At 37.1% G+C, this 53,795-nt stretch overlaps 3 protein-coding genes across 4 annotated transcripts; 1 reads left to right on the plus strand and 2 right to left on the minus strand.

The window, feature by feature from the left end:
- Positions 1–5,807: 5,807 nt before the first annotated feature.
- On the minus strand, positions 5,808–9,621 carry LOC125801223 (uncharacterized). The gene is made up of 6 exons (XM_049477600.1): positions 9,223–9,621; positions 7,528–7,682; positions 7,307–7,400; positions 6,623–7,220; positions 6,358–6,532; positions 5,808–6,222 (listed from the first exon to the last, which is right to left on the minus strand). Exons 2-6 carry the CDS (start codon positions 7,650–7,652, stop codon positions 5,985–5,987), a joined length of 1,230 nt encoding a protein of 409 aa, XP_049333557.1. The 5' UTR covers positions 7,653–7,682; positions 9,223–9,621; the 3' UTR covers positions 5,808–5,984.
- A 260-nt stretch (positions 9,622–9,881) lies between these two features.
- On the plus strand, positions 9,882–25,986 carry LOC125801121 (uncharacterized). Of its 2 annotated transcripts, XM_049477248.1 has the most exons (10): positions 9,882–10,209; positions 11,377–11,455; positions 18,052–18,841; positions 18,944–18,997; positions 19,086–19,139; positions 19,240–19,284; positions 19,905–19,961; positions 20,072–20,155; positions 21,925–22,008; positions 24,295–25,986. In XM_049477248.1, exons 2-10 carry the CDS (start codon positions 11,378–11,380, stop codon positions 25,308–25,310), a joined length of 2,262 nt encoding a protein of 753 aa, XP_049333205.1. In that variant the 5' UTR covers positions 9,882–10,209; position 11,377; the 3' UTR covers positions 25,311–25,986. The 2 variants fall into 2 exon arrangements, with proteins under 2 accessions (XP_049333205.1, XP_049333206.1); XM_049477249.1 differs by lacking the exons at positions 9,882–10,209; positions 20,072–20,155 and having other exon boundaries at positions 10,321–11,455.
- Positions 25,987–26,685: 699 nt separating this feature from the next.
- LOC125801255 (uncharacterized) lies at positions 26,686–37,329 on the minus strand. Its single transcript, XM_049477683.1, has 2 exons — positions 36,390–37,329; positions 26,686–27,062 (listed from the first exon to the last, which is right to left on the minus strand). Exons 1-2 carry the CDS (start codon positions 37,212–37,214, stop codon positions 26,727–26,729), a joined length of 1,161 nt encoding a protein of 386 aa, XP_049333640.1. The 5' UTR covers positions 37,215–37,329; the 3' UTR covers positions 26,686–26,726.
- Between the last annotated feature and the right edge of the window lie 16,466 nt (positions 37,330–53,795).

A 53,795-nucleotide genomic window follows, 5' to 3' on the forward strand; every position in this document is an offset into this window, starting at 1 on the left:
ACGATAAACATATCCTTAGGATATAAATAAGACGCACACTAGATGTGTGTAGTAGCACAGAGACGATAAATAAACGTAAAAAACTTGAAAAAAACACACAAAGGAGACGGAGTTACTGGAACAGGCAGCCACTCGCGTCGGCGCCGGAAGTTGTACATGGGCACCACATTACATTTAATCCACCGGTTGACACTTCATTAGAGCGGTTTTTGGGCCATGGTATCGGTACGGTTTCGATATATATTAATATTAGAGCTTAGATTACCTGCCCAGGGCGCCGAGTGGTCCAGCAGTCTAATGCGCTGCCACTATGAGCGGGAGGTCACAGGTTCGTACCCCCTTTCATGCAGCTTTACCATCAGCTGCCGGCGCTCAGAGGGAGCAAAATTGGCCCTGCTCCCTCCAGGTGGGTAGATGGCGCTCTCTCCCTATCACGTTTTAAGGTGGCGCCGGGCGGCACGAGGCGTCTGTGAGCGGATGAATCGGAACCGAGCCGCTGTGCTTTCCTCTGGGTGCCGCTAGCTGCTCAGGCAATGATTCATCTGCAGCAGCTGAAAAAAAGGGCTGACTGATCTCACACGTGTCGGAGGAGGCGTCTGCTCATCCACATCCTCCAAGAGTCACAGGTGCCACCAGTGATGGGGACGCACAAAAAGGGGTGGGACAACTGGATAACCAAATTGGGAGAAAAAAAAAACAGATTATCTGCCCGGACCCGACCCGAGATTTCCCACCACATTCCTCGGGCACCAGGAAATAGTCTGTGACATAGGCACCTATTTTTAATGCTATTTTTATTTTATATAAAGCTCTGGCATGATAATCACAATATAACCAAATATCCAAGTATTATCATTAACAAAAAACAAATGAAATAACAAACTGAAAGTAAGAAAACATTTTCGTTTACTAAAACTAATAAAAACAGTAATTAAAAGAAAAAAGTAACTTAATGGAACTGAATTGAGAGTTTATAAAACTAACTACAATGACCTGAAATTGAAAATACCCTTAGTTTTTGTGTTTGTTAATTTATTTATAAGCGCTATTTCCACTCCAGCAGTTTAAGAGCAGGTGGTGTTGATGGTAGTTGATCATTTTGGTGAAAATTGGGGAAACCTGTAGAGTTCACTCTAAAAACCAACTAAAACTAACTGAATTGGATGAGAAAAGGTGAAAATAAAATAAAACTATAATGAAGCATTCAAAACTACTATAACCTTAAGTAACAAAACAAACTGTTTAAAATAATTCACCAGTTAGAATGTTATAATCATGCAGATCTGGGAGCTTCTCCACTTGTCCGCGTTTGACGAGTAGCGCTGTGTTTAGCTGTTCTTACACATTTTTATTAACTGCAACACTCTTTCAGTGTTGCAGTGTTCATTACATTATTCTGAACAGATTTCGCTTATTCAAACAGCCGAAAACAGCCAGTTTATGGTGGTGTGAAGGAGGAGGAACACTCACTGCAGCCACCAACTGCCTGGCCATTCAGTACCAAAATTAAAAAACGCGGGATATGGAAGACTACTGTAGAGACGTTTTCCTGTTTCTTTTTCCTTCACGAGCAGCCCGAAGTTCCTCTTTCAATTGAAGAATTTCCCAGGCACAGCGAGGGTTACAGCAGGTCTCCCCCTCCTCCTGCGGCTGGGACACTGTAGAGCTTAGATTCTCTGCCCGAACCTGACTCGAGTTTGGATCGGGCTTCGGGTCGGGTTTGGGCAGAGAATCTAAGCGCTACAGTGTCCCAAGAGATTTCCCACCGCATTCCTAGCAAACCCACTCCAAATACGACTTAAAACTAACTGATTTTTAAGAGAAAAAGTGAAAACAAAATAAAATTAGGCTATAGTAAATTGTTCAAAACTATTATAACCCCGTAATTTACAAGTTAAACTGAAAGGTGCCCCAGTTAAAATGTTATAATCACACAGCTCAGGCCACACGAGCCAGCTGTTCTTAAAAAAAAAAAAATTATTAAATACACTGTAAAAAAAAAACATTTTTTTTTACAGTTTTTCCAAGTAAAATTTTAAAATATTTCCCTGTATTTCAAAATGACAGGCAAATGGTATTAAAATGACAAGAATAAACTGTCTATTGAAATGAGTCATGTGATTTAACATAAAAAATCTGTGTGAATAAAATACATTAAATATCTGTTTTTTAACACATTTTAGATGACAATTCGAACAATACTAACTGTAAAAATAAAGTCATATTTTGTGACAAAAAAACTAAATTTTCTGTATTTTTACACAAAGTTAACATTTTAAAATGCAGATATTTTAGTAAAATACATACGCAATACTGTTATTAATTCATTTGAAAATGTATAATAGCAAGAAATTTTGTAGGCTAATAAAGAAACATTTTGTAATTTTGCAATTTTAACCACTATTTTACATAAATAAACTGGAAAAAATATGGAATTTACTACAATATAAAACTTATTTGTTAGTATTTGTGATTTGCTTCAGATCTGTGGAGTGTTAAAATCGAGATCCAGTGTGTAAAACTTCAGGTTTATTATTTTATAATGAATTACTATCCTATGGAAATTACAGTGTAGAGTGATCCCAAGTGCCAACTAAGAGATAATGGGAAATGTGTTTTCTATTGTCTAATAAACTATTAAAAAAGTACTCTGCTCTGAGTGTTGGTTCTCATTTTCTGGTTCTCACCCTGGTTATCTTGAGTGTTTGAGTCTTGCCCTGGCTGTCAGTCTCCCAGGGGTTAAATTTTTAAAAATATTTTTTGTGCAGTAAAAAACAGTGTTCTAAATATTTGAAGCAAAACACCATCCACAGTGCTGAGTAAGTGAAGTAACAGAACAGCAATCAGAAATACTATTATTACTAAATATTTTATGTACTTTAATGATCACACTTCACAGACAGGTTTATAAATACTTTTCAGTTAAAAACAAATGTTTAAATCCACTTACATAGTTAAGTTTTGAAAAATAAATTATATATACACACACACACACACACACACACACACACGTGTCTTAATTTCCTGCGGCCATGAAAGTTATTGGAACACCTAAATTAAATTAATTGGATGGGCGAGTGAATACTAGAGGTGGGTGATGTGTCATTATTTCAACATTAAAATCTTCAAAATCAAATAAAACTTTTTCTGCTCACCCTGATTAATAACCTCAAGACCAATCGGACGTAAACATTCCTCTCAACAGCAAAAGTTCAGTGTAACAGTCAATCAACTGCAAACTTTCCCTCTAGTATTCCCTCGCCCATCCAATTAATTTAATTTAGGTGTTCCAATAACTTTCATGGCCAAAGGAGCACAAAACCAAGCACCTAGGCATGCAGACTGATTCTGACAAACATTTTTGAAATAATAAGTTGCAGCGTGTTGAGAGCTTCATGGAATGGGTTTCCATGATCGAGCAGCTGGAATTAACTGAGATCTCAATTATTTGGATGGGTGAATTATTACTTTTGGCAATATAGTGTATAACAGGGTTGGGTAATCTAACCCAACAGTTTCAACAGACAATGATGACTATGCCATCATGAAGCTATCACCTATAGCTGACATGTCACCATTTGCTACTCCCAGGTGGTGGTGATGAAGCTGAGTTTAAAAAAACCTTAGCTAATGATAATTTAGCAAATGCTCTCTACATCACTGCCATGTACAGTTATGTTCACAACCCAAAGCTCCAAGCCTATTTTAACCATTTTTTTACCGCCTGAAATTACATACTCACATTTGAAGGCTTATCACTCTAATATTAAATAATTTAATTCTATGAATTAATATTACTTAGAAGCCTTTACACAATTCATTTAAGGCACATTATAGAAACATTTCCTGTAAAATGACGAATTATTCCATTTTATAAAGAGTGCTTGACCCTTTAAAATAAAAAAATAAAAATATGATAAAAATAAAATATGTTAAAATTAAAAGATTTCATGGGCGGCACGGTGGCGCAGTGGGTAGCACTTCCGCCTCACAGCAAGACGGCCTGGGTTCGATTCCCGGCTGGGGCGACCCGGGTCTTTCTGTGTGGTGTGAGTGAATGTGTTTGTCTGTCTGTGTCTGTCTGCCCTGTGATGGACTGGTGGCCTGTCCAGGGTGTATGTCCTTCCGCCCGATGCTGGCTGGGATAGGCTCCAGCACCCCCCCGCGACCCTTAATGGATAAAGCGGTTGATAATGACTTGACTGACTAAAATATTTCATGTAATTATAGAAAAAGTTCTTGTAAAATGACAAATTTTATAAGGACCCTAGAATTAAAATATGTTAAAATTAAAAGATTTCATGTAATTATAGAAACATTTCCTGTAAAATGACGAATTATTCCATTTTATAAAGAGTGCATGACACTTTTTTAAGAATTAAAATATGTTAAAATTAAAAGATTTCATGTAATTATAGAAACATTTCTTGTAAAATGACGAAGTATTCCATTTTATAAAGAGTGCATGACACTTTTTTAAGAAATAAAATATGTTAAAAGAAAAACATTTAATGTAATTAAAGGGCAATTTCTTGTAAAATTACAATAATAGACGTTGATTACAGTAAATACAATAACTGTTTTTTTACGGTTTATGTATGTTTTAAAAATTATTTTTTACAGACATTTTCCGGCACCCCTGCTGCCGGAAAATTACCGTTTTTTTTACACTTTTTTTTTTTTTTTTTTTACAGTATACTAGGTTTATGCTCCTGTGTTTCATTGTTAATTACCATCATTCTGAACAGATTTTGCTCAAAACAGGCAGTTTAAGGGTTGGGTCGGCTCGGGCTCATAATGACATTTTATGGGTCGGGTGGGGTCGGGCAGAACGTGCACGAGCTCAGGCAGGGTCGGGTCTGATTTTTTGGGCCCAATCTAAGCTCTAGGACACTGGGCTTGGCTGTGACTGTGACCCTGGGGCGGGCTGGGTTGGACTGTGCTGCCAGATATGTCTCCCCACACAAGGGGCAAAAAAAGTAATAAAAAAAAAACTTAAAATTTAAAAAATTAGGAATGAAGGTGAAAATATTACTTAAATGTAATTGGATTACTCGCTGCCACTATGAGCAGGAGGTTGCATGCAGCTCATGCAGCTTTGCCATCAAGCTGCCAGCGTTAGAGGGAGCAAAATTGGCCCTGCTCCCTCTGGGTGGGTAGATGGCGCTCTCTCCCCACATCACTCCTACGGTGATGTCTGCAGCACAGAGCGTCTGTGAGCTGATGTACCAGAGCCGAGCCGCTGTGCTTTCCTCCAAGCGCGCTGGCTGCTCGGCAATGCTGCATCGGCAGCAGCTCGAAAAGAAGCGGTGGCTGACTTCACATGTATCGGAGGAAGCATGTGTTAGTCTTCACCCTCCTGATGTGTTGAGGTATCACTAGTGATAGGGGGAGTCCTAATGAATGGGTTGGGTAATTGGCCGTGTAAATTGGGGAGGAAATGGGAAAAATTAGAAATAAAATTATAAAGAAAAAGAAATGTAATTGGATTACTTAGTTGTCATCGCAGCATTGTCCGACCTGGACGTTATTACCGCTCCCCTCGACCCTGTACGTTCTTTTCACACTCATTGGCTAAAAAAATATTTAAATACAGTTCTAACTATCATCTAAACACACGGAAATCGTCAATATTCGCCCTTTCCCTCCCAAAAAAGAGCTAAAATCCAAAACATAACCAATTACCACTGACCTAAATCACTGAAACAAAGCAAACACCCTCTAACTTTAATAAACAGACTCAAAACGAACTTCTTTGATGGAATCCTGAAGTAGAGATAAGTTACAGAGAGACAGGATACTTCATCTTCAGCAATTAACACTTTATTAAAACAGAGCTCTGGGAACGACTTCCACTCACAAGGAGTTCTTTTCTTTCTTACACATACAGTTTGACTAACAATCGGCTGAACTTGACGACCAGGCGCTAACGGCCAGATCTTGCAAGTAACGGACCTTTAATACAGAGAAGTTTTTCAGATAACTTAATGAGTTTGTGTCCTTTGTCTCAACTGCCTTCCTCTGCTATGTAGAGTGACGTCCTTCTGTAGATCCTTCAGGCGTGCCTTTATCTGTGCATGGATCCTTTGGAAGTCCCTCCCACTGAGTTTTGTTTGGGCTGCAGGCAGGTTGTTTAGGAATTTGACGAACTTGTGGATGTTTATTAGATTAATTCTTATGGTCGTGGGTTTCATTCTGTCTGTTTTAAGAACCTCCACCCACCTGTAAACAATAGAACATAGAACAAAATATAAACACAAACAAAGTTTTAATTAAAAAAAAAACACAGTTGGATAACAAATTAATGGTAAGTATAACTTACGCTAATTAAAGATAAGTACAATTTTTAATACTTACTCTGCAATCTTCGTTGAGTTGGCTAAAAAGGAAAAGTCCCCCTTCAGGAGCTTGCCCTCTCCTGCAAACAAAAGAAACCTCCGGACGTGGCTCCGGCAGGTATTGCCGTTGTCTTTCACTTTGCTTGAAGGATTGGCCCCGACACAGAAGACAAAAAAGTCTTGTAGGACTTGTTCTGCAAAACATAATGTTTACATGAATAAAATAGTTAAAATTGGAAAACATTTTTGCCTTTAATATGAAAAATGATAATAGATGCACGTACCATATTTTGGGGTATGCTCAGTTTCAAAATCATCCTTTCTGGAAAATTTATTTCGGAGCTTCTTCTGGGGGCTTGCCATGTAGAGCTGCACCAGCCTGGAGAGCTCCTGGCTTTTATGCTGGCAGTCCTGCCTGGGGCATTCTCCCTTAACCAAACCCAGACGTGCCTTGAGCTCCTGATTTTCTCTCAGAAGCCGCTGGCAGTCTGTGTTTGAGCAGTTGGGTGTGAGGTCCTGGGTGGTCTCCACCAGCACTGGCTCTGGTTTGATATCTGTGGACATTCCAGGTAGTTCAGTGTCGGGTGGGATGTCTATGGACCTCCCCAGGACTTCCGCTTTCAGTCGGTAATTCCCCAGAAGTCCCAGGCATCCAGCTTGCAGATGGGAGGTCCGTTGATGTCCCTGGCTGCAGGCTGGGTCCGCCGCTGCTGGTGCGTCGGGGGGTGGTGGGGTCCATTGGTCATCCTGGGTGGTCTGCCTGCCGCCCAAATCCAGCACGCTGACCATCAGCACCTGGGGATGGGTTTCCCTCAGTTTTCCTAGCTGCTCCAGGATGTATTGTTTTTTGCACCTTGTGATGATGCTCTTAGCTTCATCGGACTATAAAACATGTAAACACATAAAAAGACATTACTAACGTATTACAAAAATCTTGAAATAAAAAGCGAACAATTTGTTTCACATACCGTTTTATCAAAGTGGCATTCTGCGTAATGCCTGTCGAGCCTTTTAACCGTTTTCCCGCATTGAGGCTCTTCACATCGAAACAACCCCTTTACGCTAAATATTAATAATATATTTTAGTTTATGCAATTCCGTATAAAAATATGTATAAATAACATTTTTACAAGTAGTCGAGTATTAAGTATAAAAGTTGCTATTCTGTTATGTTTTATGTAGTAATTACCGTCCGCTGGAGAGGCTCAGGAGCAGGGCCTTCTCTTTGGGATTCGCCACGTTGTGGAATCCCATCAGATGCTTAGGAAGATTCGAGTATGTGACGTGGCAAATAGGGCACTGCTGGTGCCTCATTGTGTCCTCTAACCAAAAATGTGCCGATTTCTGGAAAGAAGGTGGATTAAGCGTTATAAGCTAATTCTCGTTTTTAAGGAATAACAGGGCACAGTTGAGCCATTAGCTGTGCCTCTCTAAACCTCCTTCTGCTCTCTGATGTCACGTTCGCTTTTGCGCAGTAACAATATTTATTATATATACAGTACAGGCCAAAAGTTTGGACACACCTTCTCATGAGTTTTCTTTATTTTCTATTTACATTGTTGACTCTCACTGAAAGCATCAAAACTATGAATGAACACATGTGGAGTTTTGTACAAAAAATGACCTGGCCTCCACAGTCATCGGACCTGAACCCAATCAGATGGTTTGGGGCGAGCTGGACCACAGAGTGAAGGCAAAGGAGTAACAAGTGCTAAACACCTCTGGGAACTCCTTCAAGACTGTTGGAAAACCATTTCAGGTGACCACATCTTGAAGCTCATTGAGAGAATGCAAAGAGTGTGTGTAGCACTTTAGACAGGAACGCGTGACACACGTACACTAAGGTTACACAAATTAACAATATGGACCATAATAATGGACCAGTTAGGTTCGCTCTGGGAGCAAAGTACATGAAATAAATGAAACAAGGGATGTGGCAAGTTATAAAATGTATTAAATGTTATTTAAAAAATGCAGTAATCACAAAGTACAATTTTCCCCAGAAAAAAAAAATCTGAATGACCAAACCACAGGTAAATATTCACTTTCAGTTCCAACTTTCAGTTCCAACTTTAACCTTTCAGTGAAAGTATCAATCAAACCTAAACACCCATTTCTTTTTTTCCCCAGATTTATTTATTTAAGCTTGGTAAGTATTAACTATTACTATTAATTATAGACTATTTACAGTAATTTTATTAACTTACTAATTCTTTCTTCTTTTCTAGATTCCCTTTCATTATTACACTTATTTTATGAGTCTAGTTTTAGAGTTAGAAATGTATTACCTATTTAAGAATCCTTCAGATTTCAATTAAACCAAAAACACACATTTAACTGTTACAAAAGAACAATAACAATCAATAAATCAAATGTCAAAATAAATATGTCAGTAACCAATAAACTTTTCCCTTCTTTTCACAGATCTCAAATCTTCAAATAAAATAAATTTTACTTCTCATGTTCTGTTATATCAAAAGTTCAATTCACTCAATTATCAAGAAAAAAAACTTACCTGTTTAAGTTAGATGAAAACAGTGTCTGAGTAACTCATATCATCTCTACTGTTCACACAATCACATTCACATGTCTGTGGCTTAGCAATAACTTTACATTCAGCAGTATTCTTACAAAAACAATACCCAAATACTCTGAATACAGTTTAATAAGTGCTATTTTCCTCACAGTTGTTCATACACATTAATACAGCTTCTCCCACAGCTTATTTAGCAGTATTAGCTTAGCTGTTTGTAATGCACTCAACGGCATTAGCTTAGCATAGTGAGTGGCGTTAGCCGCTAGGCTAATTAGCGCTATTTTACAGCTCTATTTACTCTTGGCTATTTCAGTCTAAAAACACACTTTTCTGTGTTTTAACACTCACCGAATCTCTCCCGGTGTTCTTACACCATATTTTAGACGCAGTTTGAAGCAGAGTTCTCCGTCCACCTTCAGGTTCCCCAGGGCTAAACAGGAGCGTTTGGGCAGCTCACAGTCAGAGAACTTTCCTCCCTTACTCCACACGGTAGATCCACAGGTTCAGCAGCGGCACTCAGCTCTTTACTGATTGTTTCTGATTAAAAACGCTGAGTTCTGGAGATTTCTAGTGTTAGTGTTCTTAATATTACGAGCTGAAACAGTCTGTTCAGAAGCTCTCTCTCCATCTCCGTCTCAGAGAAGTTTTTCTGAGTTAACACAACCAGAGTTAACGCCCACTTTCCAAAACATAACCCGCCTCCGTCTCTTAGAGGAATATAATTGGCTGCTATTTTGTGCATTGGACCCTCTGAGAATTCTGATTGGCCGCTTTTTAGCGCCAATTTTTATTTCTTTTGTGAAATAAATTAGAACTATTTATTTGAAAGAGTTTTTGTTTAGATTTTTTTATACTAAAAAAATATAATATATATAATTATAAATTATTATAATTTGCATTCTCCATTTATCCACTTTATCAGTGTCTTTGTGACCCATACCTCCACATGTGTTCATTCATAGTTTTGATGCCTTCAGTGAGAATCTACAGTGTACATAGTCATAACTACGGAGCCCCGGAGGGGCCGTGGATAAAAAAAATAATTAAATCGTGCTCACGATTTGCTATTCGTGCTCACGTTTTCTTTAAATCGTGCTCACGTTTTGCTATTCGTGCTCACGTTTTCTCTAAATCGTGCTCACGTTTTGCTATTCGTGCTCACGTTTTATTTAAATCGTGCTCACGATTTACTTTAATTCGAGTGAACGATTTTTCAGTTCGTGCTCACGATTTGAAAGCATGCAAAAATAAAAAAGTTCCCCCAGCCTTTTTTTTCCAGTTCATTCGCAACACAGGCGTTGTTCTCTCCAGACCGGGCAACATACAATGATGAAAGTAAGTTAAAGACGTTTATTTTATCAAATGCTTTGAAGCACGCCTGCTCATATTTTATGTTTATGCTGTGCTGAGTGTTTTGTGACCAACTGGCATCCGCTCGTGGTTTGAGAAGGTTCAAGCTCGAGCCGAGCCGAGCCCCACATCAGGTAGCGTTTGCTAGAAACTTGTGGCTAGCCAGAAGCCAAATGCTTCCAATTGTGAATTTCATTAGCTAGCTAGCGAATATATAATTCCTATTTGTCCACAAAGACGGTTAGCGTTCAAGTTAACCCTAATTTCAAGGTAAGTTCTGTATTTTGACGCTTAACTATCCACTTTTGCTAACTGGTTTAGATGGTCTATGTAGTTAAAAAGCTGGCCAGCCAGGTAAAAACATACCCTATACTGGCAAGCTAGCTGGTTACCCATTTCATCAGCATGTTTTATTTAAATTTGATAATACTTGACCATGCCGGGCATAAATCTTACAGTATTAACTTTCTTTATTCGATTAAATGTCATATTTTGGGTTAATTATTTTCATATATCTGAAATACAGAATAGAAAATATTCATGTTTTATATTGTTTTAATAAACAAGTTTTCACCCCTATTAATTGCAAATGTTTTGGGACGCAGGCTTTTATTTCAAAGAAGGACACAAGGAGCCTGAGGCAGGAAAGCAACAATGTGAAGTTTAGTAATTTAGCATTCCATTTTATTGGTAGAAAATGCTAACAGCTAATGACAACACAGCTAAAAACTATTACTGGCAGTACTAGGACAGGTATACAAAGACCTTCAAAACTACACTGCCATCTATGTGAGACAGTGTAGACAACAGCATATCAAGTCAGCATTTCTTGCTGACTTCTAACCAGCTTTTTTTCTTTTTTTACCAACGTTTTTCTTCCAGATATTCACAAACATATAAAACTGCACTTCTCTTAAATTATTTGTAAAATACTGTTTGTTGAACAATCTGTTTTTTGCTGACACCTAAAAAAAAGTATGGCAATACCAGCTTTCTTTAAAAAAATTACAAAATGTGCAGAAAAGTGTGCTTCCTGTAATCTTTCAATGAATGTTGTGTGCAAACAGTTACTGAAACCATATCAGTATCAGTAAACAATGGTAATGTATTGGATATTTTATTTTGGCAGTAACAGTCTACTTGTGTTTATAGAATGGATGAAGAACTGAAGAGCTTCTTAAGAAAAAGAAACATTGAAGAGGAATGCATACAACAACTTGAGAAAGAAAAGGTCAGTAGTTTCAAAGTAAATACCATTTCTCTTTTGTACCCCCTTTGTTTTTCAAAGGAACCCTCTCCCTAAGAATTGGGACAACTATTTAACCCTCCTGTTATGTGAATTTCTCAGGAACAGCAATGGTGTTCCCAGCTCAGTTTAACCCGGTGCATGTTCAATTATCCAAAAGAAACAAACAAAAAAAAAAATCCTAACAAGCAGTGTGAATGTTTTATTAATAACTCCATTACTAATTATTCTATCAATATTTAGTGCAATGGTGTTCCTTACCTCTGTATATTCACTTATTTATCATTTAAAAATATATGTTCAAACTTTTTAATGTTTCACTACTTTATTACTTTTGAGTGACCAATATATAAAGCACAATAGTTTTACACAACACTGCAATTTTGCAGGGGGTGGTTTCAAATGTTTGAGATTAACCATTTCCATATTATATGTTGATTACACTAATTAAGACAAGCAGAAGAAGATTCATACTGAAAATACTTTTAACTGCTTTTCCTAGATATTCAGACTCCTAGATATTCTGGGTCAATCTGACCCAGAACAAAACAGGAGGGTTAAGAACCTGTAGGCGACCCTGCCGGGCTGATGTGATAGCAGTGGAGTTTAGTGACCTAACTACAGGGCTTTAGTTCATATCCTAAATTTAGTGCATATCTTTAAAAGGAGGGTCAGGTAATGCAGCAGTTAAATTAGTATTGTCCTACCCTTAATTCGTCTGTGATGGGGAGCTAAGCTTTTTTGTTGCACTATATAAGGTGAAATGGGATGTTTAGCTAGCTAGCTACCTACCAAGACGTGCTACTAGCGATTTCTTTATGTTTGTTATGAACAGTGTTGGGAATAACGGCGTTATAAGTAACGGCGTTAGGTAACGACGTCATTTTGTCAGTAACGGGATAAAATAATTAATTACTTTTCCTGTCGTTACAACGCCGTTGACGTTACTGTGATTAAAAGCGGTGAGTTATTATATATTGATATACTAACAGTAATCCGAGCGGACCCCTGCCCAAGCTAGTGAGGAGTAACAGGTGTTTCACCAAGAACTGTGACCTATAGAGATCTGTGACTCCAGGTCTAAACATGTAACAGTTCTCGGTGTAACACCCGTTTAACTTAACCTCTTAACCCGCCCTGGCCGCTGGCGGGCCAGAAAAATATCATAATTAATATCTGGCTGTGTTTATGAATAATTATAGGCTCAATATATCAATGACAGCCTGCTGACTCTCAGGATTACGGAGCTGCAAACCGTTTTACTGTCGGATGTACGGTTCCTGAATTAGAGCTGAATTAGAGCTGTTAGACGGTTCGGTCTGTGAACACGCTCTTTGATCCGCCTGGGGTTACTACAGGACACCCCTCACACACAAACAGAGCATATCAGCGCGTACCTCAGAGTCCGGGCTTCAGAACCCCTCCAAACATCACAACATCCATCAGTCCAGTCTCCAGTAATCCTCATATCCGAGCAGTGCTTTTAGAAAAGAAATATTATAAACTTTAACGGTTTATTTTAGGAGTTTCGCTTTGTTCTAGAACGATAAACATGGGCTTCAGCCAGAGAAAAAAAGGTCTGGGCTCAGCCAATCAGGTGGCGAGTTATGCGGGACAGAGGTGGTAGCCAATCAGTGTTTTTACACGTGTGCCGAAGCACACCAGTGACACTCTCTGTAACTGTTTACTTTTGCTTTATTTATTTTTTAATACAAAATTTTTTTTTTAAAGGATTTTATTCTGCTCTGTTCTGATGTGCAATAAATATAAAAAAGTTATGTACAAACACCTTTCTGATCTACTTATTTCAACTGACTGTAAAAATGCTTTTTCACTTTTTTTTACTGTAACGCAAATAGTTACTTTCCCTGGTAACGAGTTACTTTTATTATAGAGTAATTCAGTTACTAACTCAGTTACTTTTTTTAACAAGTAGTGAGTAACTATAACTAATTACTTTTTTAAAGTAAGGTTCCCAACACTGGTTTTGAATAAAATGGCCATAAACATTGAAGCTACACATTTTCAGAGGTCAGTAATAGGTTGACCGCGGCCCGGGTCAGAACCCAGACGTTGTCCAATGCAGACCCAAACCGATAAAGTACAGACAAGGATTTCATTCTGACCGTGTTCATTTAAAGCGGCGGAACTTTTATTGTCTTTACGGTTTACGTGCTTTGCAGCGCAGTAAACTCACATACTAATCATGTGTGTTGTAAGATCACCAAACGCTCTCCTCAGCCAATCAGGGGTCCGTTTCCCAAAAGCGTTGCTAAGTACGTTAGCAACTTACATAGTCTGGACGATGCAGCTGCGACGCAGGTGTTTCCCAAAAGCTTAACTGGAACTATGGAGGTAACCACGTTAGTAATTTACATAGTGCGACCCAAGTTCCAGCGAATGTTCGCAACTATCCTGGTTCAGCTGCGTCGTTCCAACTACAGCTCTAGACCTGTCGTTAGGAGTTTAGTTCCTGGTGATTAGAGCAGACGATGGACGGTAGGAGTCAAAATGCTGATAAATCACATTAATATTGCTGCACGAGGATTTAAGATGTCAAGTGTACCTAATATTTTTTTTAATGTTTATGTTTATTACATTTATTGAGCCACTTCACTTTTACCCATGTGCGCCCAGGGAAAATAATCAAATTTAGTACTCAAATGTATTTTGAAAATGTAAGATAAAGCCCATTTTTAATGTATGTCTTTAACATTTAGCTTTATTTGGCAAACATGAATTCAGTGTAGTGAACAAAGTGCATTGAAGTGCTCTTTAGCTAAAATGTATTGTACAGTCTTGGAAAGATGTATGTCAATTATTCAAGCAGGCATCTCTTGAGTAAAGATAACTTGTGCTGTGAACGTTTATGAATTTTATGTATTTTTTTAAGCAATGTGCTATGTGCACTCTCTGAATAAGGGTACCAAACTGTCACTGGGATGATACTCTAAAATGGCTTTAACGTAAACACCTGTACCTTAAGGACCTTTGAGGGTATATTTACATTGTTTGTAACCAGGAAACAAATGTATCCATACAGTAGGCAAAAATGTGTCTTTTAATAATATATTCATAACAAGAAAAAACTAAGTAAAATGTGTCTTAAAATAAAAGTGAAAAATATAGAGACATGTAATAAGCAGGTGTTTTGAATTAGCTAATTACTCCTCTGGAGGTAACAGGGCCAGACAGAGTGTGAATAAAGAAAATGTATCATTTACCCATTACAACATGTGAGTCTCTAGACCTAAACAAATGATATCTTTGTTAAATAATATATATCACAGGAATTAAGTAGAAATATGTATGCCACGACTGTGATTCGAACTACCCTGTCAAACCGTGCTACCCTTGTGCATATTTAAACTTAAAATTGCTAGAAAAAGCCCCATATTTAAACATGCTTTCGGTAGGATATTTGAACAGCCTGAATCAAAACATCAGGAGACAGTTTAGAGTTATTAGGGGGGATTATAACCCGTATATATTTTCATTGCTCACTTATTATTACATTAATTATTATCAGCTGTCATTTACGCAGTTCTAATACTGAGACAAATAATGGCAAGGGGTTTTTGGTTGTTTAATGCACCCAAGAAGAACAGAATTACCATAAAAAAATAATAAATAAATAAAAAATGTGTTGAGTAGCACATCTCGATGGGTTGCACAATTCGACAGAACACCGCCCGCTCCACCGTCGTAGGTGCTCTGCTGAACCACTGAGTAACACACATTTCTCAGGTCTCATATTAATAAAACTCATTCAGAATGGTGATGTGTATATTTTATTTAAAAAAAATTGCAATAGCAAATATGTGTATGTTTTTTTAAGTAACACTGTCTGTTACAAATAATAATTAATATATAATTATTGTGTAGATTTTACTTGCAGTTCATTGTTATTTTATTAATTGTATTGTTGTCCGTTTATGTTGTGGGCATAATTACAATATAAATAGCCTAAATGATACATTAGTAACATATTTGTGGCATAATATTTTAAAGATTGTGAGTTTTGCCTGTTTCCTGCTGGGAAAGTATGGTCGAACATGTCTGTTAACACCTTAGTTAAGACCACGGTGGTTCAAACCAACATAGTTCAGACTGTGGTACCAACAAAGTACGATGGTTTCGTACTTCAGATCTTAGTTAGTTTAACGATGCATCGTGCCACGTTAGTTCAATGCTAGGAACACCGGCCGCTGCACCGTCGCAAGTGCTTACTCTGCTGAGCCACTGAGTAAAACAAGTCTCAGGTCTAATATGAATAAGACTCACTCAGTATGGTGATGTATATACATTTTTAATGTAAAAAAATATTGTAATTGCAAATGTGTGTGGTTTTTAAAAGTAACACTGTATGTTACAATTAATAATTATGGCCACTGTCGTTCAAGCCAACATAGTTCAGACTTCTGTTGTACTAACAAAGTACGGTGGTTTCGGGAAACGGTCGTACTTCAGATGTTGGTTAGTTGAACGATGCATCGTACCACGTTAGTTCAATGCTAGGCTCCGTCGTTGTACGGGAAACGCACCCCAGATCTGTGCAGATGCGGGAGAGCGGAGCACACTCTACTAGTACACAGTAAGAAGCTGCAGGAGAATAAAGCGAGAAAGGCTGATTCAGATGGTGCGCACCAGAAAAAGAAATTAAAGTACTATATTTATAAAACATACTAACAGTAATAATATATTTAAAAAAAACAACTGCTGTTTTTAAACAAAGCTGATATTTTGGCCAAGTTCAGCAAACATTTCTCCTTAAATTGTATGATTTATCATTCATGTAATTATCATGACAGGCAGGCATTAATCTAATATAATTAAAATAAAATAGAATAAATATAGCATTTTTAATCAAAGTTGACATCCAGATTTACAGTAATAGACTCGATAAGTTAAATTATTGAGGGTATTTCCATTTATTGTATGATAAGTCGATAATGTAATTATTGTGACAGGCAGTGTTGGGAACGTTACTTAAAAAAAGTAATTAGTTATAGTTTCTCACTACTTGTTAAAAAAAGTAACTGATTTAGTAACTGAATTACTCTATAATAAAAGTAACTCGTTACCAGGGAAAGTAACTATTTGCGTTACTGTTAAAAAAAAGAATAAGGATTTAAAAAAAAAAAAAACAGTTTTCACAGTCAGTTGAAATGAGTAGATCAGAAAAGTGTTTGTACATAACTTTTTATATTTATTGCACATCAGAGCAGAGCAAAATAAAATCCTTAAAAAAAACAAAATTTTGTATAAAAAAAAAAAATAAAGCAAAAGTAAACAGTTACACTATATAAAGTGCTTTACATCTATTAAATTAAATTATCTTACTCCTGATTCGGCATTTCTGTCTCTTCTCCGTTTGTGTGGAGTGTCACTGGTGTGCTTCGGCACACGTGTAAAAACATTGGCTCTGATTGGCTACCACCTCTGTCCCGCATAACTCGCCACCTGATTGGCCGAGCCCAGACCAATTTTTTTTTCTCCGGCTGAAGCAGTTTATCGCTGTAGAACAAAGCGAAACTCCTAAAATAAACCGTTAAAGTTTAACGTTATAATATTTTTTCGTATATAATGAGGATTACTGGAGACTGGACTGATGGATGTTCTGATGTTTGGAGGGGTTCTGAAGCCCGGACTCTGAGGTACGCGCTGATATGCTCTGTTTGTGTGTGAGGGGTGTCCTGTAGTAACGCCGGCGGGCCAGGGTGTATTAAGAGGTTAAGTTAAACAGGTGTTACACCGAGAACTGTTACCTGTTTACACCTGGAGTCACAGATCTCTAAAGGTCACAGTTCTTGGTGTAACACCTGTTACTCCTCACTAGCCTGTGCAGGGTTCCGCTCCGATTACTGTTAGTATATCAATATATAGTAACGCACCGCTTTTAATCACCAGTAACGGTAACGACGTTGTAACGACAGGAAAAGTAATTAATTATTTTATCCCGTTACTGACAAAATGACGTCGTTACCTAACGCCGTTACTTATAACGCCGTTATTCCAAACACTGGTGACAGGCCTATTTAAAACAATAAATATTGTTAAAATATACTAAATATAATTTTTTATTTGATTTGTTGATGACATAAAACACTGACATAAGTACTAGGCTTCTTCAGTATACAGGATATAGCTCTGAATCATAACACAAGTTAAAAATGACAACGGTCCAGACTTCGGCCTGACAAAATTTTTTGGAAAACTGGAAGGCACTGAATTCTAATTAAATACCCCTGCATTAGATTATGGTAATATAACAGTTATCCTAAGTAACACTTGCCAATTTCTCCTAGCTCTTTGAAGTGTACCTCAGAAAAATCTCTTTTTGTCGGGCTATATATCCCTTACACTTCACCCTACCCCTTGAGCCTAACAAGAATTGGAACACCCTACCCATTGGGGTGAACGTGCAAAACTGAGGGGTAGGGCAAAGGGGAGAAATGGGACTGGGCCTTAGACAGGCTGTTTGAATGTCACTTTATTGGTTGTCCAGAGTATATTTTACTACTGTGGTCAAGGTCTAAGAGGTATATTGTTGTGTGTGTGTGTTTTTTTTTCTCCTGTAGATCGATACGTCTGTAATCCCTTTGATGGCTGACAAAGACCTTGCAAAATACTTTCCAAAAGCTGGAGACAGAGTGTCTGTTGTTGCATTCTGTCGACAAACAGACACGTCAGTTGACCCCAAACTCAGAAAGGAGTCTATTTTAGCACGGTTGCGACGTAGACTGTCCCCAAGAGATGAAGACACTGGCACTCCATCCAGCAAAAAAAGAAATCTCTGGACGGGTAATAAAAGTGCACAAAAGCAGCAAAGACGAATAGAAGTTGGATGGATGGATTTTGATGCAAAAGATCAAAGATACAAGCAAGTAAAATCAATAAATGGTGGTGGGACAAGACAGCTCACAGTAGACAAAGGGACAACTGTGGAAGAAATTAGAGAACGTGCTGAGAGTTTGTTTTTCCCGAATGGGGTGTCCAAGAAGAAAAAGCTGGCTTCCTTCATCACAGAAATACAATCATCTCAAATTGAGGTCAACAGCTCAGATACTGTCATTCAGTTATATGAGAAAAGTGGAGTAAGGCTGCTGAGACTGTATCTCTGTACAAAAGTAAGGAGAGATACACCCACTGAAGACCCAGAAGACCAACATTCCCAGCCAACCGTTGACCTTACAGGCAGTGAAGATGAACAACAAATTGGTGATGGATGTGAGGAAGATCTTGATCTGGAAGTAATTTTTGGAGCAGGCGAGAATGATGGTGTATCATTAGATGACACCATACCATGTGAAACTCCAGTTGAGCCTCCTACAGTCCCAGAACTCCAGATAATCCTGTCACAGACGTCAGGTGAGTACAGTTGTTATTGGTCATGTTAAATGTCTGTAAATGCACATATCTTGGTGCTCATCAAACATATATCTGATATCATATATCATTATCTACTCACAGAGGGTCCTGTTCCTGTAATACAAGGCCATGAAATAAACCAACCACAGATGCCAAGTGAGTACAGCTGTGAACCATTATTATTTTTTGATGTACTTCAGTTTTGGCGCTAGTATTTATTTTTTTTTTTGTATCTTTATCATAGTGGCCACTGTTCCTGTTATACTAGAACTTGAAGTCTTCCAGTCACAGATGCCAGGTGAGTACAACTGTGGACTATTTGAAAACTATTTTGAAACTTTTTTTTAAAACATTATTTTAATTTTGGTACTAGAATTGTATTATCTCTCTTTTAATAGTGGACCCTGTTCCTATAATGCCAGAACTTGAAGTGAACCAGCCAGGTTAGTACACCTTGTGATTCATCAGAATGTCTCCACATTAAATTTTTATGTTCGTCAGTGCAATATTGCAAATTTGCAGATATTTACAGAAAAAATTCTTGGCTGTTGCCCATAACAAACTGCGAAATTCTGTTGGGAAAAACATTCATGTAGACTAAAATCTTCACTTTTATAAGCTTTCTTCTCAAGTATACTTTTATCTATGACAATTATTCATTTTTTACATACTTAAGGAATTAAAATTATTATTTTGCCATTTAGCAGAAGCAGATTCATCTATTAAACATTACTTTGTATTAGTAGTGAACATTTATATTTGGTCACAACTGTTTTTTGCACAAGGGATTTAATATCCTTTAAATGGTGCTCAAAATAAAACATCTATGCTCAATGGGGAAGAGATTTTTCTGTTTATACCTTGTTTCCTTGATAAGAAAGCATTGATTAATTGGTAGGATTTACAGGTAATTATAGCCCATTCCCTGTAATTGTTTCTTTTGAAGTGTTTTTCAAAAAGCTTAAATGCAGACTACCTTTTTGTCTGTATTTTATTTTATAATAGATGTGCTATTCACACACATGTTGGACTTCTATGTATTCTATAATACATATTTTCGTAGGTGACCATGTTCCTGCAATGTCAGAAGTCACAATGATTCAGGAGCCACAACTGCAAGGTAAAAATGATTGAGTGTTAATATTCTACTGTATGACACAATGACACCCTTGCAGCAATGCAAGCTGTGTTGGTTATTGGAATCTATTTGTATTGGACTGTATTATCTAGATGCTTCAAACACCACAGTGATGAATCTAGTTCATGTGTCTGCAATACCAGATGTCATTAGGATCCAGGAGCCATTGGTGCAAGGTGAATACATTAGCTGTACATTAATATTGCTGTGCAAAATTGGAAGCAATGTGGCTGCTACCAGTGTGCAGGATGGTACATACCTGTGGCGTGCAGTGAATATAGTGGGTACCCCTTCTGTAACCACCCGCCCTGCCCTGCCCTGCCCACGCCCCCCATCCCCCCCAAACATTAATGAATACTACAATAACTACATATTCTCTGTCTTGACTGAGTTATATGAACTTAATTCACATAAACAGCCCTCAAATACAGCTACAAACCACAAAAGTATACAATAGACCCTGCAATCAATGCTTAATTTTTGTACAAGTACAGGCGTTCAACAAATATCACTCATTTGTATGCCTACAGGACGCCAGAGCAACCAAAACATTAAGTACACATAAAACTCACCAGTCAGGCAGCCTATTACTTATTTTCACGTTAAAGTGCAGCCTTTAAAAATGCTTTTTAATATAATATGACACAATATCTATCTCATTTCCATGATAGTTAGCTAAATATTTAATTATTCCAGCATGCGCTTTATGACTAATTAATGTACATAGCGTAACCCCTTCATCCAAGCACAGAGAAGGGGTTAGACAGCCATGGCCCCCTGAGTGAAAATCATGAATCTGATTGGTTAGATTGTCCTATGACTTTTACTACACCCTTCTCAAAATCAGGAGAAGGGTCCACACAGGCACCTGAGCAGAAGCCATTTTTAAAAGCATTTTTGATTGGTCAGTACCAATCAGTCAGTCAGATAAGAGTCCTGTAGCAACTGAAAAACTAATGCTTTGAATTATTTGCTGTTTTTTATTTTAGTTAATTTATCAAATAAATGCTTACACTTACAATAATTATATTATATACTTCCTGAAAAAAAATATGTCATTATTTACATGCACTTTTTGTCACCCCTTCTCTGAAGGGTTAGAAGGGCCTCACTGCACACCACTGGTACATACATGATGACAGAAGCTGTGCCCATTTTGGTTGCTATTAGATATTGTTACTAGATATTTGTTACTATGTGCACTATGCAGGTACAGCAATTTAATTAATAGAAAATCAGTTTTCTTCAGGAGTTTAAATTTTAGTTTTGATGGTGGCAGTATGACACATTTAACAACTGTAAAGACTCTCATTTAAAGCTGTTTCATTATTTTTTTTTGTATTTGTTCTGTCAGGCAATTAGAAAAATAATTGACTTAATCACATACTCAGTAATTTACTAGTTTAAATTATTCACATATCACATTTTGCTGTAAAAGAATTTTAAATTGCACAATTAAAAATATTTTTTATCAGAGAAGTAAATTTATGAATGAATAACAGGCATGCACTTATAATTCCACATCTTTTTATTCCAGACATCTTTAAATCACAATTATAACTCCAAATAAGTTATTTATTAACAGTTTCTTCCAATTGCAGTAAAATATTAAATTGAGGTATTTCTGAATTGTACTGAATGATGAAATGATGTCAGAAAAAGGGGTGAGTATTGCCCCCTGTGGAGCCCTTTTACATTGTGCCTCTGTCACAACATAGTGTCCAGAATGGTTAAGGATGCGCTGGGTCAAAGGGCATCAAGAAAGGCCAATAATCAGCATTATTTTGTAGCGTATTTATTTTTCTGTTATTAATTCATTTAAATTAATCTGGTTAACTGACAGCCTTAGTTTTTATCTTGTAATGGTGGAGGGGTACATGAAGGGTATTGTCAAATTGCACTGAGAAATATGGTTATTGAGACCTTTTTTTTTTGCATTATCTAGCTGCTTTGGACACTACAGTGCTGCATCCTGTTCATGTTCTTGGAACTCCAGAACTTACAATGACTGAGCTGCTACATACGCCAGGTGAGTACTGTGAACTTTTTTGTCTTGTATGAAAATGATACTTTAAGGGCTTCCACCACATTCCGAAATGTTTGCGACAGTAGCCTGCTCAAGAACATTCATAAAATTACAAGCATTTCACAATACCCTTTTTACTTTAAAAACAAAGCCAACTATTTACATACACGTTGCAAATAAATAGTTAAAATAAGTAGCAGATATTTAAATTACTGATACTAAAAACAGAAGAAAAAAGCTCTTGAAATTATGTTGCATTTCAAGTCTATAAAGCATATCTTTTTACCTACAGCTTTCAATGGTGAGTTCTATATGGGTTCCCAGTAATGGCAGTAAGGGCAGAGTGATGTGCTGGGTCCAGTAATTTGAGGGAACTGGGCATTTTTATAGATAACATCACCATAGTCCAGCATGCGGAAAGAGGATTTATTTCTGTATAAATAACTCCGCTTCTGTCTAGATTACTGTCAATGTCCGTGGGCCCCTATCCATGAACATACACAAGGAACGTGAGCGGGAAAAAAATCTGGATTTTCATGTGCCCCCTACTCGGGCCCTGGGTAGTCAGGTCCACTATTCCCACACTACCATGCTCATGGTTTTGAGTCCATTCCAGAACATTTTCACCATGATGCAAACGCAAATATTGATGATCAGTTGACATGAATGGGTTACTATGTCAAAACTAAATACACTGCTCAAAAAAAAAGGGAACACTTAAATAACACATCCTAGATCTGAATGAATGAAATATTCTCATTGAATACTTTGTTCTGTACAAAGTTGAATGTGCTGACAACAAAATCACACAAAAATCATCTATGGAAATCATATTTATTAACAAATAAAGGCCTGGATTTGGAGTCACACACAAAATAAAAGTGGAAAAACACACTACAGGCTGATCCAATTTCCCTAAAATGCCTGGGCATGCTCCTGATGAGGCGGCGGATGATCTCCTGACCTGGACTAAAGCATCTGCCAACTCCTGGACAGTCTGTGGTGCAGTGCTACGTTGTTGGATGTAACGAGACATGATGTCCCAGATGTGCTGGATTGGATTCAGGTCTAGGGAACGGGCGGGGCCACACTGACACACTTCAGCCACATGAGGTCTAGCATTGTCCTGCATTAGGAGGAACCCAGGACCCACTGCACCAGCATATGGTCTCACAATGGGTCTGATGATCTCATCAGGATACCTCTGGAGATCACATAGAGGGCTGTGCGGCCCTCCAAAGAAATGCCACCCCACACCATTACTGACCCACTGCCAAACCGGTCATGCTGAAGGATGTTGCAGGCAGCAGACCGCTCTCCACGGCGTCTCCAGACTCTGTCACGTCTGTCATGTGCTCAGTGTGAACCTGCTCTCATCTGTGAAGAGCACAGGCCGCCAATTGCATATTTGTCAATCCTGGTGTTCTCTGGAAAATGCCAATCGCCCTGCACAGTGTTGGGTTGTGAGCATAACCTCCATCTGTGCACGTCCACCCTCATGGAGTTGGTTTCTAACTGTTTGTGCAGATACATGCACATTTGTGTAGCTTGCTATGCGGACAGTTTGATTTCACAGGAGTTTGATTTACTTGGAGTTATACTGTGTTGCTTAAGTGTTCCCTTTATCTTTTTTCAGTGTATTTTTAGTATGGTCAGATTGATTCTATCATTCTAATGTTTAAGCCTGGATGAAAAACAGTTGAATATATAAAGATGCCATTAATAGAAACAGTATGTTTTTATGTGAAACGAAAAGGCAGCAACCTGTATCGTTTAAGTAATCCTTAGTAAGTTGCATATGTGCCTAGAGAGCTCTTAAATCACTAATGAGATGAAGGACTATGTTAGGGTTTCAGCAAACACTTGTAATGTTAAGAATGTTCTTAAGTACAAGGTTATGAAATGTTATGAAGTATTATGAGTGATTTGGGAAACCCATCTCTGCTTTGTTACTTGTGATGTTAAAATCTGAAAAGTAGCAGAACTATCCATTTCAACAGAGTATATATACAGTGGATAGACCACAATAAAGTATGATAAAAGTAGATTGTTTGGGTAATAGGAAACATGGTCACAAAATATTTATTAAAAGAATGAAGCAGGGACAGTTGTCCATTCTTTTAAATTAAAGCAAGTGACCATTAAAGGATAATTTAAACACAAGAACAAAAAGACATTCTGTGGAAGAAACATGTATACAAGTACATTGTAAACACATCATGGGTTAACCCTATAGTGCCTCTGTGTGTAAAATTTAGTCAAACCCAGCCTTGTCTTTTCTTTACTCAGAACAACTGGTACCTGATTATCCTGAACCTGCAGCTGAAACCCTAATCATTCGTCGAGGACATTGTCTCCTTGACCTGATTAATGCTTTCAAAAATCCAGCCATTCTACACTCCAAGGTCTCCATTAAGATGCGTCTTCCAAATGGAAAACTTGAAGAAGGGGAAGGAAGTGGTGTTTTAAGGGATTGCTTAACAGAATTTTGGACAGAATTTTATGAGAGATGCACTTTGGGCATGGATGTGAAAGTTCCCCTTATTAGGCATGACTATCAGTGTGACGAGTGGCAGGCAATTGGCAGAATTTTTGTAGTAGGATGGTTTCAAGCACGCTACTTCCCTGTACAACTGGCCGCTCCATTCCTAGAAGTAGTTCTGTATGGCACAAGTGCAAGTAGCCTAAAGGATGCATTTTTGCAGTATGTCTCTGCACAAGAAAGAGAGATCCTTCTCAATGCTTTAAAAGACTTTGAGTCTGTCGAAAATGATGCTTTGTTAGATGCCCTTGAGGCCCATGAGTGTCACCAGGTTCCTACCAAAGAAAATTTGGTCCCACTGCTATCACAAATGGGACACAAGGCCCTTATACAGGCACCAATGTACATTATTGAGTGTTGGCGTCCAATTGTAGAAGAGCTAGCAAATGATGTTCCACCAGATGCTCTGGACGGTATCCTAAAGAAGAAAATTCCAACAGGAAAGGCAGTGAAGGATCTCCTTTTCTTCCCAGAAGAAATGAATGCATCCCAATCATTAGTAGCCCGATATCTAAAGAGATACATAAGTGAACTTGATTTGCATACACTTCAACTATTCCTCCGTTTTTGTACTGGTTCCAATTTGATTGATGGGCCGATTACTGTGGAGTTTATTGAGACATCCGACTTCCAAAGAAGACCACAGTCGCACACATGTGCCAAGATATTAAAGTTGCCAATAGGATACCAAAATTATCCTGACCTTCGCAGTGATTTTAATAGCATACTCTCAAGCTCTGTGTGGGTTATGGACATTGTTTAGATCAGGTTCCATGTAGATACACAACACCACCAATAAAATGTGTAGGGCAGAGGGTTTCCCAGGACCAGGATTAATCACAAAGTGCCGGGTTACAGATTCCCACAAATGGTCCTAGAAATTGTACCCATATGGTTTACCATATTGAATCACTCTGTAGCCTTGCGATTTGTAAATAATCCCCTCTGCCCTGCATATTTTATTGGTGTCCCTACTCACTTATTGGTTGTGTTAATGGAATTGGATGCAGCTTTGGAGGAGGAGGTAAAAAAAAATGTTTGCAGAGCAGGTGGAGTTCATGACCACTGCTCTAGTGTACAAATTCTCAACCCTGGTCTTGCAAGACCCTCTACCCTCCACATTCCTCTAATTATTACATGAACCAATTGTAAAAGATTAAAATCCATCTATAAAACCTATAAAATGGCTGGGGACCATAGGTACGAAGTAAGAGTTTCTAATACACTGATCACAGAGTATGTAAAATCTTTAGGAAATTGACTGCTTTCTTAGTTCCTCACAATGACACAATTAAATTAAACAGGTTTTGTACTTAAAATGTTGTTCAAAGTAAATGTGGTTAAAATCTACATTGTTGGTATTAAGGCATGCTTTATCCATGCAAAGTATTGATAGGTGGCAAAGCCACACCAGAATAATCTCAGGTTTTATTTATTTATTTTTTTTTTATGTTTATGCATACTGTTTATGCAAAGATATTTTATGTGGCTGTTTTATGCCTAATGTGTATTCTTTGTAAAGGGACACTATGTAGGATTTTCTTGATTATTCATAATTTTTGAGATGGATAATATTCTGCGTATTACACCTCAATGGAGCAGAGCAGAGATTTAGAAGTTGTAAATTTACTTCTTAAAAGAAATATATGAATAATCAAGAAAATCCTTCATAGTGTCCCTTTTAAGATGAAGTTCATATTGTATCAGTACATTTTGATTTTAGTTTATAGTGAAAGCTGATGTATTGTTGAAAAGTAAGAATACACTGAGAATAAAGATTTTATAAAATTACAGTCGAATGGTATACCTTTTTATTTAGACATTTTTGTCTCTGCAGTGTTGCACATCCAGAGATTCATACTAAGTCTGTTTTCTCTAAGAACATTTAAATTGTTGTACCTTGTTGTGTTCAGTGAAACATTGTTCATTGCATTGTTCATTGCATCTGTATTGTACCTTTGTATGTCAACTGACATCATTTGTCTCAAATAAAAATTGTTACAAAATGTTAACAAAAAACATTGACACTGTGTATTTATAGTCTCATGGTACTTCTTTATATTTTTTAGCAGTTAAAACCATGACAGAAGTGTTTCTTGTCAGTGTTCTAGTCTCTCCCTACATACACTACGTAGGGATGTTATAGGATCTACTGATCTTTACTAACACGATATGGAAGTTATGGATCTTGTAATTGGGCATGTACCCAGTCCTTCAAAGACAAATACAAGTCCAGTGCTTGTGATTCCGTGACTGGAAAAGCTAATCTTGAGTCCTCTAAAAATAAGGAACACAGGTCAAACACGTCTCCATCACATGTAACTGAGGTCAAAAACTGGCAACATTCTTTGCAAGTGACCAGTTCATCTTCACAAACTGGAACAAGAAGGTCTTCAGTATTCCACAGATGTGGTGCAAGGTGCATGACATTAGGAATCCCACTTGGTACATTTGTGTTTCTGGAAGGTCGAATACGGTGGGCATTCCAAACATCAGAAATCTGGTCGAGCTCTTCCTGTAAAGACAGTTCAGAAAGTGATGGTGAATGGTTTAAACATTAAACACCCTTTCCGAATACATATCAATTGCTTAAGGAGGTTTCAAAACCAAGGAACTTTGAGATCTGAGTAACAATAACCAGGCTAAAGTTAAATATTGATTTGTGATATTTATTTTTCTGCACTAATTAATGTCTGATTCTGCTGGGCATGTACATATTCAATAGCACAGACCACCTTTCACTCTGGATTCTGTTTACATAAATTCACAGAAATCTATTCCAGACTAATTTGCTTAAACTTGTCTCACTTGCCATTCCCTTGAGTGTTTCAATAATATATCTTAGCAATAAATTTATTCAGTTTGTCACATCTGGTGCTGTTAACTCCTCTGTTTCTCACGCACCCAGCTCTGACAGAGGTTCTCAGTCTAACAACTACATTACCCAGAACCCACCACCCGCTGACACACACACCTAGTCACATGTCACCTCACCTGCTCCAACCAGGAAGCCCAGAATATTAAGTCAGGCACTATTTAAGGACACCTCTCATACACTCCTGTGCCGGGTATTGTTGGATCTTCCTCATTACTAAGCGTTACTTATCGCTTGTCTCTGTTACTTTCGTGTATGACCTTGTTTTTTTTTTTCTCGACGCCGATTTTTGGATTATCTCTGATTGTGGATTTTTCTGTGTATGACCTGGACTGTTTTTCGATTTTGGATTACCTCTGATGTTGGCTTGCTCCTGTTTGAACTCTGGACTGTCTCTCACTCCTGGTATGGTTATTCCTACGTTGCTTCTGTTTACCGGTGCTCTAACCCTGTTTGTAGGACTACCCTTTTTTCTAACCTGTTTATTAATAAACAACCCGTTTTACTGCATCTGCGAGTGTCTGTATTCTGTGCACACCATGACACAGTTATTCAGTATCCAATGTATTCCTAAATTACTCGTCACACAGCTAACTCAGTATTGCTTTCAATTGTTTCAACATAACTTTATAAAATATCTGATGACAGTTAACACCTATTCAGTTTTTGAAACTTTATTTATTATAATTGTTTATTATTTTGTCACAGGCACGCACGCACACACACACACACACACACACACACACACACACACACACACACACACACACACACACACACACACACACAGGGTGGTTTACAGGGTGGTTAAGCGGGTAGACCCAAATGCAGACACCATAGGCAGAGTTTAAATGAAGCATCTTTAATAAAATGTTAAAAGTAATTATTTTAATTATAAGCTAGCTGTTGACTGCTCTGTATTAGTTAGCTAACTATAACAAAAAATAAATTAGTCATAAGAACTGTACTTAGCTAAGTGCAATGGTGTTTATTATTTACGTAGCTCATAAAATCCATTTTGTGATGCAGGAATGTTCTTTTTATAAAAACTTTTTATTATTATTATTATTATTATTATTATTATTATTATTATTATTATTATTATTATTATTAGGGCTGAGCTCCGGATATTCGGCACTGATTGGCAGCCAATATTCCAATATTCGTTTTTAAAAAGACTGATTAAAATACAAACAAAATGCAACTCAAGGCCCACTTAATTCAGTTTGTTTAAGCACTTAGGCTTTTGTACTGCTGCAGTGCAATATTTCGATTTTATATTTTGAAATTCGTTAGATTTTATTACTTTTAGCATTTTGAGCTTAGATTAGTTGGTTATTTTCCAATTCCATATTTATTTTTTCTGTTCGTTATGTTCTATCGGTTATTTTCTTTGCGTTTTTTTGTAGTATTCTTTTTTTTTTTACTGCCTGCAGTTCAATATTTAGAATTTATATTTTTGAATTTGTTAGATTATATTTCTCATAGCATTTTGAGCTCACTTTAGTTGGTTATTTTCCAATGTCATATCTATTTTTCTGTTATTATTAAATGTTATTAGCTTATGAGCTTCTAGCTAAATTATTTGTCATTTAGCATACATAACTTCTCACTGATCTTTTTAATGAATGTTGATTTATTAATTTAAAAGCTGTACCTAAGTATTTTAAGCCAGACAGACACTGTGTGTTTTATAATGAGTTCATCTGCACTTTTGAATGGTTTGTCCTGTAGGAAAGCACATGCGATTTGTATGCTGACACTGTTGTCTGACTGAGGAGCTGCTAGATGTTCGTCAAATGCAGCCTGTAGGCAGAAAAAATCCTGCCAGAACTGACTGGATCATGCACGTCTGCCCAACCATCCCCAGCCGCAGCCCATTTTAAAGCCACTAATTTAGTGGAGCATTAAACTATAAATCTGAGATGTACCTACTGTACTTATTCATCTCTGCCCCCAAAACTGTCCATTAGCTTGCTTGACAGATGCGCCAAATCCCCCTAACCCCCCCCCCCCCCTCCCCTCTGCGAGCACGCGCCGTGCTCAGCACACCAATTAATTCATGCATTGAGCTTTAAACGTGCTGCTGAGCTGTAACTGGTGAAACATCACAAAAATCACAGTGATTTGTTACGTTAAAACAAAGACCATTTTCTGACCCGACAGGATCAGTTTCTCGGCCAGTCCGGCCGGTCCGAGTTCATGCAGGGGGTCAGTCAGGCTGGCGTTCAAGCTCGGGCTCAGGCTCGAGTTCGGGCTTGGGTTCAGGCTCATGTTCAGGTTTGGGCTCAGGCTCCATTTCAGGCAGATAATCTAAACTCTAGTATGCAGAACTCTTTCTGTTCAGCAGAACAAAATTTGAAAAAGCGCATAGCTTTGCTTACTTGTCCAGACGCAATAATATTGTAATATTATGTTTAGGGGTGCGGGAAATTTTCGATTCTTGCGAAACATGAACGATTCTGAATCGATTCACAAATGACAAAAATCGATTTTCTAAACGTTATCTGAGAACATTGCTCGTTGGCCCGGCGTGCGCCGGCGTGCTCCACCGCGGCGCACGCCGGCCCGGCAAGCGACTGCTCCACCGCGGCGCACTGAGTGGTCAGGCCGGAGTGCGCCGGGGTGGAGCAGCCGCGCTTCAGTCGCTGGCTGGGCCGCCCTGCGCCGCGGGGAGGTCACGGCGGATTAGCCTAGCTTCAGTCGCTCGCCAGACCGGCGTGCACCGCGGGAAATTCTATTGCCACAGAATCGTATGTTGTTTCATAAGAACTTGCAGTAGTAGCTACATTTGCATTGCCACACACTGACCTGATGTCACTGTGGTCTATTTTGCATTTTTTATAGATGCTTTAATTATTGTTTAGCTTTAACGTTGTAAAAACCCTGGAAGCAAAGCCCTCCACAGAGTATATCTTGTCTAATGCAGCAATAAGAAGTGACCCAGCATTTTGACTCTCCTGTCTGCAGATGTTAATTTAGATACATATTTTACAAACATTTTTTTATTAGCTGCTGGCAGAGGCGCTACAGGTGTACTTTTTTAGTTTTTATTTCTTTGTTCGGTTCTCTGGAATGTGTGCTCTCCTTGCCATTTGATTTAATATAAATATAAAATAAAATGGAATGTTTTCAAATGGAAATAAAATTGAAGTTAATTCATTCTGTATTGCTACAGAGAATGTATTACCAAGATGCATCAATAATTGTTTTTATAATGGCATCGCAGACCTTTGAATCGTAATCGAATGGAATCGTAAAGTGCTTGGAGATTCCCACCCCTAATTATGTTATTGTTCTACTCTTCTGCTGAGTTTTTCGTTTTTGATCTTTTGAAATTCGTTTGATTACATTTTATTGGGCTTTTGGTTAGTTATTTTCCATTTTCATATTTATTTTTATTATTTATTTTGTTATTAATTTTCCATTATTTTAAAGAGCAGGCCCTTATCTGCCTCACGGAGTAATACTTTGACTTTTATTTCGCCAGAAGAAACTTGAGACTTGACTTGGACTTAGCGGGAGGTGGAGCTAAGAAAAGGAAAAAAACAAATATCAGAATACCAAAATTAAAAACGAATACCTACTCAAAGCGAATATCCGAATACCCGAATATTCGGTTCCAGCCCTAATTATTATTATTTACACAATCTCTGTATAAAAATCAGAATCTACTGTTGTTTACAAAATCAGTTGTATATAAACTGTTGTACTATATAACACGTTACTATTTGTTTTGTTTAAGGACTTTATTCTTTAAATTAATAAAATGAATGCGGGTCATTTTGATTTGTGTGCATTAGAGGGGTATAGTGAATGGCTTTTATTCAAAAATTAAGAAAGGAAAAAATAAAATAAGGATGTACTGTGATTAAAAACAAGTTAATTGAGGCATACCTTGGATAATTAATGACTGAATTAATTTATTGCTGAGATATATCATAAAAACTCTCAGCCATACATGAAGGTCCATAGAAAATGTGGGTCATTTTGACAGATGTTGCGCCAGGTGCGCTTCCGCAGCGCAGTTAAATGGTCGTGTCTAGCAGAGGAAACTGACCTGCTGTTTCGTTTTTACAAATTAACTCCTCTTATAAGATAATGGGGATCTGCACATGCATGAGCTGGAATTATGGCCGTGGAGTTTAGTTTCTCTGTGTGATCCTGGTCCATGCCCAGCTCGAACTTGGGCCAATTTTATCAGACTTCTTACTACCAAATGTGGTGTTAAAATCGTGTTCGGGTTTGTAATAATAGTTTATGATCTTTTTGGGTCCATCAGACCTCCAATATCCACATCAAGCGGGTGAGTAGCACAGCGCAATTTATACCGGAGTCAAGCTATCCGCGCTTCGGAAATTCCCAGTCAAGTCATCCGCGCTTTAAATTTAGATGCGCCTATACTCGCGATATTGCGGTAAACAGAAGCGCAGGCGGAGAGCACGCTGAAAAACACAGAGAAGGGGGAGACCGACACGTTTCAGTCGGTTATATTAATTTAGACATACATTAAGCCCAAGAACGAGAAGATAACGGATTAAAATAACTCACCTCACTGCAGATTTTGTGCAGTACATTATCTATGTGACATAGTACCATAGCAATCCCATCATTTTTTGAGAGAGAGAGTTTTATATTAAAATTATTTTTTTTCAATCATTGCTTCAAATTAAATTTCTCATGAGTTTCCCAAAATGTCTAAACAGATCCATTACCTTGTAAAAGAGTCCATCTAGGCTATAACTGCTGCAAGTGTGGGCAAATTGCACTGTATTGTTTATTTTATATTATTTAAATGATTTATTATTCATGCATAAAATAAAATTTCTCAAGATTTTCCCATAATGCCAAAACACGTCCACTACCGTTTGAAAGAGTCTGTCCTAGGCTATCACCTCTGCACGTTTGGGTATATTTCACTGTTCTGTTTATTTTATGTAATTTTTTTAAATTCATGCTTAAAATAACATTTTAACATAATGCCAAAAAAATAAAATAAAACTAAAAGTACAGCAAAGTTTGCCTAAGTTCTCCTTTTCCTTGTGGTCTTGTGAGGTAGCCAGTATTTCCCCTTGAATCCTGTGGCCTGGGTCAATCCTCTAACCAAATGATATTTCATTTTGGGTTCACTGAACTGTTCCACCATTAGACTGCTCAGCATATTTCTAAACAGTATAGTCTAGAAATCACCTGTTAAAGACACCTGTGCTAGAAACAGGGGGTGTGAGTTTAAAACCAATTTTTAAATCTAATACCTCAAGTGCAAGGGGCTATCTATAGTGAAACCTTCAGAAATATGCAGTTCTGATAGCCTGAGGAACTGATAGGATTGCCTCACAGTGATGCCTTGTGATGGCTTATTGGAGAATGAATTTACATCTAATACTAGCAAGTATTAAAAATAAACAATACAGTAAAATTTGCCCAAACTTGCAGAGGTGATAGCCTAGGACCTACTCTTTCAAACGGTAGTGGACCTGTTTTGGCATTATGGGAAAATCTTGAGAAATTTTATTTTAAGTATGAAAAAAAAAAAAAAAAAATTAATATAAAATAAACAATACAGACTCTTTCAAATGGTTGTGGAACGGTTTTGGCATTATGGGAAATCATGAGAAATTTTAATTTTAAATATGAATAATATACATTAAAATTAATATAAAATAAACAGTACAGTGAATTTTTCCCAAACTTGCAGAGGTGATAGCCTAGGTTGGACTCTTTCAAATAGTCATGGACCTGTTTTGGCATTATGGTAAAATCATGAGAAATTTTAATTTGAATATGAATAATATACATTAAAAATAATATAAAATAAAAAATAAAGTGAAATTTGCCCAAACTTGCAGAAGTCATAGCCTAAGACAGACTCTTTCAAATGGTAGTGGAAGTGTTTTGGCATTATGGGAAAATCTTGAGAAATTTAATTTTAAGCATGAATAATAAATCATTTAAATAATATAAAATAAACAATACAGTGCAATTTGCCCACACTTGCAGCAGTTATAGCCTAGATGGACTCTTTTACAAGGTAATGGATCTGTTTAGACATTTTGGGAAACTCATGAGAAATTTAATTTGAAGCAAGGATTGAAAAAAATAATTTTAATATAAAACTCTCTCTCTCAAAAAATGATGGGATTGCTATGGTACTATGTCACATAGATAATGTACTGCACAAAATCTGCAGTGAGGTGAGTTATTTTAATCCGTTTCTTCTCGTTCTTGGGCTTAATGTATGTCTAAATTAATATAACCGACTGAAACGTGTCGGTCTCCCCCTTCTCTGTGTTTTTCAGCGTGCTCTCCGCCTGCGCTTCTGTTTACCGTAATATCGCGAGTATAGGCGCATCTAAATTTAAAGCGCGGATGACTTGACTGGGAATTTCCGAAGCGCGGATAGCTTGACTCCGGTCAATTTATTTGTGGAGCAAATACACAGGTTTGTCACAGATGTGTTATTCATTTGTGTACAGCTGAATTTGATTAATATTTAATGAGAAATACAAGCTGCCGAAAATAAGATATTATTTTAGCTGGGTAGAGGAATTTGAATAAATGAATTGCATACAATGCATTTTTACTGCATACAAGTTCAAGTATATTTTGGTAAGCTAAGAGAACACCCTTCAATTAAACATGTTTCATTCAAATTTCAATCAGATAAAGTAACAAGCCCCTATTCTCCCCGTGCAGAACTCGCCACCTGATTGGCCGACAGAGTCGGCCGACACATATTTGATAAGACCTGACTTTAAGCTTTTCGTCCATGTAAATTATATACGGGTAGCTGTATAAACGGGTATAAAAGTTGTATTACAGCCGATTAAAATAGATATAGATTTTTTATGGCTCAAATTTCTTCAAGCACTGTTTGGATATAAATGAGGATTCCTAGAGACTGTTTTGGTGGATCTGCTTGTTTGTGGAGCGGAGTTTGAGGCTGGAGTGTGAGGTGAGCACGGGGTGGGGGCTGGGTGTGTGAGCGCGTGTCCTGAAGTGAACCCCGGCGGATCAAAAAGCTGCGGTTAAAAGTATAAGCACATTTTCGGCTCTAATTCAGGAACCGTACATCCTACAGTAAAAAGTTCCGTATATTGTTCCGTAATCCGGAGGTTTAGGCGGATCGAATGATGTATATGTCCGCATTGGATCAAAAATTATACGTACAAAAAATGTAAATATGGAAATTAATAATCATAATTCTAATAAACAAGGCATATTTCGCCATAAATGTTTATTTTCTGAAAAGATATAGAGGTAAATAGGCTAGATAACTGAAAAGTAGAGATTCTAAGCTTAAAAATAGCATATTGGGTGTCTATAATTATTCATAAACACAGCCAGGTATTAATTATGACATATTTCTGGCCCGCCGGCGGCCAGATTTGATGATGTGTATTGGGCTAAAATAAACTACGCTAAGTCGACACTGCAAACGTTGCGCAATAGCTGACAATTCAAGATTATTTACATATCTGGCCTCTTTTTACCCTCCATCACAGCCGACTGACGCTTCGTGCTATTATGTTGCTATATTTAATTTTATCGCTCCTGAAAAGACCACTAGTGGGCACAACCAACTCAAACATTTGGTTGGGGAGAATTCCCTCAGATGGTTGAACCCATCTAATCTACTGCGAAGTAGGGGCTGTGCTGTCAGATGAATAGAGAATGCATTCGTAGTTGAATGGAAATGAATGCAAGAATAAGATTAGATAAGGGACAGATAAGTGTTAAAATTATTTTTTCCGTCCAACCGGCCAAAACTCGAGATTGACATGAGCCGGCCCATCGGGAATCCTCCCGAATCTCCCGATTAGCCACTCCGGGCCTGGCTGGGTTATGCTGCATAATTGTTTAGTAACTTTTAGGCATGCCGTTTTTATTTTAATCTAAAAATAATAAAAATGTTGACTTATTTCAATTGTTCGTGGAAATAATTAAATGTTTTATTTTTTCTACTAAAGAAGATGTATTATTTTTATTTATTTTATATTTTAATTATTATTATATATTACGTTTTTTATTTCGTTTATTAATGTACTCTTCTTTAATAAATGAAATAGACTAAAATAATTTATAATTAGATAAAATACATAAAATAAATGCGCTGTCTGGCCTATTTTACAAATCCCAGTCAGGTCATTATGTCCAATTAAGCCTATGCGCTAGTAATAATAATACTATTATCGTTATCATCATGCTTATTATAAGTATTATATTAGTATCATAATATTGTGTTATTTGTTTTTTTTATTATTAATTTCGTTCTTTTCTTATTTTACACACACACACACACACACACACACACACAATTGAACATTGTATTGACCACTGGCATTTAGGTTTTAATTGTGGAACCATTTCATTAATGAAATTCAAATAGGAACAAAAATATAGGTGGCAAACATTTAATAATAATAATAATAATAATAATAATAATAATAATAATAATAATATCTGAAAAACGTAGCTTATTTAATCTGATTTTCAGGAGTTTTCATACATCTAAGCATATACTTTTGGTTGTGTTGCGGGTGCTTCAAATTTGATTTATATGTTATATATAAAACATCACAGTTTTACAGCTTTTTGTAAAATACCCTTATGCCATGTTGTGCCTATTTTTGTTTTTAAATTGTTCTAAGCCTATTGGTGTTTGATTTTTTTAAGTGATTTTTTATTTTATCATATTTCCTTAGCTGTAGTATATAAACATCTGAAGCAGTACTAAAAAAAACAAGAATCTGAATGTTAACAGCTTGGATGTTAAACCAATGATCTGTCTTTGCAAATCAGTATTTGCCCATGTGGCCTGAGACTTTCTATCTGGGCATGTACATTACTAATGTTCGTAGTGCAGAACAGATGTCATAATATCCTAAAAGAATCATGAAATTTACATTACAACTCTTTACCATAAAATACGTTTTACACGGAATGTGGCTTAATCCAATATCTTACCTGAATTATTGCCATAAAGCAAAACTGCACCAGAGCTTTGTCCAAGAAATCCCCGCTGAACAGTCCTTCATCCTTAAGTTCCCCGAACAGTTGGATCCAGTGCTCTACGCCCGCCTTCCGCATCTGTCCCCACCAGCTCTCAATTCGTTGGTTTGCTGTGCTTGTTCCTGTGATGTAGCTTGCATTACCAGCTCTGTCATCCTCATTGTTTCGCCGCAGATACATCTGGATATCCTTTATTGTCACGTTCTCTGTGCCCATATCCGCGCGTACAAGCCGCGGGCAACCTCCAAAACGCTCTATTGCCTCCACAAAAAATCCTCCAATAACTTTGGAGTTGCTGTTGGTATAGGATGCCTTCAACCAAATAATCCTTCGAGAGAATCCATCGATACATCCATTAATGCATATCCCATATGGTTTGAGTTTGTCGTATGAATCAACATGCCATATGAAATTAGGACCCTCAGAGAAATACAGTCTTCGACTAAGACGACGTCTTTGGCGAGCTTGAGAGCTTACGGGGTCGAGAAGAGCCAAAAGAATCCTCACATCTTCTTTCCTGACCCGTATGCCTCTTCTGACACACTTAGTGTACATCCACCGGTACCCATGCATTCTACCAGAACCTTGCAGTTGATCAATTATAAAATCAATGACCTCTTCTATATTGTCATACCGCCGTCGATAGAGATCACTGACCCGAAGAAACCGCTTCAGCTGCCGTTTGCTGATTGAGATGCCTTGCTGTGCAAGCGAAGATACAATGTCATCATAAGGCATATTCAAGTCAAAATAAAATCGAATAAGCGAATCTCTGTCCATTATAACAAAACAGACCACATTCAGGGGTCAGTTAGCCGTCTTGTGTGCAGGAGGAAAGCATGTCTGGAAAGTTTTTTTTTCAAAATGTGCATTCAAACCGTTTGCTCGAATTAAAATAAAACGTGAGCATGAATAGCAAAACGTGAGCACGATTTAGAGAAAACGTGAGCACGAATAGCAAAACGTGAGCACGATTTAAAGAAAACGTGAGCACGAATAGCAAATCGTGAGCACGATTTAATTATTTTTTTTATCCACGGCCCCTCCGGGGCTCCGTACTATACAGCCAGAGTTTGTAATTTTTTTGTTTGTTTGTGATAAAATAAATGAATGTAAGTCTATTTCAGAGTAATATTAATACTTTTTGATGAAATGACAAACAAAATCACACGTATGCACGCTGTGGGCGCACTTATGTTTTGCAGAGGGAATTGGCTCTGTGCACAAGATGGCGCCACCTAACTTCCGGGTAGTGAGTGGTAGGTATACTAGTTTCCGGTTGGAGTTGTTGTGGGGAGAACTGCCGGCAGGAGTACAGAGTGAAAGCGACCATGAGTGTTTTTAAAGTTAAGGAGAAACGAAAAACACAAAACAAAAAAAACTGACTGTGTTATTTTTATAATTAAAGGATCCTCTATAAAAAATTGGAGACACTGGGAAACATACCAAACTGTTATATTTTAATAATAAAATCAAAAAAATTAAATTCAACAACAATACTATTTCATGCCTTTATTTCCAATAACGAAGGCAATGGGCCAGTTTTTCTTTTATAAAATTCATTACTGTTGGTCACATGAAAAGTTTAAGGCATATTTACAAGCTTATTCAATAAAAATAAATAAATTGACCCATAAGAATCCAGAGCCAGTTTTGAATACAAAAAAAAATACAAAATTGATTCAGGTAAAACAAACGTTGTTTACATATTATTGGGATAATGAGGGAACACAAATATTTTACGGTTTGAATACTAATGTAATATAAATGCATATTAAACATTAACAAACAATTTTAGAGAACTTCTGGGTTAATCACACACTGAACTGTTTGAAACTAAGGATATACAATAGTAAACAACTATATATCTCCCGATGCCAGTATAACTTACAGAGGGTCTAGACACAGGGTAGAACTTATCTATCTCTCTCTCTATCTATATCTATATATACATAATTATTTATAAATAATATATATATATATATATATATATATATATATATATATATATATATAATATAAATATAAAATATATATATACAAAATATAAATATAAAATATATATATATAATATATTATAAATAATGGGTTCTGGGTTAATCACACACTGAACTGTTTGAAACTTAGGATATACAATAGTAAACAACTATATATATATATCCCGATGCCAGTATACATTATACATATTTATAACTTACAGAGGGTCTAGACACAGGGAATAACTTAAAAATAGATCAAAAATAATATTTATATATATATATTCTCTCTTACTCCTGGGCGCTGTACATCATTTATAGTTATTTTTGGTAAGTCCTGGAGAGATCGCGTGTAGAAAGCCATACTGTCTGCTGACCGGCGCTGAAAAGCGGAAATGACTCCGCCTACCAGTCGTAGACCGGAAACAGGCAGCGTCGTCTCATGCAACTAGCGAATTTGGTGACAGCGGTTAGGCATGCCCCTCCCCCAGCCATTAGGAGACCAATCAGGGAAAATTACGTACCAATGTTTTCGTCTAAGGGTGGACTATTGGTTGAAATAGGTGTCAATCACTTTTGTGACGCTGGAGAAAGGCTATGACCTGATTTGATTGGATTGGATTGATCCAGCGCTCACGTTATTGGTTCAAAAGACGATCACTCAAGAAAAATAGTGGTTTGTGGACCGCTGAAAATAAACGCATGTTTGTGAGGAGAAGTGAGCAGGCGAATAAAGGACTTTATGGATATTTTATCTGCGGTTCAGTGCTGTATTGTGGATGCTGTGATAGTAAGTGAATTTTCTATAATGTAATATGATGTTATTTTATATACTAATAATATTTTATAAGGCTATTTTGTTGGGGAGGCGTGTTCCCCATGTAAACAATGTGAAAAAACAGGCTGTTTTCAGTTGGCGATTTCTGGCGACTGGTTTCATGTAGATGGCTGTAAATTTGCATGCAGGTAGTTAAATTAGTACTAAAGAATATGAGTCGGTTATTTGGTCGGTGTGTTTAGAATATTTGATGCTTATAAGCATTCTACATTACATAGTCAGAACGGGCCCGCCGACGGGCTAGGGGGCGATTCTGCCGTGAAAACATTCTGAGCAGGAGGTTGTGAATCATAGAATATTCTGATGTCGTGATTTATGTGAATGTGTTTGCGTTTTGTCAGTGTTGGATTGGAAGACCAAAAATAGAAAAGTACCGCAATGTAATCCATTTATTTTAGCAGAGTAACTGTAATCTGATTACCATTTACTGAAGCAGTAACTGTAACGGATTACAGTTACTCATAATTTGTAATCTGATTACGTAACGCCGTTACATGTAATCCGTTACTTCCCAACACTGATTATGTTTCACCATGAATAGCCTGAAGAAATTCAAATTCAAATAACTATCACTATATAAGAATCACTGTAATCAAATACAGTCTGCAAATTTCTCTAAAATTAAGCATTGTACATGAAAAGACACTAACAGATGTAGTATTTACCTGACTGCATTCTCATATCTCTATATTATCATTTTAAGAGGCCGTGAGAAGATCAATCATGCCACCACCAAAGGATGCAGAGATCGAGCAGGTTGCAAAGGTTTGGCTTTGGAATGCACGGGACCGTTCAGGTGGACGGAAGCATCGTCTCATGCAGTCTCTTTAAAAAAATAGTTAATTTATGATCTATGCTATATTAATACATGAAAAATATTCATTTTTGATATTATGATTAACTATATCTGTTCTATTTATGTAAAGTACATCTATTTTCTCCTTCATTATTATTGCTGTGAGATAAAAACCTTAATGCAAAAACTAATGTTATATTCAATTAGAATTTTTTTTACTGGTTTGATTGGGATGACATGATGGTTCCAAGTCTACAAGCAAGAGGAATAAAATTAATAATAGAGATCAGGGGTGAGTTTCCTGAAAGCTTCGTTACGCTAAGAACTTCGTTAACTCGTACTTAAGATTGATCGTTAATTAAAGAGTGTTTCCCAAACCCGTGCGTAACTAAAGTACTACGTAAACTCGCTCGCAGATTAACGAGTGCCCTCACCCAGTCGTTATTCTTAAGAGCTTCTTTAGGGGATCTCTACTTGCAGTTCAGCACCTTAAACACCAGGGACCGCCAATTTTGAGGGAGAAAAATTATAATTTCCCTGGTTAAAGCAATTATATTATGTTACTATTAATTATAATCAATTATATTATATATATAATTATTATTATAATAATTAATATTATTATATTATATTATTATTTCCCGTGTCTACTGGTGCTCCGGTTTCCTCCCACAGTCCAAAGTTCAGGCTAATTGGATGTCGGATAAAAATTGCCCCTTAGGTGTGAGTGTGTGAGTGGATGTGTCTGTGTGTCTGTCTGCCCTGTGATGGATTGGCGGCCTGTCCAATCAAACCCATAAATTATTAAAATCCATATTCCTGTAGATGATGCTCACGGTCTAAGCAAAGCTGCAAAGTCACCAAGTCCGTGGATTCTGTAATCAGGCTGTTATGTGGCATACACACACTTATATACACTTCCCACCAGCCCGGGAATTACAGCACAATATAAATATATTTCCATTCTATTGGGATAATTCCTGGTACTGTAGGTCCGGAGCACGGGACGCCTGCAGTGTCTTTACTCACACCTACACGTATTGTAAAGGGTATCGGTGAATGTGCAGGTAATATTTAATATTATTCTTTATTTAGGTGCTTCTAATCAACATTGTGTCCGTTCATCTGGGCAAACTCTGGGGTGTGTCAGCTCGCAAATATATAAATACCAGTCAAAAGTTGACGCGTCTCTTTTTTTTATTTATTTATTTTTTTTTTTTACATTGTCGATTAATATTAAAACTATGAAAACAATTTATTGACGCATATGGAATTATCTAGTTAACAAAGAGGTGCATGCCTTCAAAATCCCCTGACCTAAACCCAACTGAGATGGTGATTTAGGATGAGCTGGAGCTTTACTGTGTGTGCGTATATATATATATATATACACTGCTCAAAAAAATAAAGGGAACACTCAAATAACACAATAAGACTCCAAGTAAATCAAACTTCTGTGAAATTAAATTGTCCACTTAGGAAGCAACACTGATTGACAATCAATTTCACCTGCTGTTGTGCAAATAGAATAGACAACAGGTGGAAATTAATGGCAATTAGCAAGACACACTCAATAAAGGAGTGGTTCTGCAGGTGGGGACCACAGACCACTTCTCAGAACCTATGCTGTCTGGCTGATGTTTTGGTCAGTCTTGAATGTTGGTGGTGCTTTCACACTCGTGGTAGCATGAGACGGACTCTACAACCCACACAAGTGGCTCAGGTAGTGAAGCTCATCCAGGATGGCACATCAATGCGAGCTGTGGCAAGAAGGTTTGCTGTGTCTGTCAGCGTAGTGTCTAGAGGCTGGAGGCGCTACCAGGAGACAGGCCAGTACACCAGGAGACGTGGAGGAGGCCGTAGGAGGGCAATAACCCAGCAGCAGGACCGCTACCTCCGCCTTTGTGCAAGAAGGAACAGGAGGAGCACTGCCAGAGCCCTGCAAAATGACCTCCAGCAGGCCACAAATGTGCATGTGTCTGCACAAACGGTTAGAAACCGACTCCATGAGGATGGTATGAGGGCCCGACGTCCACAGATGGGGGTTGTGCTCACAGCCCAACACCGTGCAGGACGCTTGGCATTTGCCAGAGAACACCAGGATTGGCAAATTCGCCACTGGCGCCTTGTGCTCCTCACAGATGAAAGCAGGTTCACACTGAGCACATGACAGACGTGACAGAGTCTGGAGACGCCGTGGAGAGCGGTCTGCTGCCTGCAACATCCTTCAGCATGACCGGTTTGGCAGTGGGTCAGTAATGGTGTGGGGTGGCATTTCTTTGGAGGGCCGCACAGCCCTCCGTGTGCTCACCAGAGGTAGCCTGACTGCCATTAGGTACCGAGATGAGATCCTCAGACCCCTTGTGAGACCATATGCTGGTGCGGTTGGCCCTGGGTTCCTCCTAATGCAGGACAATGCTAGACCTCATGTGGCTGGAGTGTGTCAGCAGTTCCTGCAAGATGAAGGCATTGAAGCTATGGACTGGCCCGCCCGTTCCCCAGACCTGAATCCGATTGAGCACATCTGGGACATCATGTCTCGCTCCATCCACCAACGTCACGTTGCACCACAGACTGTCCAGGAGTTGGCGGATGCTTTAGTCCAGGTCTGGGAGGAGATCCCTCAGGAGACCATCCGCCACCTCATCAGGAGCATGCCCAGGCGTTGTAGGGAGGTCATACAGGCACGTGGAGGCCACACACAATACTGAGCCTCATTTTGACTTGTTTTAAGGACATTACATTAAAGTTGGATCAGCCTGCAGTGTGTTTTTTCACTTTAATTTTGTGTGTGGCTCCAAATCCAGGCCTCCATTGGTTAATAAATTTCATTTCCATTGATGATTTTTGTGTGATTTTGTTGTCAGCACATTCAACTTTGTACAGAACAGAGTATTCAATGAGAATATTTCATTCATTCAGATCTAGGATGTGTTATTTGAGTGTTCCCTTTATTTTTTTGAGCAGTGTATATATATATTTACACACCGGAACATACGTATATGTATTATTATGTTATTTTTATACTATTAATAATTATAATAATAATAAATTAATATTATTATCAATATTACTATTAATAATATTAGTACAATATCTATTAATATAATATATATGTATATTAACAATAATAATTTTAAAAAAGTTTAATGTTTATTAAACATTTATATATAAACATATGACTTATTTATTTAGCCATATGTATCTGTAGGAGTATTTTATTAATGCCAAAGTACATCCTTTTGTAATTTAAATTTCAAAATATGTATAATATTGATGATTACAACACTTTTTTACATTTTTATGGTGTAATACTGAATAAATACTGCATAATAATCGATATGTGTGGATCGATTGAGTGCGCTGTTTTGGGGGAGGAGTCAACAAAGACGTTCTTTAACCTCCTTTGTTAATTTTCACGTTGCGAAGCTCTTTGGGAAACACTCGCAGAACTGGCTCGTTCTTTACTCACGTCATTCGTTAGTTCGTTCGTTATTCGCTAAGGTTGATCGTGTTCGGGAAACCCACCCCAGAGGCTTTGTTCCAGTAGCAATAATAGTATCAGTTTATTATTCATCTACTACATCAGTCTAGTGCATTTAAGTATTTATTCAAGAATATGATTTGCTGTTTTTATTGATGTGTATATATATATTATATATATTATTATTATTATTTATTTATTTATCTTTTTTAAAGTTGTATAATTCTTTGTTATTTTGTATTATGTTTGATATTTATATCATACCGTTTATTATAAATACTGTTTTTGCAAATGGAGATATTTATGCAGTACATGTTTATCTACATGCTAAAATATAAATTTGGGATTTAATTTACTTAAATACTGTTGTGTGTTGTTTATATTTCATACATGATACTTTGTAATAAATTAATTAATTTACTATACACTTTAAATTGTGTTATTTATATAATTGTTTTCCTGCCAGTTGCAAAAAATGTCAAAGTGCCAATAGCACAGCTTTAAATTTTCTTTCTTGAAAAGTGTTCTCTGTTCAATATTGCACAGTTTGGGGCCACAATTGGTTTTCCACTGAGGGCATGAGTCAGTGTGTGTGTGTGTGTGTGTGTGTGTGTGTGTGTTAGAGCTCTGCAAATCTCTGTTGGCCCAATGGGCCAATGCTTTGGTGTTGATTTTGCATAGAGGAGTATATCTTCGCTGGCCAAATGTGGGCTGCCTGAAAAGGGCCCACGCCGTGGGGCCAACGCTATACTGATGAGCAAATCTCCATTGGCCCAATGTGGGCTGCCTGAAATGGGCCGACGCCATGGTGCTGGTGCCGTCCCGATGAGCAAATCTCCGTTGGCCCTAAGTGGGCTGCCCATATGGGGCCGATGATGTGGGGCTGATACCGCACCGATGTGCAAATCCCCATTGGTCCGATTTGGGCTGCCCGTATGGGGCCGATAGCGTGGGGCCGATACCGCACCAACGTGCAAGTCCCCAATGGCCCGATGTGGGCTGCCCATATGTGTGTCCGAAAAATACGGTATTGCCTTTGCCTCTGATATTGGATTGCTTGTGTATTACCAGGACTGTGTTTTCACTACTGCCTCTTGGATTACCTCTGACATTGGATCTCTCGTGTATGAACTCTGGACTATCTCTCGTTTATGGTATGGTTTTGTCTTCATTGCTCTGGTTATTGGTGATTACCCATTTTTCTGTATTGACTATGTCTTACATCTGTTTATTTTATAATAAACACGTTTTTATCAGTATCTGCACTAGGGCTGGCCCGAATAGCGTTTTTTGAGCTCCGGATATTCGGCACTGATTCGAAGCGAATATTCGAATATCTTTTTTAAAAAAAGAGATTAAAAAAAAAAAAAAAAGCAAATCACGGCCCCTTTAATCCACTGAAAAATGTTCAATTTGCTCTGACCGACGAGACATATTCACCCCGGATTTTTGGTGTTTTTATCCCGGATTTTTGTGTTTTCACCCCATATTTTTTCTGTGTTTTTAGCCCAGATTTCTTTGTGTTTTCATCCCGGAATTTCTGCTGCACCAGACCGCGGCTTATCCGCTGCGTAAGCAGGCTAGGAGGCTGCTGCTGCACGGTTTCTCCGCTGCGCAAGCCAGCCCAGTAAATTGCTGTTTGTGTTTTCACACTTAGGCTATTTGCTTAACAAACAAACAAAAAAAACGTTTGTTCAGGAAGTATTTTATATTCTTAAACATTGTTAATTATATTAGAGGACAGTCATTGTAAACTGTACTTGGTCTATTTCGGTTAAAGGATTGTGCAGGGCATATTACTGATTTTGTATTTTTGCACTTGGGCTATAAGCTCAATATTAAATATTTCGTTTGTTTAGAAATTATTTTATATTTTTAAACCATGTTAAATTATATTAGAGTAGAGGAAAGTCATTGTTAATGACGTTATTGTACTTGGTCTATTTCGGTTTAAGGATTGTGCAGGGCATAGTCTTATTACTGATTTTGTATTTTTGCACTTGGGCTATAAGCTCAATATTAAATATTTCGTTTGCTTAGAAATTATTTTATATTTTTAAACCATTTTAAATTATATTAGATAAGAGGAAATTCGTTCAGACATCATTTTTGTAGGCCAGGCTTTTGTAACCGATTTAGCCCCTACTGTTGCCACATTACCCCTTACGTTTTATTATATAAATCAGTTTCGAAGAGCCTTCATTTTTTTTATCATGTATAATAGAGGTCTGCGCGAGACTGATTTTTAAACCCACTCTTCCACGCTCCCGCGTTTCTGTCTCGTTACCGCGCCGCAAAAAAATTGCTTCTTTTAATCCCGCGCCCGCCCGCCACATACACATTTCTGCCGCTCCCGCCCCACGTTCCTAATATAAATTAAATAAACTACATTTAATGCTTCAAATTTACTTATATATTTATTAAAACAGCAGTGCTGAATAGTGCGGTCCCGTTCCTTACCCCAGTCCAAACACCATCGGTGTGTGCGTGTCGGTCCATCCTGCGCGTTGAGAGTTTTCTTTAGTTTTTTTTTTTTTTTTTTTTACAATTATTACAGTTTTCTTAACTATTTATTAATTTGCTCCCGCATCGTCTGGATTAAACTCCCGCTCCAGCCAATAACAGTTCAGTTCTGTCCCGCGCGCAAGATATTCTGACGGGACCCGCGAGAACAGAAGTGGTTAGAGTGAGGTGGAACTCTGGAAAGGAGAAAAAAACGAATATCCGAATACCAAAATTAAAAACCGAATACCTACTCAACCAACGAATATCCGAATACCCGAATATTCGGGTCCAGCCCTAATCTGCACGTGTCTGCATTCTGTGCTCACCATGACACTGATAAAATGTACCATGCAGAATTTCAGGTCCAGCAAAACCAGGCGCAGACAGCTGTTATTTATAATAATGTGCTGTGTATTTTAAGAAAAAAAAAAAATATTTGTTAGCTTGAGAAATACTACGACTGGTCAAAGACCACCCCCCATAAGATGGGTATAACCCAAATAGCTTTGCTATAATGCTAAACTAATAAAATTTCTAAAATGTCTTCTACACCTGTTAATACTAAATTGACAGTGTAAAACGCACAGTTTATAAATCAACTGCTCCAGAACAAAGACAATTATTAATAATTATCAATTGTTATTAATTACAAATTATTTTCTGGTTGATGTTTGTATTTTGTTTGTAATTTATCTCCCAGTCTATCTAGATTACAGAAATGTGAAATGTGAAGTAGTTTACAGACTTGGTATATGTAAAAATAAATAAAAACACCACAGGCTTATACATTAAACAGATTTTTTTCGAATTATAATTAGTTTAAACATCTATCAGTCTATCTAGAATTCAGAAAACGGAAGTTAAGCTTGATCAGCGATCTCACAGCGCCGATTTTTTGTTTTTGTTTTTAGCAACATACAAAACACAACAATATACAATAGTACAAACTCTTGTAGAGGATCACAGCTACAATTTAGAAGCTAGGGGGAGCATACACAAACATACAGACTAGAGGAGCAACGTAATAAAATGATAATCTTAGACAAAAGCTTAGATGATACTAGCAGTTTTCCATTTTCTTAATTTACTTAATGAAGAATAATATGACTTAAATTCATTAACGAAACGGGGGAAATGTGGAATTTTGCTAAAAGTAAAATTATATTTATGGCATCAGAGAAAGCTGAACTTAAGTTTTTCATATAAAACAAAATGTCCTCCACCTCAAAAGAAGGAATATTAAGTTTGATATTAATCCAATTTCTGATGTCCATCCAAAAAGTGTGTGAATATTGACATGAAAAAACCAAATGCTCCAGAGATTCATTTTCTGACTTACAAAAAGTACATAATTCAACATCAAATTTGAATATTTTTTCAAGAAACAGGGCTACAGGATAAATCATATTTATAATTTTGAAATGGGTCTCCTTCACTTTAGGAGATATGGGCCAGTTTACAAATTTGGAATAATCAAAAGTCATATTTATATTCTTATTATTAGGAAGTTTCTTGAAAGAAGCTCCATTATATTCATAGTAAATCTTTTGTTTCAAATCATCATTGATAGTCTTATTATCACACTTAGTCTACTAAATTACAGTCGTTCACTTTTAATGTGGGCATCGAAACAGTCACCTTTGAATATAAAATGACTTGTTTGATTAACTGAATCAATGCTAAAGGAATCGCTTTGCACACCTTCTTAACATCTTTAAAACTCCTAAGATTATATTGACGTATATTTGAGCATACATATTTGCAAGCAGGGTTATTTACCATTAAGCAGGGTTATTCACTATTATTCTATATATTTTCCACACAGAATGGCCTCTGGACCACAGGGAACAGATGGAGTTAGGCTCTAACTTAAACACATTAGAAAGGGGAACACTTCTTTCCCCTCCCATACATTGAGTCAGACTTACTTATGTATGTGCGCTATAGGAGCGTACGTTAAGTGTTTCCAGACGTGAGGTGTTTTCAAACATAAAAGGCTGGACTTCAGCAATTCAAGCCAGAGAGCTACAGATCAGATTTGAGAAAACAACTCTCTCCAAGCAAACCTGGGTGCTTGTTGATGATGCTGTTCTTCGTACTAATTATTATTTTTTCTGTAATAGATTTTCTTATATACAAAGAACAGTATCAGCGAAAACTTATTTCATGCATCTACATGACATCACAGCTCAAGATTCTACAGCTTGCTAATTTAACAGAAAACTCCATATTGTACTGTATTAATACACAGAATAAAACATGTTAGCAAATTAAAGTATCTTTGTCCATGCTGTTTAATAAAAACTGTTAAAACACTGTAATAATAATAATACTTAATAATAATAATACTTAATAATAATTATATTTAATAATATTTAGTAACAATAATACTTAATAATTAATAATAATAATAATCAGATTATTATTAAAATTATTATTATTATTATAATACAATGCAATAAATACGTGAATGTGACAATAAGAATAAGAAGTCACTTCACACTTTGACATTGTTTAAAAAAAAATACACAACTAAACAACCAGCATTGTCAGGTCCTCGCCCTGTTTTGTCTGTTCTTGTGCCTGTTGTGTTGTTCCCACGTGACCCCTGCTTCTCTGTGTCCCCTGTCTCAGTAATTTTCCACCACAAGTCTCATTTGTAGCTCCGCCCCTACCCCAGGTGTTTCCAATTCTTGTGTGTTTCAAGTCACTATAAATATCCCCCCTCTGTCACTTGTCCCTGGTCGGTCTTTGCACTAACCTCTGTTGTTTTGTCTCTCTGTGTTTCTCCGCGTTTCATAGCCCTAGTCCTTGCTCTGTGTTTTTCTCTGTTTATTTCTTGTTTGGTTTTTTCTAGTTTCTTGTTTAGCTCCGTGTTCCCTAGCTCCCTGTATATACCCTGCTTTGTGTTTATTTCTAGTTTAGCTCCTTGTATATATTCCCTGTTTGTTTATCGTTATTATTTTCTCTAGTTTGTTTATGTTCTCTAGTCCCCCTCGTTTATTTTGGTTTATTATCTTTGTTACGTGTTTACTTGTTTCTTTGTTTATCTTTGTTATTTATTTAATAAATTATTATTTGTTTTGCTCTTACCTGCACTTGCGTCCGTCTCCTCGTCTACCTGCCTGGGTCACCCACCGTAACAAGCATTATAGATAGATACTTTATTTTATTTATCCCGATGGAATTTTAGGGAATTTATACACTTAAAGAATGGAAAAAACTGAGAAGAAACAGAATAGAAGAAACTAACATTTGGGTTGAGAAATATTTGGCATTATGAAGTAAAAATGAAGTATATCCTGTTAATTACTTATGATCTGAGCCAATAGTTTAAGGAATTTTAATAATAAAGAATATTTAAACATTTGTCATTTAAAAAGTTTAGGCATTTTACAATGTTTGTAACTGTTGTAAGCATGGGTAATTGATGTACATTTATTATAAATGTTACCAGTATTTAAAATATTTTGTTAAACATATACAGATATGTCTAGCGACATGATTTATTGTTTAATTAAAGAAGCAATATGGAGAAAATAAATTTCTTTAGCCACTGCCAGCATGTTTAATACTAGGCGAATAGTATAAATATGTAGATTTCAGAGGTTTGACTGTACTAAAACTAGTGTTGCTGGGTAATACAGTTTTGCGCTGGGACTTTATTAATGTATTCTGATTCAGGAGACATAACTCTTTGATAAAAGTAACATTATAAGAAAAAATATATTTCTTTCAGCCACTGAAAGCATGGTAAAATTTACTTTAGCACATAAGTGCCACACTTCTTTACCAATGCGAACCTAAATCACTGGGAATTGGAAGAACTAAGACGAACTTGGCTGAAGGTAAGTTTCTAACTTTAACTTGGAGCATACTAAACGTGGTCAGCTCCGTTTCTAGAACAGGTAATTGAATCAGGCAACACTAAGATTTACCGGAGATAGAACTAACATCACAATAAAAGTCCCGCCCTTTTATACAAATATCATTTTTGTGTTATAATTATTATAATTATAAATACAGTTATTGTAGCTAACATTTTCACCATTCGACCAAAAAAATAAAATAAAATGAAATATAAACCATATTCAGAACAATGATCCTTATTGATTTATCCCCAATACTTCTGTTCTGTTCAAAGCATCTACTAAACCATTTAATTTACCACTTAAATACAAATTCAGATGCATTAAACAGCTAAACAATGTCTTCTTTATTATATCTGAACTGATGTGTTAATCCTCCAGCCTGATGCTTTATTTACACTATCTAGCACTGAGTCTTGTGAAGCAGTTGTGTGTTAAATCCACCCTGTTCACTCTGTAACACAAGCACCCGTCCACCTGACCCTCTATTTCTGTAAACATATATTACTGTGAGAATTCTGATTCAACATGCCATCATATTAATAATGCACTCTGTGTATTGAATATTGGAGTAAAATAAATGATATTGGGCAGATACAGTCTGCTTCTGATAGATACAATAAACGAACCAATGATAAATATTTTCAACAGGACAATTTTAAAATCGTATTGTAATTGTTAAGAAGAGCTAGCTGGTATTAAACCATGTAGAAGCCACTGTGGTGCATCTGATTAAAATGCTGGAGATGATGTACTCTGAAAACAGTATTTACTGCAGCAGAGGAGTTGTGGTATATACAGAATAGATGAATGCAATCCGACTGTGTGAGTGTGTGATTCTGAAACAACAGATATAAAAGGGATACTTGAACTACTTGAAACACATCACTGACTACAATTTACAACACTAACACCTAAACAAAGATACACACTTCTATGAGGTGTTATCTGGTAATAATAATAGGCAGATCAGAAACAGCTAGAAGCTATACAGAGCTATACAAAGAGCTGATCAGTTAGCATAGCATGTAACTCCTTGAAAGTACACCTACAACTTGGAAAGTAATAGTTATCTACACTTTATGAATAAACAGCAGTGTAGGTACTTACAGGTATCTGAATGCACACAAGAATCAAATGTCCTCGGTAATCCCACAAAACTTTACTAAGCTGCACACCGTCCACTATCTCCACTGTTCCTCTACAGAAGTCCTCTCTATCTGTGGTATGCAAGCCCCCAACTGAGGCCCCTCAGTCTCAGCATCGCTCTGATTGGCTAAACAAGCGGAAGCATGAGGGTTGCAGGCACTGTGGGTGGGACTCAGTGGAGGAGCTATTTAGCTCCTGAAGTCTTTGGGCCAACTCTTGGCTCTTTGTAACAGTAATTGTAAAATATAAAAAAATATAAATAATCTCAGGTGTGTTTGTGCTTCTAATAATGATATAAAACATTATGTTCTAAAGAACAGATTCTTCTATTAAATCTCTGCAGGCCCTATTTACCATAATAAGAACAGAAACATTCACCAAGACTCACTGATTTGTACACTGTAGAGAAAAGAATATATGAATTATAAGAAACAGTGAAGGTGTGAGTAATGTTTTAAAAAAACAACTAAATTTAAGTTTAAGAACTGTGTAAATAAACGTTAAATCTGTTAGCTAGTAAACGCTAACAATTAAATAAACTGAGGTAAAATTTGAGGATAATTTACTCTTACTGAGGCAAATTAGCTTAAAACAGATAGTAATTTGTAGAATTGTTAGAATGGTGGCAATTAGTTCCTCCAAACCGTTTAAAAACCTTTCTAGGTCACAGAAAACAGAAAATAAATGCTCTTTCTCCTCAGAAACTTTGGGTACATTCAGTAGCTAGCTTAGCCAACACTAGGAAGCTAGCTAATTCAGCTTTTTCCTAACTTACCAAAAATCAGCCTTTAATTATACTAATTAAATCTGAATTAGTTTAATCTCATAAATTTACCCATAAATTATTCGTGCTTTTCTCAGTTTATTAAACAGTATAAGAGAAAGAGAGCTAATTCACTGCTAACTCTGTTAGCTGCTAACAGGCTAATGTTGACAGGAATCTGACAGGAGAGAATCTACTGCTGAATCAAAGCCTCATAAAGAGCAGGGGCCTCATTTATAAAGAGTGCGTACGCATAAAAAGAGGGCAGAAATGTGCGTAAGCAACATCTCACGCAAGAATTGTGATTTATAAAGAAATACTTGGTGTGAAAACGAGCGTACATTTAAGCAAGGTTTAAGGCATGCGTATGCCTTCAAAAGTGTGCGGAGAGAGCGGGAATTAGTGGCATCATGTGGTAAAGTAGGGAATTGTTAGTAAATATATATATATATTAGCCGGGGCAACATGAGGAATATGCGAAAGAGAATACAAATTACATTTAAGAAAAAAAATATGCAAGAAATAAAAAATAAATAAATACCGGCCGTAAAACACTGTTAAACTGCTTTGTTTGTACATTTAGCTTGGCTAACTACCAATAATAATGGTCAGTAAAACAGCAAACACTGTTGTTTGGACATTTAGTTAGGCTAGCTACCAATAATAAAAGTCAGTAAATCAGCAAACTGCATATTTGAACATTTAGCTAGCTAGCAAACAATAACAATAGACAGTAAAACAGGAAATGCTTTGTTTATACATTTGGTCAGTAAAATAGCAAATCCTGTATCGTGGCACGAGATCTCACGAGATTAAGACGTGACGATATTTCTCGTCAAGCTTAAACCTCTCACAGTTTAATGTGGACTTTTTAAGATACAACACTGGCAACTGGCAACACAGTAGCAGCGAGTTTGGTGGTTGAGCAGTGAGCAGAAGAGGAAAATTCGGGGAATTTGCATAGAACAGAGGTCACGGGCGGACCGTGGTCCGGGTCCGGACCCAAACCTATTGAGAAGGATTTAATTGTATACACGCTTTGCGGCGCAGTTAATCACAGACCAATCACGTGTGAGGTAATATCACCAACCACTCTCTTCAGTCAATCAGATCTGTGCAGACGTGGAAAAAAAAATAAATAAACACACCGCTCCTCACGCGGGATCGAACCCGTGTTGTCAGGGTCGCGGTCCCGCTGCTCCGGCTGTTGAATTGGGACATGGCCGTGAAAAAAACGCCTTTATAAGGAGATAGTGAGCCTGGGCGAGAATGGGCGGAAAAACGAGAACGGACGAAAACTAAAGTCACGCCGAGTGCGACAGAGAGACAGGCGAGGAATTTTGTATAACTGGATCATTCTGAATTCTAATTAAATACTCCTGGCATAGAAGATGCTTCTGCTACTTTTAACAGAGTGACAGACGGTAACAGAGTGACCAACAAGACTGTACTGTGCTTAAAACATGTTCTGTCTCTGTTTGCACTTCAAGCAGAGTCTTAATATGACTGGTTATGCATAGTTACATTACAAGAGATTTAGGAGAAAAAAAACACAAACCATAGTCTTAATATAACTGGATATGACAATCTCAGGCCTATAGGTTTCATGTCAAACATGTGTTGAGAAAACACAATGAGACTGGAGATCTGCAATATAAAAGCCGTTTATTAAAACACACATGGGTAAATATAGAGGTGAAGTAATACAAAGATAATAGTTTGTACTGGATAAAAACAATTAAGAAACTACATTATTTGGATATTCTTAGTAACTTTGGAGATTAAAAAAACCATAAGCAACATTTAATATTCAATAAGGAAAAGATAAGAGAGTATAAAACTTGAGTAATACAACACAACCAAATATCCCTCTATATCCCTCTATAGTAACAGATTTTTAATTGGACTGAACCACAGACAAACAAGAACACCAGCAGAGGGAGTGAATGAGCCTGTAACCTTACTGCGCAACAGTAACTAA

The sequence above is a fragment of the Astyanax mexicanus genome, chromosome 4, assembly GCF_023375975.1.
Source record: "Astyanax mexicanus isolate ESR-SI-001 chromosome 4, AstMex3_surface, whole genome shotgun sequence".
NCBI classification, from domain to species: Eukaryota; Metazoa; Chordata; class Actinopteri; order Characiformes; family Acestrorhamphidae; genus Astyanax; species Astyanax mexicanus.

Bases quoted from the DNA above. Each gene is read 5' to 3' on its own strand.
- LOC125801223 (XM_049477600.1), bottom strand. From the start codon at position 7,652: ATGAGGCACCAGCAGTGCCCTATTTGCCACGTCACATACTCGAATCTT. The intron at 7,221-7,306 runs GTATGTGAAACA...CATGTTTTATAG, and splicing joins AATGCCACTTTGATAAAACG to TCCGATGAAGCTAAGAGCAT. The intron at 6,223-6,357 runs GTAAGTATTAAA...TATTGTTTACAG, and splicing joins AACTCAACGAAGATTGCAGA to GTGGGTGGAGGTTCTTAAAA.
- LOC125801255 (XM_049477683.1), bottom strand. From the start codon at position 37,214: ATGGACAGAGATTCGCTTATTCGATTTTATTTTGACTTGAATATGCCT. The intron at 27,063-36,389 runs GTAAGATATTGG...CTGTCTTTACAG, and splicing joins GCTTTATGGCAATAATTCAG to GAAGAGCTCGACCAGATTTC.
- LOC125801121 (XM_049477248.1), top strand. From the start codon at position 11,378: ATGGATGAAGAACTGAAGAGCTTCTTAAGAAAAAGAAACATTGAAGAG. The intron at 11,456-18,051 runs GTCAGTAGTTTC...TTTCTCCTGTAG, and splicing joins AACAACTTGAGAAAGAAAAG to ATCGATACGTCTGTAATCCC. The intron at 19,285-19,904 runs GTTAGTACACCT...ATATTTTCGTAG, and splicing joins ACTTGAAGTGAACCAGCCAG to GTGACCATGTTCCTGCAATG.